Raw genomic sequence first — 72,089 nt, forward strand, 5'->3', positions numbered from 1 at the left:
AGAAGAAGCAAGTAACCTCTGACATAGCTCAAGTTAACTTGATATCAGAAGATAGACCAAAGACACTCCTACCAGGATTCACTAAAGCAAAACAGACTCAACCTTTGAAGACTACTGCAAGTGGTTTTGAAGCTAGAGTAGTTACTGGAAAGGAAGCAAGAGATAAAACTGGATTGGGAAGTGCTGATGAAAGGAGAATACAGAACACTACCAATGATTCAACTTCCTTGAGTGAACCAGGTATTGGAGCAACTCCTGAGAGATTGAATCAACTGGAATCTGTACAAATGGTTTACCATACCTACTTGAAAGAATACATCTTGTTGTATTTCATGACAGATGGTAGGGTTTATCATATAAGGCAAAATGCCATTCCATTGAAGTATTTTGAAGAACTGGAGCATGTACTATTCTTACTTCAAGTGGATGACAGATTGACAGGAACTGCTGCAAACTATTTGAAGGATCAGATTCAGAGACAAAAAAGGCTTTATTCTATTAAATCTGACAGCACATATGTTCCAAAGTACAAAGATCACAAGGGTGATATAGTTGAAATGAAGCCCAACATTGCTAAAATTATAACTACTTTTCTGGGTTACAGGGCTGTGGCATTCAATCTTGAGTCTGATAAAGCTTATTTGATCAGACTGGATCAGGATATAAGAAAAGCAAAGATTAATGATCTCAGGGCTGCAATCTTTCAAATTGGTGAAGATACTGCAGAGCTTAAAGATGCCAAAAGGAGAATGATTGATGAACTTAGATATGCTGAGAGATGTTTGTTGAAGAACTATCTCAGAACAACTCCTGACATCAGAGAGATCAGAAGATGAAGCCAAGTTAAAGATCTACAACTACTTAAATTCTGATATTTGTACAGACTGAATTTGTTATCAGAAGTTAAATATTGGTAAAGCTTCAAGGACTGTAAGTTGTAGTTATCAAGTCTAATTCTCATGCATTTGTACTTAATGTTTTTGACATCATCAAATATCTGTTAAACTTGTATATTATGCTAATTTACAAGTTGGGGGAGATTGTTAGATATATTTGATAATGTCATGGCTAATATGATTTATGTTTAGTTTTCAGATCTTACTTAACAGGACAAATCAGTACTTAACTGGGAATCAGTACTTATACTGGAAGTCGGGACTTAAGGATATCAGTACTTATATTATCAGGAGATAATCATCAGAAGATGGATATCAAAACTTAAGTGCTGAAGGACGATTAGATAAGGATAATAGCTGATTAAAGGAAAGAAGATCGAGATAAACATAAGAAGAGATATGCATGAAGAAGGAGTTCTGTGAAGAATGGAATACTTGGAAGAAAAGATATATGATTGATATATTTTAGGAAGCAGAATTATATTCCATATCAATTAGCGATTATCTTGTAACTGTGTAGTATATAAACACAGACATAGGGTTTACACTACAAGTGTTATCATATTCGAGAAGATTATTCATTGAAACCCTAGCAGCTCTCGTGATATTTGTTCATCACTGAGAGGTAACAGTTCCATACTGTAACATAGTTTATTATTTCAATAAAGTTTATTTTCTGTTACTTAAGATATTAAAGTTCGATTTGATTGTATTATATACTGTATTCACCCCCTCTACAGTGTGTGTGACCTAACAAATTATCCTCAAGGCAATTACATGATTATACGAAGAATAAATTCTAGGCACAAAATGACTTATAACACTTCAAGATCACTGGAGCTTATTACGGAATCATGCTTTTATTCAACACAACAACAAATGCTTATTTGACCGTGCAATGAGTGAGGTCCACAAAAGACTTATGCAATGGCATCCATTTAGCGAGCGTTAGGTTAGTGGATCCCAGACTATAAAAGCCTTAGGTCACTAGGCACAAAGTCCCCTAAGAACTTAATAACTCGAATACCAAAGAGCCCACTCATGATCAATTATGCATTAACTCTTTACTTTTTTCCCTTCATTTTTTTTCTCTTTTTTTTCTTTTTTCTTTATTTCTATTTTTTTTTCAAATTTCTGAGCAAGTGTGTTTCGCTCCATCTTGCTCAACCCTAGACTAATCGCATAAAAATACGAGCCGGCTACTAGCCATTTGACGCATAGCCACAATTAGCAATGAATTCCAATTTTTACTCTAATTTTTTTCTTTTCATGCCTTTTATCATTAAGAGCCTATCATAAATTTTAAGCATAATCAATAGATTAACCTTAACAACCATCAAACTATGACAACCATCTAGTCCTTAAGCATACTCTAAGACTTAGTGAAATTATAAATGTTTCTAGCATGCATGTCAACCTACAAGACTCAATCATCACTCTAACACTATCACTACACTTGCATCAACATCACAAATCAATCGGTAAAGCAACGCAAAAGAGATCATGGTATATGCATGAGCTAAATGACATGACATGATAAAGCTATAAAATAAAATAAATAAAAAACTATATATGGAAAAAAATGTAATTATATGAACTAAACTATCATGAATATGCAACTACATGACACACACACAAAAATATTTCTTAACTACCACCCCCAAACTCAAAATCTTCATTGTCCCCAGTGAAGGTAGTAGAAAGGAACACATGGTATACCTACTCGGAGAAATCATCATCATCACCCTCAGAGGGTGGAGTGTCAGAAGGCGGATAAGTAGAGTCCTCACCAAAAACGGACCACTGGATGTCAGCTCCAAGGCCTCTGAAAGCAGTCCCAAGCGCAAGGGTGAGCTCCTGAGCGAACCTACTCTGCGACTCATACATCGCATCAATCCTCTTCGACATCCTCCTATACTGGGCATCAGCCATCCCAGCACCTTCCTGAGCTCTAGAAGAGCCTTCCTCATCACGACCCTGACTGGGCCTAACCATGGTAGCACCAACTTCTGGACGTCCTCCTGGAAGACGATATCCCAAACCATGCTCATCGGGCTCTCCACCCATCCACTCCTGTATCGCATTCAGAGTCGCTGAGTCAATAGGGGCGGCCGGCATCTGTAACTGCTCATGAGAAGGCCAATAAACTCCCACTGCTCTGCATAGCTTCGTGACAGTAGATGCATAAGGGATGTTCATGTGCTTCGCCCCCCTCAAAAACTTCAAAATCCCTTGGTAGATGAACTCACCAAGGTCCACATAATACTCCTCATTCAAGATCCCCCATAACAACCTTGCTCACTCAACTGTAACCTCATGTGCATGTGAAGTAGGCAAAATATTAGCACAAATAAAGGCATTCCATGCACGGGCATACCTATTCATCGCAATCACCGGAAAAGAACGATACTCGTTAGATCCAGTCTTGAACCTCCACATCGTGTTCGGCTGACAGAGAGTAGCACAAATCAAATCCAAATCAAAGTCCTCGGGGGTCTTTTCATTCCAATTCTCCTCCTCGGGCTTCCGTTGTCGCTGTCCAATCACACGAAGAATCGTCGCGGGCTGATAATCAATAGTAAGCCCATGAACAACAGTAAACCCATTCTTGTCCGCCTTTGCGTTCGCATAAAACTCGCGAACCACACTCATTGGAACCGCCTCCGGCGACTCACAAAACGAAATCCACCCCTTCTCCGCAATCATTGGTAATAACTCACCATCCATCCCCGATGGTAAAAATCCCCTTTCCTTCAAAATCGGCTTAGCCAAAAGCCTAGTATACTCCTCCTCAGCAGCCTTATCCATCAAACGAGGTCTCGCAACAGTTCCCCTTGAAGAATCAGCAGTAGGAACGGTGCTGCTGCTATCAATAGTTCAGGATCTCTTAGGTGCCATTGAAACTGAGATAAAGTGTTTAAGAGTTGTGTTTTGAGTATAGGAGAGAGTTTAAAGGTTGAAAGTATATGGGAGTGTATATGGAGGAGTTGTGTGTATATATAGGGTAGGAATTAGGGTTAAAATTTACGTAGGAGTGGGGTTTGTGGGAGATAAAATGTGGATTTGTGGGAAAAGAAATAGTGGTTTGTGGGTTTGTATTTTGTTTTTGGGTTTTTCTGATTTTTTTGGATTTTTTATACGGCAAAAAAAAAATTCTAACAGTCGGGTCCTAAGCGGCCGCCCAACATTGCTGAGCGGGCGCCCAGCCTCCTGAGCGGCCGCCCAGCAATCATGAGCGGGCGCCCAAGGGGTCTCTGGAAAACTGTTTTTCCTGCCCAATTTTTTCTGATTATTTTTGTGGTTTTGAATAGGTTACTAACTTCTAAGGGTTCCTATAGTCACAAATCTTGGGTTGCCTCCCAAGAAGCGCTTCTTTTACGTCATTAGCTTGACGTAGAGTACTTCGATCAAGTTGACAATAAAATGACACTAACCACTTCCCGGTTTTTCGTGTCCCCATAGTAATGCTTCAATCGCTGACCATTAACCTTGAATGCTTGGCCCAGATTATTCTCAAAAATCTCTACCGCTCCATGTAGAAACACAATTTTGACAATAAAAGGTCCAGACCACCTTGATTTCAACTTTACCGGAAAAAGTCGGAGACGAGAGTTGAATAACAGAACGTGTTGCCCCGACACGAATGAATTAGGAGATAGCTTCCTGTCGTGCCACATTTTCACTTTTTCCTTGTACATTTTGTTGTTCTCGTACGCTTGAAGTCGAAATTCATTTAACTGAATCATTCGCTTCTTCCCAGCTGCATCTAGATCAAGGTTCAACTTCTTCAACACCCAATAAGCCTTATGCTCAAGCTCCGCAGGTAAATGACATCCCTTACCATAAACAAGTTGAAACGGGGACATCCCAAGTGGAGTCTTGTATGTTGTTCTATAAGCCCAAACAGCTTCATCGAGCTTTAAAGCCCAATCCTTCCTTGACGGACAAATAACTTTCTCTAGAATGCGCTTGATCTCTCTATTAGACACTTCAGCTTGACCATTAGTTTACGGATGATAGGCAGTAGCAATACGATGATTCACATTGTAGCGCTGCATCATAAAAGTGAACTTACGGTTGCAGAAATGCGACCCTTCATCACTTATGATTACTCGTGGCGTTCCAAACCTTGTGAAAATCTGCTTATGAAGAAAATTCAACACTACCTTTGCATCATTCATCGGTAGAGCCTTGACTTCTACCCATTTTGAGACATAATCGACTGCCAACAAGATGTACTGATTATTGCAGGACGAGACAAATGGTCCCATAAAATCGATTCTCCAAACATCAAATACCTCGACTTCAAGCATCACATTTAACGGCATCTTATCCTTCCTCGTAAGATTCCCCACTCTTTGGCAACGATCACACCTTAAAACGAACTGATGTGCATCCTTAAACAAAGTAGGCCAGAAAAAACCTGCTTGTAGAATACGAGCTGCTGTCTTTTCACCACCATAATGTCCACCATAAACTGTGGAATGGCAGTCTTGTAATATCCCCTCTGTCTCACAGAATGGGATACATCTCCTGATGATTTGGTCAGCTCCTTGTCTAAATAAATACGGTTCATCCCACATGTACCACTTCACCTTATGCAGAAACTTCTTCTTTTGCGCTACATTCATATTATGAGGCATTATATTGCTGACAAGATAGTTCACAACATCTGCGAACCATGGCTCTTCCTCCCGAACTGCGAACAACTACTCATCCGGAAAAGATTCGTTGATCAATGTCTTATCATGTGAAGTAGAATCGGGATTCTCCAATCTAGAGAGATGGTCAGCTACTTGATTCTCAGTACCTTTTCGATCCTTGATCTCTAACTCAAATTCCTGTAGCAAGAGCACCCAATGAATAAGTCTAGGCTTCGAATCCTTCTTTGAGACTAGATAGCGAATGGCAGCATGATCAGTGAATACTGTCACCTTTGTCCCAAGTAGATAAGATCGAATTTTTTTGAAACCAAAGACTATAGCCAAGAGCTCCTTCTCAGTAGTGGTGTAGTTCATTTGAGCTCCATTTAGAGTCTTAGTAGCATAGTAGACCACATGAAAAAGATTATTCTTGCGCTGCCCAAGAACTGCTCCCACCGCATAATCACTCGCATCATACATCATCTCAAAAGGTTCTGTCCAATCAGGTGCCGTAATAACTGGTGCAGTTATCAAACTCTTCTTGAGAGTCTCGAATGCCGCCAAACATTCATCATCAAATTTGAAAGGCACATCTTTCTCGAGCAAGTTGCACAACGGCTTAGATATCTTCGAGAAGTCCTTAATGAAACGCCGATAAAAAGCCGCATGACCAAGAAAACTACGGATTCCTTTCACAGAAATAGGTGGTGGAAGATTTTCAATGACTCCCACCTTGGCTTTGTCCACCTCAAGACCCTTACTAGAGATTTTATGTGCAAGAATAATGCCTTCACACACCATAAAGTGACATTTTTCCCAATTGAGCACCAAATTAGTTTTCACACACCTTTTGAGCACCGAACAAAGATTTTCCAAACATTCATCATATGAATGTCCAAAGACGGAGAAGTCGTCCATGAACACTTCAACATTGTTTCCAATTATATCAGAGAATATAGCCATCATACATCTCTGAAAAGTGGCAGGTGCACCATATAAGCCAAACGATACTCTGCGAAAAGTAAATGTGTCGAATGGACAAGTGAAGGTAGTCTTTTCTTGATCTTCTGGTGCAATGCAAATCTGATTATACCCTGAATAGCCATCCAGAAGACAATAATACTCATGACCAGCCAACCTGTCAAGCATCTGATCAATAAATGGAAGAGGAAAGTGATCCTTTCTTGTTGCTTTGTTCAACTTTATGTAATCCATGTATACCCTCCATCATGTGACTGTTCGAGTGGGGATGAGCTCGTTCTTCTCATTTGCTACCACAGTTATACCTCCTTTCTTAGGTACACATTGCACGGGGCTCATACAAGAACTGTCAGAAATAGGATATATGATTCCTGCATCCAGCCACTTCAGAATTTCTTTCTTCACCACTTCTTTCATGATAGGATTAAGTCTTCGCTGTTGCTCAACAGTCAGCTTACTACCTTCCTCTAGCAGAATTTTATGCATGCAATACGAAGGGCTGATCCCTTTGATATCTGCTATAGTCCATCCGATAGCCGATTTGAATTCTCTCAAGATCCTCAAGAGCTTGTCCTCCTCGCTACCTGAAAGGTCAGATGCAATAATAACAGGTAAAGTAGATGCATCACCCAAAAAAGCATACCTCAAGTGTTTAGGCAATGGTTTAAGCTCCAAAGTAGGTGCTTCCTCAATAGATGGTTTGAGCTTTCCTTCAGCATTCTTGAGATCAGTAGTACCAAGAGATTCAAATGGCATGTCTAGCTTTCGCCTCCAAGGAGAAGCATTTAGATATTGTAGTTGCTCATTGCCATCCTCATCGTCACTGTCAAAGTCCCCCACCAAGGCTTTCTCTAAGGCATCATACATTAGCATATGATCAATTTCTGAAGTTACCGCAGAATCAATCAAATCCACCTTTAAGCACTCCTCGTCTTCTGTAGGGAATTTCATCGCCTTGAATACATTGAATGTCACATCCTGATCCTGCACCCTCATAGTAAGTTCACTTTTCTACACATCTATCAAGGTACGGCCTGTAGCCAAGAAAGGTCTTCCCAAGATTATGGGAATCTTCTTATCTTTCTCAAAATCCAAAATGATAAAGTCTACAGGGAAGAAGAGTTTATCCACCTTTACTAACACGTCCTCCACGATGCCTCGTGGGTATGTAATAGAACGACCAGCCAATTGTAGAGACATGTAGGTGGGCTTTGGATCAGGAAAATTCAACTTTTTGAAGATAGACAATGACATCATATTGATGCTTGCTCCCAAATTGCACAGGCATTTATCGAAAGACAACTTGCCAATGGTGCAAGGAATGGTGAAGCTACCTGGATCTTTAAGCTTTGGAGGTAATTTTTGTTGCCGCACAATACTGCACTCTTCCGTTAGAGCAACGGTCTCAAGGTCATCCAGTTTCACCTTCCTTGAAAGAATACTCTTCATGAATTTTGCATAACTAGGCATTTGCTCTAGAGCCTCAGCGAAAGGTATGTTGATGTGAAGTTTCTTGAACACCTCTAGAAACTTACCGAACTGCTTATCCAGCTTTTGTTGTTGCAATCTCTTAGGGAAAGGCGGTGGAGGATAGAGCTGTTTCTCCCCTGTATTACCCTCAGGCAGAGTGTGTTCAACAGTAGTCTTCCTTGGTTCCGCCGCTTTCTCCTTTTGATTCTCTTCGTCATCAACAACTCCAGCTTCTCTGTCTTTCGCTTTTTCAGCATCAACAAATTTTCCAGACCTTAAGGTAATAGCTTTGACTTACTCTTTAGCTTCCTTCCTGCCTGGCACTTCAGTATCGCTGGGAAGTGTGCCAGGTTGACGATTGAGCACTGTATTGGCTATTTGATCGATTTGATTTTCCAAGATCTTGATAGAAATAACCTGACTTTTGCACAACGGCTTGAGCTCCTCAAAATCAGCACTAGAAGGTGGAGCAGCACCTCCTTGTTGAGGATATGATTGCCTTTGAGCGTAATGTTGTGGTTGCTGGAATCCAGGTGGATTAAACTGTTTACGTACGCCTTGCTGATATGGTTGTTGAATAGCATTCTGATTATTGCTCCAGCTAAAATTGGGATGATTTCTGTTGTTAGGATGATAAAGAGCTGACACGGGCTGATGCGGTCGCTGATAATTGTTCACATACTGCACAGTTTCATTAACAAGAGAACACTGATCCGTAGCATGAGAACCTGCACAAAGCTCACAGACCATAACTATCTGATTGACTCCATAGTTGGCTAAAGAATCGACCTTCAAAGACAGTGCTTGGAGCTGCGCTGCAATAGCTGTAGCTACATCAACTTCCAGAATACCTGCTACCTTCCCAGGCATCATCCTTTGAGTTGGGTTTTGATGCTCATTTGCAGCCATAGTTTCAATAAAATTATAAGCTTCAGTATAGCTTTTGGCCCACAAGGCGCCTCCAGCTGCTGCATCGAGCATGGGCCGAGATTGGGCCACCAAACCATTATAGAAACCAGTGATCACCATCCAGTCAGGCATACCATGATGTGGACACTTTCTCAACATCTCCTTGTAGCGCTCCCAAGCTTCGCACATAGATTCTGTTGGTTGCTGCGCAAACTGAGTAAGAGCACTCCTCATAGCTGCAGTCTTCGCCATTGGATAAAACTTCACTAAAAACTTTTGCGCAAGATCTTGCCAAGTAGTGATGGACCCAGCTGGTTCAGAATGTAACAAGTCCTTAGCTTTATCCCTCAGAGAGAATGGGAAAAGACTCAGCTTGATAGCCTCATCAGTCACACCATTATATTTGAAAGTACCTCGACAAAATTCCTGATATGCATGTTGGGGTCTTCAGTCGCAGCACCTCCGAAGGAAACAGAATTCTGCACCATCTGAATAGTGCCCGACTTCATTTCAAAAGTGTTAGCCTGAATAGCCGGGTGAAGGATGCTTGACTGAATGTCATCAATTTTAGGCCGAGAAAAGTCCATAAGAGCTGGATCTACCGGAACTATACGATCACCCATGATTATTGGTTCTTTCTGCTCATCCTCTTTATCTGAATCTTCAAAATCTATCTTCTCCGGAATATCAAGAACTGAGTCTGTCTCCTTAGCCGTATCTAAAGTCCTCTTGCGAGTACGAGAACGTGTTTGCATAAACGCTCGCTAAAGTACCTGAAACACAACCGGAAACAATAAGTAACACGTCTTAATCAATGAGTCCTAATGACCACTGATGGTAAGTACATAAACTAAACAAATACGCTGAGTCCCCAGCAGCGGCGCAAAAAACTTGTTAGGCACAAAACACGCGCTAATATTCACGCAAGTATACGCGTTCGCAAGTAATATAGAATAATTTCTAGTTCGTTCCCACAGAGACTCAAACTAATTATGTTCAATTAACACTTACTCACCAATGTATGATTACTTCTCAATGTCAAGACAATAACACTTAGATTTGATTAACTAATTATTAACTATAATTAACTACGAGAATTAAACACTTAATTGACACTCGAATTAACAATAATAAACACACATGAGATCATAACTTCATTACTACTTCCTTCAATAGTTATTGTTATTACCCTTAGCATGTAACGATGATGATATTAATCGAACAACACGAAACTGATAAAAGCCAACTTTCGTTATACTAATACCATTCTACCAAACATCCACAATTAAGATAGAAGTTGAATATGCATCAATTATGTTGAGACCCTATATGTCTACATAATTTGACAACATAACGATTTAAGCACAAGTTATTCCTTATGATTACACAGGGCAAGTAAAACGGTTAGAGTTACCCACTAATCATGCATACACACACATGAACCTATGCTAGCATGGCAAGTTCTAAACCTCAAGATCCACCGTCGCTTCACAAGAGATTAACAGACTATCTTATATGTTCACGACGCACATAAGATGAATAAGCGCAACCTATGCTAGATATCATACAATCATCACACACTAAGGTATTAAACAACTAACTAAAGAAATTCATAGTAAATCCGTTACGACCCCATGATCACGATTAGCCCATGATAGAACTCATCGTCACCATGGGTTCATATGAAAACATGATATAACACACAAGATAAACTTATAAAAATACTTATTAAAACCAGAGTACGTCACAAGAGTAATAAGGTTCAAAGTAAAGAAAACTAGCATCCACTTATACAACGAATAAAAGAATCACAAAACGTATGCTTCCTCTTCTTCGTTGCGATGTGCTAAAACGGTCTTCTTCCTTCTCTCCTTGCTCCTTGCTTGATACCACACCACCGTGGAACGTCTCTGAAAACTACTTATATAGAAGCCCACAAGAACCAGCACTCTCAGAAGTCCAACAGAATAAGGATTGTAAAAATCAAAATAAAATTTCCCGACCCTGAGCGGCCGCCCAACAATCCTGAGCGGGCGCCCAGCAACCTGAGCGGCCGCCCAGCTTTCCTGAACGGGCGCCCAACAGGTTACTGGAAAAATGTTTATTCTGCTCCCGATTTCTGCTGCGTTCTGCTCCTAACTTCCCAAATCCAATACCAAGCACTCCCCTAGACTGATTCCTAATGAAATCTCCCCACAAACGCAAGTTATACCCTGAAATGCACAAACACTAGAAAAACGTATCAAATACACAAAATACCTGATTTAAAGACATCAATTCAAACTATTATAAGACATTCTAAGTGGTATAAAATGTCACTTATCAAATTGTTGCAACTCTACACATCACACTATTTATGAAATTAATGTGAGGTCAATTGTGAAGCTATCCATAAAATTAATGTGAGGTCAATCGTGAAGTTGTGTTATCGGGGATGTAGGTTGGATTACTCGAGAAACAATTATTTTCATTTTTAATTTTAAGAATATTTGGATTCAGCTAGTTAAGTAATCCGAAAACAAAGCGGCTAATTATTTTACATATTTATTTATTTTTCAACCGATCAGTCAGGGATTGTCCCAATTGAATATATTTCAAATTATTAGTGAAATATGCTCTGATAATTTAACAAGAAGAAAGGTAAGTAAAAGTAAAATATATGTAAAATATTCTTCAAAACAAAAAGCAAAAGTACGTATATAGGGGAATTTCACTTTCAGCCTGCTTAGTTTCTGTAGGGATTTTTCTTTTTTCAAAAATATAATGTACGAAATCTTATTATAATACTAAAAATGATCTTTTGTATTTTTGATTAAATAATAAAAACTGTACGTGTTCTAACTGTAATATTTCAAGAACCATTTCATATTGGAAAAAATAAAATATTCAACATTTCCCGAATTTCTATCAAAAAAAATATTACCCGAACATTACAAAATATGTTTATCGGCCAAATATTTGATTTCAAATATTTATATTGTCACACAGAACCGTACAATACAAGTATACAACCTGTATATATTTTAAAATAATAAAAATTGTCCAATATTATTAGGGTTCGTTCCTCAATTTGTTTAATCACCATCAACAACACAAGATCGCCGTGCTTCATCTCTCAGGTCACTCTTCAATTTCTTGAATTTCATCTTCAATTTATTTCATCTTTTTCTTCCAGCTAAATTTATTCATCTTCATATCTCAAATTTGCACATGTAATTTTGTGTATGTATATTTATTTCAATTAGTTCATGTTTAAATCTTAATCGTAGCAATCAGATTGTGTTTTAATCTTGCGATTGCTGCTTTAAGATGTAATTGTGTGTATATATGTTTATATTTGTAAATTAGTTCATGTTTAGAGCTGAATTGCCGGAATTAAACCGTGTTATAATTTTTTTAGATGTTTTATGGTGTACATGATTATTTTCCGATATTAGACCGATTGTGAATTCCGTTGTAGACTGTAGAGATGGTCTCTAGTACTGAGAAAGGAGATGGATCGGATTCGGAAATTCAGTTTAGTGAACACGGGGAAGCTACTGTATCTAGAAAGAGACGGAAAGTGTCTGAATTGGTGCACAGGGATTTGTCGTGGAATGTACTTGAAGAACACTGTCATGTTAGTGCTTCATCTTCGGTTGAGAGGAGTCACGATTGTTTAAGTAATGTTAGTAATTCTTTATCATGTTGTAATTGTGATGATGCTAAATTAAATTCGGGAGTTGACACGCGCTTCCAGTTAAATGGCGGAAATGAAAGTATATCTCGTAGCAGTACAGGAGGCACTTCTTATCCGGTCAATGACGCGAAGTTAAATTCAGATATTGACACGAGCGGCCAGTTAAATGGCAACAACGGAAGCATATCTCATAGCAGTGCAGGCGACACTACTTATCCGGTTAATGATGATAAGTTGAATTCGGGAGTTGAAGTTGACACGAGATGCCAGTTAAATGGCGGCAGTGAAACCTTATCTCATACTAGTATCGCAGGCACTTCTTTTCCGGTCAAGGCAGAAGCTGCCTATGCATCTCCTGCATTTGTGAATTCTTGGATGTATGTCAATGCAGAAGGTCAATTGTGTGGTCCTTACATTCAGGAGCAATTGTATGAGGGGTTGTCATCTGGTTTTCTGCCAGAAGATCTTTCTGTCTACCCAATATTGAATGGGAGCTTGATTAACTCTGTTCCACTGAATTACTTTAAACAGTTTCCGGATCATGTTGCTACCGGATTTGCATATTTACCAGGGTCTATCTCTGGAGTTCAGACACCTGCATATTGTCAAACTTACCCTGGCAGTGACTTTCCATCAAACACTCAGGAACTAGCCACAACCAGTGGATCTTATGTTTCTCAGACTGCATATCCAGCTTATGTTAGTTTTAGCAATCATAACTCCAATTCTCAGGACTTGAACACCGGTGAAGCCAATTTTTCTAAGCCATATATGCCAGTGGTAATCAACCTTCATATATTATTACATTTGCATTTGTATCTATATGTAATGATGAATAATGATATTCTTTCTACATTTTACTAACTTGTCTTCCTTGTGTCGTGTTATAATAGTCAGGTGAAGAACCTTGTTGGCTTTTTGATGACGATGAAGGGAGGAAACATGGCCCACACTCTCTTGTAGAACTTTACTCTTGGCATCACTATGGGTATCTTTGTGATTCATTGATGGTAAGCTATATTAGATTTAGATGATTAGTGAATTTGTAGCGTTAATTTTTTTGTGGCATGCATTACTAAATACGTTCAATGACTAACACGCGACATTCACATGTTTTGTTTGTGTTATCGTGAAAGTAAAAAAACTTTAGTTATTTGGAAATTAGAATGTGATCAATGTCAATTGTTGTATGCTTACTTAATTGTATAAAAGCTAAAAACACTGGCATAAGAAAAAGTATTCACTTGCTCACCTTTAATCACTGTTGTATGTCAAAATTCTTGTTAAATTGATGGGTGTATCATATAACTGTTACTCTGATTAATCACAGAATACATGAAATGATTAATAGTAGGTGTAAATATCAGAAAAATTATTATTTTTGATGTAGATATATTTATATGTTCCATATAAGTATAATGAACAACAAATAAAGAATCTTGTAACAGATAACAAACATTAAATATTAGGGAAAAAGAGAATCTCTTCTGTAGGAAACTTTCTAGCTCATCAACCTAAAATTGCGTTCCGGGTTCTGAGCAGCTCTAGATTTTATCGTATTTAACTTTATCATCTTTTTTTAGCTTTATCCCCCCTTATTCTACAGTCAATTTTATACTTCCTCTTCTTTCGTTTTTTTTTTGTTAATTTATCTTTTTGAATAATCAAGTATAATATTAGGTTTGAAGTAGTTGAATTTCTCAGTACAAGTTGCAATTTGTACATCCTCATTCGTGCGTAATTATAATTTTTTATTATTAACTTTTTGATGAAGTGCCAGTTGAAGTACAAATTTAGCACTACTTAATGCTATTGAAAGAAATAATATGATAAATAAACTTACTCAGTGTTATTTAAAGTAAAATAAATATATATATATATATATGTGTGTGTATATTTGAAGTAAAATTATCCAAGCATAGCATCACAAAGTTTGCTAAATTTCCCAGAGAGGGAAAATCACTTGGAATCTTGTTACTAATATATATATATACAATGGAAATCATATTGTTCCGGAGATTTTTGTGTTCAGTCTATTGGAAACTTAAAATCAATTAATAAGCTAGTATTCATTAATGTGTGATTCATCAGAAATGTCTTTGTTGATATGCTTTGCAGGGCATGGGTGATACTAGTTCCTTGTATTATAATGTTTTGGTACCTCCTTCAGTTCATGCATACATAGCTAGTTTATAAAATTTTGTGTACTAATGTTATCAATGTGCAGATTACTCATGCCGACAATAAGTTCAAGCCCTTCAGTTTAAAATCCGTAGTGGACACTTGGAGAACCGGGGAGAAAACTTTCTCTCTATCCAATGACAAAGCCCACTCTACTGGTTCTATACAGAGCATATCTGAAGATCTTTGCTCTCAACTGCACTCTGGGATCATGAAAACGGCACGTAGAGTTGTTCTAGATGAAGTTATTAGTCATGTTATTGCGGAGTGTATTGCCTCAAAGAAAGCAAACAAGTACCAGAAGTTTGAAGTGATCAATCAGAATGTGAATGCATGGTCTGCAAGTACCAACATGGTAATACATGCGTGCTTTAGAGGATATATTAGAACTTCAATGTTGTTCCTATTTTTCTCTTGATTATCACAGTGAAGGAGCATGATGACATTTTTAGCTAGAGTTATAATTGAAACTACATGTTATTATATAGTGGCATATCTAATTCTAACGTTTACCGCGGTTCAATATTTTCTTTCCTGATTCTACACTGTGAAAGTAATTACAACAATGAGAAAATGATAAATTTGATTTTAATCAAAAATCAAATTCAAGATATTGAAAGATAGAAAGTTTGTTTTCTAATGCAGGAATTCAACTTTGACAATCATATATTTTTTTACTCTTTTATATCTTTAATATCTAAAGACAGTTTATTTATATAAATAAAGAAGTTACGGCACTAAGCGTGTTGCAAGGCTTTAAAAAGCCTTATACATAAATGTTCCATCGCCAAGAAGGAACATCATTTAGAGAGAAAGGCTGTCTAATCATTAATAGTTTTTTCAAATGAAAGACAGTATTCCCTTTTAATAATTTCTGAATAGCTGGGGTGTCGTAGCTTGAGTTGCCTCCAATTTCATTTTGGAAACATGTTCCCATCTATATGTACTATACTATAAACATGTATAAGTATAGTTGAAGAACTTATTAAAAGTTCTGATACACAGTGTAATTACTAAGAACTTGTCTATTAGAAAATCAAAGACAAGCTGACATTTTGCTATATTGCTCTTTGTGGCTTTGTATTAATAGAGTAAATCTTGTTCTGCGAGCGTCGTGGTTACTAGTTCACATGAAAAGGCATTATCTGATTGTGTTTCTGAGCACACTCTGCCAGCAAGCAGAAGTCCAATCAGCACTTCATCTAGCTTGAAGTCTGTTGGCAGTGCAGAGAATTTCTTGGATGCTTGTGCTATTATCTATCGGATGCTGTTTGATTCGTCTATGCAAGTCGTATGGAATGCTGTCTTTCATGATCCTATAGTTGAATTTTCCTCAGCCTGGAGGAGGACAAAATTGTGGCCCAGCCATAGTGCTGTCCTTGGACAGAAGAACTCGAGAAAGCAATACGAGGGAGAAGTAGCGAAAGGGCAGTTTGTAGCTGTAAGTAATTTACATTGCTGCTCTGCTTCTTTCCCTTTGCTTTTTTCTTATTTATAATTTGTTACAATGATTGGCAGTTGCAATCTGAACCAGGAATATCTGATGGGGAAGCTGATTGCCCTCCCGGGTTTGAGCTGCCGAGTATTGTATCTGATGTACACATTTTGTCACCTTCCGTGTCTTCATGTTTTTGCAATGGAGAAGAGTCTTATGGAAGGGATCTTCAGAGCAAGAATCAAATCTTCAAGGATGTGGGTTCCATTTTGGTAGGTGTAGAACATGACCTTCATTTCTCGGCAATGATGTCTTTGACTCCATATTTTGAATCTATTGTGGATGAAGAAGTGAAAACAATAATTGGTTCCCCAGAAGATGACCAATCGAATGAGGTAACATCTCATACAAGCCTATATAATATTGTTTAAATTCTACAAGATTTCTTCAGATGGTAATATTAGAACATTTACATAAACAACTTTTGACTCGGTGATTAATTTTTGTCTGCATTTAGGTGGAAGTTGATCCACCTATTGAACAGCAACATATAATAAGTCTGAGTGGTTCTTCAGAGACGTTTCTTGATTTGGAAAAAATCTCAGATAATAATTATCAAGTTCCGTCAGAATCAGAAAAGCGAGATCATCAGAATAGTGTTTCTGCCAGAAATCCTGTGTCTCATGTTTTGACAAACACACTTGTTAAACTTTGTGCAACTTTACGTGGTACAGATGTGGTTAAAGATATCGATATGCTGGATGCACCTGGATCTGAGATTAAATCTGAAAACCTTGCTCCATTACAGATTAGCACAGTCCGCTCCTCCAGGTCACAAGAGCGTTTTCCTCAGATAACACTCTATGTTGTCTTAGCTATGTTCCGTCAAAAGTTGCACGATGATCTACTCAGGGAATGTAGTTCCTCACTTATTAAAGGTGCTTTTAACAAGTTTTGGTTCTCATATCGCTCTTCAAGAAAAAGCTCTAAATCAAAGAAAGTGATGGTAGGTTTTCAGATCTCCTACATTTTGCTCTATCTTTTCTTTTACTTCATTATTTGTTGTCAAAATAATTTTATGTTCAAGATCATATATCCATATTTCTAGAAGGCTAATTTGGCTGGTTGAGGAATTTTTTCTTTTTTTTCTAACTTTTGACTCAAGTTTTGAATCTTTTGCTAGAAGAGAACGAACAGGATAAATGATGAGAGACCCAGTAATTTGTCTGCTGCAGTTGACAAGTATAATGAAAAGGTTAGGAGTAAGCATGACACAGAACCTTCAGACATTTCTTTAATGACCGGAAGATACACATATTCCCGTAAGAAAGGGTTGAGGAACAAGTCGGGTTCATTTTCCGAGTGGGCAAATTTTGCTAACATTGGATCTCATAAAATATCTGTTGGGCTTTCAAATGAACCAGATGCATCCGTAGAGGCAACTCAGAATACAGAAGTTAATGCTTCAGTTCTGTCTAAAATTATAGATTTAGATTGCTCTACTGAGATATGTGCTGATGCTAATGAGCAGACTGTGCAGAGTGAACACTTGCCATCTGATACCACAAACCATAAAGCACTGAAAATTGCACATGGTATTCAAATATCTCGTTAATATGTAGCGTAGTTTTGCAATTGTAGCAAATGTACTGATCACAACAAAAAAGAATAATTTTTTTTGCCTAATTATTGCAGTCAATGAGAAAAGTTCAAGACGTACCAAAAAGTTACTCCCGGCCCTGCCAAATGACTCAACCAAGGTCAAGAAGGATGCTAACAGTAAAAGCAAGAATTTGGGAACTCAGGAGCATGGCAGTGATGGTTCCAAAATGTTCCTAATAAACCGTATGCATCTTACCTGATTCTTGTTCTCCATCATACTTTCACTTTGTTTTGTCCTGTAGCAATTTAGTTGATTAATCTTCACTATTGTTCTTGTACTTGACTTCTATCTGTCCCTATGTTTTTTTTTTGTTTTTAATGCAGAAAACAAGGTTTTAAATACAAAACGGAAGCATACAGTGGATAATAACACCCCCCCTGAGAAACTGTTGAAAGTGGAAAAAGGCCCCACTGGGCAAGTGCCATTTAAACAAGTAGAGGTTACAAAGAGCAAAAGCAGTAAATACAGAACATCGCCAGTCTACCCTAAGTCTTATGGATGTGCCCGAACATCGATCAACGGTTGGGAATGGCATAAATGGTCAATTACTGCAACTCCTTCCGAAAGAACTCGTGTACGAGGAAGTACCCTTAGACATGCTCAAAGCAGGGGATCCGAAATAAATGTCTCTCAAATTTCAAATTCCAAGGGCCTGTCTGCACGAACAAACAGGGTGAAAATGCGCAATCTTCTTGCTGCAGCTGATGGTGCTGATCTTTTAAAAGCCACTCAGCTTAAGGTAGGTCAAATTTTACTTTGGTTTTATGTCTATTGCTGGTACTCTATACACTTAAATTTACTCTTTCATTGTAGGCACGAAAGAAACGTTTACGTTTCCAACAGAGCAAGATACATGATTGGGGTCTGGTTGCACTGGAGCCAATTGATGCGGAAGATTTTGTTATTGAATACGTTGGAGAACTAATTCGATCTAGTGTAAGTATTAATTACTTGTTATATGTATTCTCAAATTTCTAGGTGTAATCAAAAGGGGAAGGTTCTCGGGGGCAACCTTCTGGGGTAGTGGTGAGCAGAGCACTTTCGAGCCGAGTAGAGAGCCCAAATGGGGAAAATGAAAAAGTCAGTGTTACATGGTTTTACCTTGAACTTAGCTATTGTTGTCAGGTTTTTATAATAAATAAATTGTTCAGATTTATTGTACAAACAGAATCTAAGTAATTGACCCACGCGAACACCGTCATATCATATTTGTTACATATATTTACAATTTTTTAGTGGTCTCACTTGTTGCATTGCTTTTGAATCCTTTGTATCTTTTCCTTCCAGATATCTGATATACGTGAACGCCAATATGAGAAGATGGGAATTGGGAGCAGTTATCTCTTTAGACTGGATGATGGGTATGTGGTAAGTGCCATGACAGTTCTACTTTAATCTCTGATGACCTTTCAATTCTCCTATGTATACTTTTAAAATGGCAGCAAAATGTGAATAATGACCTAATATTGTAGCTATTTATACTTCTATATGTAACCAGTATTACTCGAAATAAAATAAGAAGATTTTGTAAACTAGGAATCTCTTCTTGATTCTTCAAGGTTGATTTAAGCTTTTTCATTACAGTATTTCACCGATCGACTGCTTCCCCTTTTCCTAAAGAAAATTTGAAGCTGTAGCTCTTGACTTTGTCAGTTGAGAGATATAGACATATTGTGTAACAAATGTCAATTGTTTTTTAGGTAGATGCTACAAAGCGTGGTGGAATTGCTAGATTTATAAATCATTCCTGTGAGGTATATGTATCATGACTCTTCACTTCCATGCTTGAAACTTTGGGTAGTTCCTAATCTGGACTTTTTTTTGCAGCCTAATTGCTATACGAAAGTTATTAGTGTTGAAGGCCAGAAAAAGATTTTCATTTATGCAAAAAGACATATACTTGCTGGTGAAGAACTCACATATGATTATAAATTTCCAGTGGAAGAAATAAAAATACCCTGCAACTGCGGTTCTAATAGGTACTGTGAATTTTCCAGTGGCTATTCACGTCATTGTATTGTGGGTTGCAAATGAAAAAATTTCAATCGTTGCTTTCCATTTTAATGATACCCTGGAATAGGACTGATGAAGAGAATTAGGGTTACAACTTGAGGCCTTATCATCTGTCGTCCTTCATTTTACTTCTGAACTTATCTGAGGCTTTCCCATCTACGTGGCATTGACTGAATTGTTTTCTTTACCTGACATCCATAATTTGAAGTCTCAAGTTATGAACGGCTCTGTATCAAGTCATGTAGAAACCCCTATTGCATTTATGTTTCGAATTTGAATAGCATTGCATCATCAGATGTGTGTGCTTAATGCACATGTTTTTTTCCGGAAAATTATGTCTTACATAGTATCATAGGCTGTTAGGCTGTTATTGTTATGGCCTACTTTTCTAGATTGTTTTATCCTTCCATGATTGAGAGACCCTTCTCGCTGCAGGCAATTTGACCGAGCGCTTGCAATAGTTTCATTCCATTACCATCTAAGATAGTGAATGATGGTTTAAAATATTATTACCAGTACCACAGGTTTTATCGATTTGTATTTCATACTTCTATTTTTGTATTTTTTATCAGGTGTCGTCGATCACTTAATTAGGAAACTCTTGGAGTTACGATTAAGGTATGTATTTACTATAAGGTTTCCAATATTTTTTTTCATGCAGCCCTTACTGTTCTGTAATTTTTATACAGATGCCTTACAATTGTTTTAAAATTTATATATTTCTCAGGGCACTATGAATTGATTGGAATTCCTCGTGGCATACATGGCAATTTAGGTTTGTAGCTGTTATACTTGACTTCCGATTCCTTTTTGGCTTTTATTTAACTTGTTATATGGATTTTTTAAGGTGTTTGAAATAATGTAACATACCTAACAGAATTGCAGAGCCTGTGAAAAAATGGAATCTGGTAGGACGAGGGAATTAAAAAAAACAAGATTTTTGGGAAAAATACCCAAGATTAATTCGCACAAAGATGACAGACCTATGTATTTTACTATCAATAATTTGAGTGAAGTTCAAAAACTAACCCCTATATATAATGGAGGCAAATAAACTTTGCTCATTGAAATTAAGGTCTATAGGATAAAGTTGCTATCTCATATCTAAAGCATAAGTATCTTTTACAATAATGAAACAAGTAAACATATTCTAGAACTCCTAAATATTGGACATCTTAAATTGATGATATTGTTTGGCCTATAATCTCCAAGTCCTTTTCTGTAGCTTTAAAAAAGAGTAAAAGACTTGACTCCATCGAGCTAATTAAACCACAAGGAAAATAAAGCACTAAAGCCTGCCTCATGATTACACATGTGAATGGGCACAGATAACATGTGGTGTCTTGTTTTACAACATGGTAAGCGTTAGGATGATCAAGTGTGCTCCATGATTCGTAAACTATAGACATTCTTAAACAAGGTAACCAAGTTCGAAAGCGAGGGCATTAAACATCACACTGACACATAACTTCATCTTTAATCTTTTCAGCTGCAAGGCTTTGTATAATATATCCATGCTATATCAAAAGATTTGGAATGATGCTCCACCTATAAACTCAAGTTTTGATTTTCTTCGTTAGCTGTCACCATCATTTTATCAATGATGAGAAAACACAATTCACTCCGCATGTAATTTATTATCGGAAATATAATTAACAAAAAAAAGTATAATCTGAAATATTTTGTTTACGAAGATGTGATGGAGTAAATTTAGCCATACTACTTACCACGTAACTCCAAGCCTCTACTGAGTGTTAACAACTTATTGAATAGCACTTGTTCCGTGTCATCCATCTCTTCCGAGAATTCAAATTCATCACAAGGACACTATTCTCTTTATTTATGGAGATTATGTGATATGGGCAGTGGTTGAATGTGGTTGGTGTTGGTTAGTTTTATAACGGGATCGGATCAATATTCAATAGGCTTTCAATACCCACCTTAATGGGGATGGGTACGAGGGTTTCTCACCCGAGTCTTAGACCATCTCCAACCCAACTTCAAATTTGTACTTTTAACCATTTTGGTGTAAAGTTCCTCTGCAACCCAACTCTAAAAGTTGCACCACTTTGGCGTAACACCAAAATTTGCACCAAATTCGGATTAACTTTTAGAGTTTTTGTATATTCCAACATTACCCGTGTACTCCTTGCCAAGAAAAATTCGTTCCTCTTGTATGCCACCAACTATATTACTTTTGTACTTTCTAGCAATAAAATAACCTATGGAGTACAAGAAAGATTCCTTTCGGTGTAAAATTTAGTGTTAATGGATTGGAGTTGAGTTTGAAAATGGTGTAACCAAAATTGTGTAACGGGTTGGAGTTGCTTTAGGACCAAGGCCCGATGTAATTCTGACAGAACTCAACACAAGCCGAAGTATTCCCACTAATCTGCATGAAGTGTAAAACCAACTCTTATTTATAATGAAGTTAATAAACTTTTTTAATTGAACTCAAACTCTTAACAGATGAGTTTCTCAACTTCAATCTAAAAGTTAAATATTTTTAAAATAATAAACGAAATAAACTTTTTCTAAAAAAATTTAAATACAGGGCTTCTCAAGCTGATATGTAGTTCGATTCATGTTTCCTTCACCAATTTATAATCCTCACACATGATTGCTGCTAGTGCTTGGAAGTCCTACTATTAATAATATTAGAAATAGAGCAAATTTATTTTTGTATGATGAGAAAATGGATGTTATTTCATTCTTTCTCAAGTTACTGCTTTATTCTTCCAGAATTAATCATTAATTTTTATAACAAAAAAAGGCAGGCCTGGAGTGTAGACATTGATGGTAAATGGCATTTTCTTATGTTTTCCAAGTGACAAAATAAAATGGATGCAGCAAGAATTGTCTTACTGTCCAACTTTCTGAAACTATGCACCAGTTATGCTTTAAATGCTATTTTACTCGTTCTTTCCTAATCTTATGGCGGTAAGTAGTTTATTCTCCCCATGGCATATTTGATAGGGCGGTATTGGGTTAGGTCAAGTGGTTGACTTTTGGTATTTGGTGGCAGGCTAACTGCAGTTTCTATTGAGTATTGTCAGAATGTCCAGCTTTCTAGAATTATGCTGCCCTTTTCCAGTTTTCTCTGTCATTTCAATATTTCTTTCTTAATTTTGTGCCTAAATATTTAGTATTTTTAATGGGGTGACTGAGTTAGGTAGGTGGTTACTTATGCTGTCCAGTTTACAGATGCACTTTGCCAGTTCATACTTATAAACTGTGAGTTTGTATAGATGTGATTTTGATGGAATCTACAGATAAGAGTTTTTACCCCTAAATTCAAACACGTGGGCGCAAAACCTTGTGTTAGAAAGACATGATAGTAATTACACCAAAGACAGTCTCCGAGTTTGACATCATTCTCGGTTAGGTGAAGAAGTGTTTTGATGAAACTCATGTCCAATCTGCTTTTTAAATTAGAAAAAAAGATGTGCATGCTTGATACGTGGATTGAAATTATGTTTAGATTATAAAAGTTATGTAACATAGATAGTGAATGCCTCCTAATGTTGCCTTCCTTTATTCTTCAGGTTGCATCACGTGCCTTTTCTATACATGATATGATTATGCTGTGCTGGTTATTGCATCAAGTTTTATACTACTTAAAGAGATGATCAATGACCCTCCCATGTGCATAATCTTGTAGATTTTTTGAGTTGCAGATGAGTCTCTCCCCTTGAAACTGTAAATTGGTTGATTCTTTTCTTTTGCTTGTAGCATCTTTTGTACTAATGTACAGACATGCTTTACATTAACTTCATTCTTTATAGTGCAATATAATACGCCGTGTTCCTTAATAATTTTTTTTTTACCTGGAATATTATGATTATATACTTGTCTTGGCAACTAATGAATATTACAAGTTTTGAGTGATAAGGTACTTGTTTGATGTGATAATAACCTTATTCTCACTTTAATATGTGATCACAATCAATATGCCATTACTCCATCAGTCTTCAGTCACATTTTTTCTTTCTTCGGTCTGAAAAACTTTGTGACTTTTGCTTGACCGTAATTGGCGTCTCTCTTCACATTTTGCCAACCAAAATTCCAGATATCAGGTAATAGATGTTCAAGTGGATTTTTCTAAAAAACTTTGGTCCATGTAGGTTATCAACATGGAACTTCTACAATTCTAGTGCTGTATGATACATTTATCAATGTTTGGTCATGATTGAGGTCATTCAAATCTTTCCGATGACCTTGCAAATGGGTGATTGCAAATTTATAGTCACGCTTGAATTGTTGTGGAAGCAATATATATTTGCATGATCTTTGTTTTAAGTAAAGAAAGATAAGATGACTGTTCAATCCTGACATATCGTTACTATGACCCAACAAAACACTTAAGTAACATGTGTGAATAAATACAGAGTGAAAAAAGTTCAAGATCCAAACTTTGTAATAAATTTCCCTAGAAAATTTTATATGTGATCTATTACACAAAAATGAAATTATGAGAAGCAGGTTTATGAAGTTATCCTTTTGATAAGAAGTCATTTGTTGTTGCCCTTATTTTTTTTCTTTTTTCCAACTTTTATTGCAGGAGTAGGACAAAGTAATGCCAGGTGGATTTGTTTTTGAAACCTATGGTATGTATTTCCTCACCTATTCATCACTATTTATACCATGTTGGGTTTATTTTTTACATCTTCAAGTACCCAATTCATGAGGTTAGGTGAAAGTTTCCAGCACATGAGATAAGAAATTCAACTAAACATTTTGCAAAGCACCACATATCACAAGACAAAAACGCCATGCCAAAATGGAAGGCCTTACACTTATAAGATATTATTTACATAACAATCGCAACCCTGGTGCTTGGGTAGCTAGAGTGGGGAAGTACAGACTACAGAAAGGAGCATTGGTGCATCCCAGCATTTGCATTTCATTTTTTGGCAATTTTTATCAGTTTAATATGCAAATCAAAATTTTGAGAATAATAATTTGATTACACTTCAACAAATTTCACATTTCAAATTAAAATAGCAACAATTTCTAGTAACTAAAGACTCAGAGCCCCAATTTGAGAGTCAGTATTTTTTCTATAAAAGGAGTATGGTTTTGCAAATGTAGTTTTGGTATCTATCTCCCCTCTTATTCATTTATATTCTAATCAAGTAAATTTTATATTTAAAAAATGAGAAAACATTAAGTGGGGAAAAAATATAGGAAACTCTAAAAATGACAGAAAGTATAATTGTTCTTGCTATGCAAAGTTATGCCCAATCAATATATTAATTAACTATTGAATGATCTCCTATAGTGGCGTTTTCTAGGTAAATGTATTTTGTTTGTGCAACTGGAAAATAATGTCTTGTTGAATTCCTTTTCATCTATGTTGGATTGATTAAATATTATGTTGTTTTAAGGTTCAGATTTTAAATACCCTCTCCGTCCAAAATAGATCAACTTCATGCATTTCAATGTTTTTGAGAAAGTTGTATACAATTGAATTTTTTTTGTATAAAAGTGTAAACATATATATTTTTATACCAAAAAAAATATGAAGGATAATAATAATATCATTTACAAATGTTTTTTTTAAACGTGCAAAGAAAAATAGTTTAAAACAAAGAATAGTTTGAAACAGAAAGCAACCTAATCTAGGAACTTTTAGTTGAGATATTAGAGGAGTAATCCACAATCACATGGTGAGGCTCAAATGAAAGGAGATTTACCCAAGGTCGGATTTGGTAAGTTGTAACTTGTATATGTTTAAATCATCAAAGTTTCTACTAGAATTTAATAAACCTTATTATCGGTAAAAGAATAAATTTGTTTAAATTTATTATTAGTAGAGTATATGTTTCTATTAGTAAACCTTATCAATATTAAACTATAATAACCAGAATTGGGTATAATTTAGTTCTACCTTTATTTTGGTTATCCCATTTCATGATCGTCGGATCTTTTTAATTAAATGATCTGAGCAATTATATCTAAATATTAAAATAATGCAATACTGGAACTCATATGTTTGAATCTCTCCAATAACAAACATTTATATTAATATTTATAGAGACACAAATAAGTTTTTAAAGTTCGAATACCACCAATAACAAATATTATTCAATATTAAAATATTGCACTCTCCAAACTTTCAAGTTTGAATCCCTTCAATTACAAAAAAATTATATTTCTCATGTTCGAATCACACAAATAAGAAGTATTTATATTATTTATAATATTAAAAATTAAGGTAATAGTTCAAATTTCAATCACATACTATTGCATGCTATTTGATATATTCGTGAAATTATACACATTCAAATTAAAATAATATTCATATAATTATTTTTTTAATCTTCATTAAATTTTTAATAAAACTATATATATAATATAAATAAAAATATATAAATTATAAAGGAAACTTGTGTATCGCACCGGATTTAAGTTAGTAATATTAAAAGATGAAATAATACCTATAGAAATTATATGTTAGAATTGGGTATACTTGTTTGTCATGGAACAGGCTTGGTTATGAAATATAAATTGACCTGCACTTGCTAATATTTTTTTTTGCTCATATAGGCACAGAAAGCTGATACATTGCAAATTTTTAGTTATAAGCAAAATTTATACAAAATATACATGCAACCAGAATTTCAGTATTTATGTTCTTGCTACCATAATGTATTTATATCACATATAATGGTTCGGTTTTCTTCTCATGCAGAGACAAAATATGGACATACTATTATCGTGTTAATTCTTTCAAATTCCTACCAGTAAACAAACTACATAGCAAACTATTGTCGTGCTACTAGACAAAGTAATTATTAACTCTTATTACTATTTTTGTTGGCCAATATTCTCATAACAGTATAAAACAAGCAACGGATAAACATGTATTTCAAAGTTTTCGTTAATATTTTGAATTTAAAACGGCAACTAACTGATGACATTCATTAACTGAGGCTTGATAGGTGAATTGGAATGTAGGCTTGCTTTTCAATTAATGTCCTTGCCACCCTAATGCATTTCTGTGTATACAATGATCGAGTTATCTTCTCATTAGTATCGTGGTAATGTTAGAGATTAATCCTAATCTATTGCTTTTATTGGTATTCGTTTTGAACGAAATATACCAACTATAAATCGAGAGACACGGAAGATAAACATATTGAATGGAGAATAGGACAAGCTCTATTGTCAAATTCAGAAAAGAAAATTATATTAATTAAATGTGATTGCACCAACTATCATTCAAATTTTTGACGTAAAAAACACCTGCAGGCAATTTACGGGAGTTGCTAACGTCGGTCCTGCGTGAGAACACCTCTGACCCATTTTTCTGTTTAGCTAAACTTGAACAAACTATTACACGAGTACCTAAAGAATATGGGAATGGAACCATTCAGCAGGGAAAAAAAGTCGAACCACTAAGCATCAGTAGCAGATATTAAGACGACATACATATGCTAATGGGTCTACAGTTTTGGACCGACCCTGAATCCAGCACAGAACTTGGCAATTTGCAGTTTGAACCATTTTAAAAAATGATGCACCTGCCACAGCCAAAATACAAACCGACACTTCGAAAAATAGCAAAATTGTTGTAAAATAATAGCTATAAAAGTATTATATCGAACCTTTGTAAAACTAAATAGAGCAGAAATGGAGATAAAAAAAGTTGTGTAGAGAGAAAGAAGCTGAAGCTATATATTTTTTTTGTGCTTCTTCATGTGTAACAAGTGAGGCTATTTATAACCAATACAAGCAACATGTTTATTAAATGTAATGTGAAAATTCTACTCCTATAAATCTAGTCTTACTATTTAACTTTTGACTACATGGCAATCAACTTATAACACTCCCCTTTGATTGTCATGATAGTGTGGATCATAAATTGCCTCGTTAAAACCTTGTCAAAGAAAAACCCAGTGGGTAAAAACCTTGGCGAAGGAAAAAGAGTACAATCTCCCCTTGGAAAAATTAATCATTTTCCGAAGTTTTCTTGTAACAAATTCTTGAGTCGACGCATTCCAATGTTATTTCGTAACTTCCCAAATGTTGAATTCGGTAATGATTTCGTGAATAAATCCGCAAGGTTGTCACATGATCGAATTTGTTGTATATCAATTTCTCCATTCTTTTGAAGCTCGCGGGTGTAAAAGAATTTTGGTGAAATGTGCTTCGTCCTGTCCCCTTTGATATATCCTTCCTTAAGTTGATCAATGCATGCAGTGTTGTCCTCAAACATGACAGTAGGACTTCTTGTGATGACTGGCAATCCACATAATTCTTGAATATTCTTGATGATAGACCGCAACCAAATACATTCTCTATTGGCTTCATGAATTGCAATTAGTTCTGAGTGATTTGTTGAGGTTGCCACTGTAGTTTGCTTCGTGAATTTCCAGGAAATGGCTGCACCGCAATATGTAAATACATATCCAGTTTGTGATTTTCCAGAATGAGGATCTGACAAGTATCCAGCGTCTGCATATCCGATCAACTGAGATGTTGAGTTTTTCGGGAAAAATAATCCAAAGTGTGTTGTTCCCCGAAGATAACGGAATATATGTTTAATCCCATTCCAATGTCTGTCCATCGGAGCAGAGCTAAATCTAGCCAATAAATTCACAGCAAATGCAATATCTGGCCTTGTATTATTTGCAAGATACATAAGTGCACCAATTGCACCTAGATATGGGATTTCAGGACCAAGAACCTCTTCATCATCTTCTCGTGGTCGAAATGGATCTTTATCAGGCTCTAAAGATCTAACCACCATTGGAGTAGTCAATGGATGAGATTTATCCATGTAAAATCTGTTCAAAACCTTTTCTGTATATGTAGATTGGTGGAGGAAAATTCCTGATGACAAGTGCTCGACCTGTATACCAAGACAATATTTTGTTCTTCCAAGATCTTTCATTTCAAATTATGTCTTTAGGTATATGACAGCTTCATCAACCTCTGTAGCTGTTCCTACAAGGTTTAAATCATCCACATATACAGCAATAATCACAAAACCAGATTGTGATTTTTTTGATAAAAACACATGGAGAAATTTGGTTACTAATATACCCATTCTTTTGTAAATAACAACTAAGTCTGTTATACCACATACGACCAGATTGTTTAAGTCCATACAATGATCGTTGAAGTTTAATGGAGTATTTATGACGAGGTTTCTTGTACTCATCCATTTTTATAAAAATTTCATAAAAATTTTTATGAAAATTTTCATAAAAATTTCACTATCAAGTGAACCATACAGGTATGCAGTAACGACGTCCATAAGACGTGTTTCCAATTTTTCTTTAGATGCCATACCTAATATAAAACGAAAAGTAATTCCATCCATCACTGGCGAGTATGTCTCTTGATAATCAATGCCAGGTCTTTGAGAAAACCCATGTGCTACAAGTCGGGCTTTATATCTGATAATTTCATTCTTTTCATTTCGTTTTCTTATGAATACCCATTTATTACCAACAGGGCTCACATTGATTGGTGTTTGGACAACATGTCCAAATACTTCTCTTTTATGCAATGAATTTAATTCTGTTTGGATTGCGTCTTTCCATTTTGGCCAGTCTTTTCTTCGACGGCATTCATCCACACTTTGTGGTTCAGGATCAGAATTTATGTCCACATCCAATGCTGCGGAATACACAAATACATCATCGATTATGGCTTTACTTCGATCCCATAATTGCATATCATGCACATAATTTATTGAAATTTCATGATTGTGTAATCCCGTATCTTCGGGGACTGGAATCTCTTCAGGAGATAATACCACTTTAGGGGTATTTGCTTCTTCTGGAGCATGTGCCACTTCAGGGGCAATTTTTTTTATTTTTCTTTTTCGTGGTGCAACATCTTTTGCACCGACCGGTCTACCACGCTTCAGGCGTGGCTTTGATTCTGTAATCAATTCTTTTGTATCTGATTTTTGAATTGGTATATCTATTCTAGCTGGAGTATTTACTGCAGGTATTTGAGATTTAGTTATATTTCTAGAATCGTTAAATGCGTCAGGCATTTGGTTTGCGATATTTTGCATATGAATAATTCTTTTAACTTCAAGTTCGCATTGACCAATACGTGGATCTAGAAAATATAATCCTGATGTATTCCATGTTATGTCAGGATTAACCTTGTTTGAATGTTTATCTCCCCCTAAAGGAGGAAACATAGACTCGTCAAAATGACAATCTGCATATCTTGCGGTAAATAAGTCTCCGGTTAGAGACTCCAGATATCTAATTATAGATGTGGAATCAAAACCAACGTAGATACCTATTCTTCTTTGAGCTCCCATCTTCGATCTTTGTGGTGGAGCAATCGGCACATATACGACACTTCCGAAAATTTTGAAGTGAGAAATATTAGGAACTTGACCAAGTACCAGTTGTAGCGGAGAATGTTGGTTGTAGGAAGTTGGTCTAATCCTAATAATATTAGCAGCATGAAGTATTGCGTGACCCCAAATAGATGTAGGTAATTTTGCCTTCAACAACAGCGGTCTTGCAATAACTTGGAGTCTTTTGATAAAAGACTCGGCTAACCCATTTTGTGTATGTACATGAGGAACTGGGTGTTCAACTGAGATTCCTACAGACATGCAATAGTCGACAAAAGTTGCAGATGTGAATTCGCCGGTATTATCTAAACGAATTGACTTAATGCAATGATCTGGGAATTGAGCTCGTAATTTGATTATTTGGGCAAGTAGTTTTGCAAAAGTATCATTACGAGTTGAGAGAAGACAAACATGAGACCATCTAGTTGAGGCATCGATTAATACCATGAAGTACCTAAATGGGCCAGATGGGTGTATAGGTCCACATATGTCCCCTTGGATCCTTTCTAAAAAAATTGGGCTTTCAAGCTGTACTTTAATAGGGGATGGTCGAGTAATCAATTTTCCTAAAGAACATGCTGAACATGGAAGGTCATTGTTGGAAAGAACTTTAAAATCTTTAAGAGGATTACCAGTAGAATTCTCTATAATATGACGCATCATAGAGACGCCAGGATGACCTAATCTTTCATGCCAAAGTGTAAAAGATTTTGGATCTATGAGTTTGGAAGCAACGACATTGTGTGACTCAATAGTTCTAATTTTCATTATATATAATCCTGAGGAAAGTGAGTGAAACTTTTCAAAGATTTTCTTGTTGCTAGGATTAGCGGAAGTAATAAGAAGATATTCTCTATCAGCCTCAGAGGTAGTTTCGATGTGGAAATTGTTGAGTCGGATATCTTTAAAACTAAGAAGATTTCTAGTAGACTTACTAGACTATAATGTATTTGAAATGTGTATGTGGGTACCGTTAGGTAGGACGAAACTAGCTCTTCCAAAACCTTCGATTATTTTAGATACACCGGAAATCGTTCCGACTTGAGCTTGGGTTTTGGTTATTTGGGTAAAATACTTTTGGTTCTGTAGAATCGTATGAGTTGTACCACAATCAGCAATGCATATATCTTCAGAATCCATTCTGTATATAATTAAGAAACATAATTTATTTGATAAGAACATAACATACTACATAGTTCAAACAAAATAAAGCACACAATACACACTACTATAATAATTATATGAAACTAATCTTCAGCCTCCCATATGGGAGTTTCGTTAGGTTCATTCGGACCATTAATGCTTATTCCTCCAGTTGTGATTCTCGGAAAATCATCAATGTTATTGTTGGCGAAATTTGTTTCTACCATTTTCTCTTTTGATTTTTGAGAAGATTGGTATAACTTAACAAGATGATCTGGGGTATGACAATTACGTGTCCAGTGCCCATTCATGCCGCACCTATAGCAAACATTTTCAGTTTTTCCTCCTCGTGATGCCTTTCTTTTACTCTGTGATTCTGATTGCCACTTCCGGTGACCAGAGTTGTTATATGGACGAAAATGCCCGTGGCTCCGACCTCGTCCACGGTACCGCCCTTGGCCCCGTCCACCTCTATACCATTTTCCACGTACATTCGGCTGGAATGACATGTTATTTACTTCAGGTAATGGGGCAGATCCTGTTGGACGGGATTGATGATTCTTAATCACCAATTGATGATTCTGTTCAGCAACGAGGAGAGTTGATAGAAGATCCCCGAACTTAGTAAATTTGCGCTCCTTGTACATCTCTACTAAGTTGATATTGTTGGGGTGAAAAGTTGATAGTGTTTTATCGATTTTTCTTTTTTCCGTAACTTTCTCACCACACATAATAAGCCTAGAACTTATTTTGAACAAAGCAGAGCTATATGCTTGGACACTCTTAAAATCCTGAAGTCTTAAATTGGCCCAATCATTTTCAGCTGCAGGTAGATAAACTAGTTTCTGGTGATCGAATCTATCCTTTAAATTTTCCCATAAAATAAAAGGATCCTCGACTTCTAAGTACTCAGATTTTAAATCTTCATGCATGTGGTGTCGGGGAAAAATTATGGAGGTAAAGTTTTCTTCAGACGTGGATTTATTTTCTGCCTTTATTGTATCGCTTAATTTCTTTGAACCCAAGTGCAACTTTACATCTTGTACCCATGATAAATAATTATCGCCAGAAATGTCCAAGGAAACGAACGACAAGCTTGTAATATTTGTCATACTAAATCTGAATTAACACAAAAATTATTAAATTTTAATTCATCAATGTAAATATTACATAAAATCCTACTTAATCGGGTGCGTTAACAAGTATGCAATAATCAATATATATCATTATTATCATTGATATTATAAACAGATCTATATATAAAATGACAAATGGACTTTCACCCGCCATACGGACGTCTGCGTATGCATATTATCTCCGACCAATAATAAATTAAAGTGGACAATCCTGCATAAGTTGGTTAGGGGCAAAAGTTATTATCCGATAGTTATGCAATTTATAAATTAAGGTTCCCACTATACTTCGGTATTACCCAAAATTAAATGGTACCGTAAAATAATTTTAATAGGCGGTGCTCCGGCCATATATATTTAAATTATTAGTAGAGAGTATAACCACGTCTACTTCGGTCATAGATATATAAAAATTATATGTAGAGGGTGTAACCACGTCTACTCATATATATGCATTTTTAAATTAAAATTATACCTTCTCAGTTTCGGCAGAGCTTCGTGCTGATAACGTGTTGTAAAATAATAGCTATAAAAGTATTATATCGAACCTTTGTAAAACTAAATAGAGCAGAAATGGAGATAAAAAAAGTTGTGTAGAGAGAAAGAAGCTGAAGCTATATATTTTTTTTGTGCTTCTTCATGTGTAACAAGTGGGGCTATTTATAGCCAATACAAGCAACATTTTTATTAAATGCAATGTGAAAATTCTACTCCTATAAATCTAGCCTTACTATTTAACTTTTGACTACATAGCAATCAACTTATAACAAAAATGACTGGGTGTTTGGTATTGAGACATCGACAACAACTTCTTGCTGAAAAATAGTTACAAAACTGTTTGATAAAAATGGAAAGTGTTTTTGGCTTAGAAACTGTTAGAGAAAGTAAATCATCCTGTTATTTTAAAAAAAACTGCTTTTACAAAAAATAGATACAAATTTCACTATCAAATCTCATCAAAAACGTCAATCTTATTTTTACGATAACACTTTCTTACCAGCACTCGGCAACAACAGACCGCACCACAAACAACGCCCAAAAAGATCTCTACATCACAAAAATCCAAATATGCGTCTCCCTTCAACTCATTTCTTATCACCTCTATTTTTAGCAAAAACAAATCAACCAACATTCACGTCGGCTGGACACACCTCTTTATTCTACATTAACAAACTTTATTACTTCAAACAAATGAGGTAGCATTGGAATTTGCATTTCATCGGAGAACCAAGGTCAATTTACGCCTTCTGAATTCGAGCCGGAGTGATGATAGTTGTGATTTGGAGCTCAATCTGCTATTCTGGCTTTGATCTGTGATTATCCGGGCTTGTTGTACAGGCTGAGTCTTGATTTGTGATTTTTGGAGTCTATATGTAATTTTTAGTTGCTGATGGTTTTTATGTTATAGGAAAAGGTAAGAGTTGCTTCTAACGCCCTCGTTGAGTGTATTTTATTGAAAAATGTTATTTTCAGAGTTTTTTTTATTTCTAAAATAATGGAGCGCAAATTTATCAAATTATTCTTGCATTAATATTTTCGGGAGATAGAAGATGTTAAATTATTCTTGCATTAATATTTTCGGGAGATAGAAGATGTTTATTGTAAATGAGAGAGGGTAGTTTGATATTTTCACTCAATCTTTGTTCCGCAAACAAAAAATTTATTCTAAAAATAACATTTTTCTATATTATTTACAGCCCTTTACCATCTGTTTATAAGTGTACTAGATTAGCCCACGGGTCTACGCCCGGTTAATATTTAATTTATTTGAGATGAACGCGTTAGTTTAGTTAAAATTATTTTAAGTACATATTAAAGAAAAAGTTACTTATTAACATTTTTATAATATTTTAAAGATAATTTCTTATGTATGTTATATAAAGGTCATAAAAAAGTTTTATTTATAAATTCTACCTAAAATTTTATAATATTGTGAATCAGTCAAAAAAATAAAAAAAAAGAGTGAATAATTAGAATGAGAGGAAGAAAAATGGGGAGGATAGAGAATTAGTGGAGATTAATGAGTGAGAAATGCAGGATGAGAACAAATGAAGAATAAGAAGTAAAGAATATGAAATAGAAGATTTTAAAATAATATAAAAAATGAGATTAAATAAAAACTTGACACATAAGCAACATAACATCATTATAGTAAAATAATAATTTAACATATTAGTTAAGATGACATTATATGTATTCTGCTTTAGTATATAGTAGATTTTTAGTTCCTTTAAGGGGGCTTTTGGGTTTACGGGGGCATAAGGCCGACCACATCTATTAACTTTTTTTTCTAAAAATATCTAACTAATATGACAATTCATGCAAAAGAATTTGGGAAGGGGAAAATTTAAAAAAATGAAAAACATTAGCAGATCACCCACGGCCGACACTTTGAAATTAGTGAAAATGACTAAAACACCACTCGACATACCTATGTCACCACAATCCATCTACGCATCTCTATTCAACTCATTTCTTACCCATCCATTTTTACCAAAAACAATTCAACAAACGTACACGTCGGCTGGACTTGATACGCCCCTTTATTCTACATTTACATATTTTATAATGAAAAATGTTATATATACTAAATTAGCTCCCAAAAACTATTTGCAAATATTTCGTGTAATTTATATAATCGAAAATTTACTAATAATAAATTATAATCTCGCTATATATGCACGCTAATTAAAATATGTTAAAGATCGTAACACATCACACGATTGTTTTTTGAAAATCACTATTTTTCTATTATACTTAAACAAATGAGTCGACACCCACCCTTATCCTCACTGTCTTTTATATTATTCCTCATCCAACCAACCGCCCCCATACGTATCCAAATTAGTTTATGCGGGAAAAAATGTATTTATTTAAATAATTAGTTATTCACTTATTCTCCAGCAAGCGTGATCCTTTGCGTACTTTTTTTGTTCGTCCTCTCCGCTCCAAGCTCTATATATAGATCTATAGCTTATTATCTTATTATATCACTTCCAATGAATCCTTCAAATGATACAACTTCCAAAACCAGACCACCAATGGAACCACTAAACACAGAAGATCCTCAAGTAATGGAGCAAGTGTTCAACTACTTCGACGAGAACAAGGACGGGAAGATCTCCCCATCCGAGCTCCAAACATGTGCAAAGACAGTAGGCGGAGAGCTGTCCAAAGAAGAGGCTGAGAGAGCTGTGCATATATCGGATTCCGACGACGACGGCATGCTCAACAAGAAGGAATTCACAGAGCTGGTTCAAGGAAGGAATGGAGTGAAAGACCAAGAGTTGAAGGAAGCCTTTAAAATGTATGCGGCAGAGGAGAAAGGATGTATTACGCCTAAGAGCTTGAAGAGGATGTTGAGTAGACTTGGACAGAACAACACTGTGGAGAATTGTGAGGCCATGATTACTAAGTTTGATGTTAATGGTGATGGTGTTCTTAGTTTTGATGAGTTTAGGAACATGATGACTCGTTAGTTTATCAAGCTTTTTTGTACATAACTACTACTGCTTCCTTAGTTTTCAATGTTTCTGTTTGATTGTCTAAATTGTGGTTCATTTCTCTGTACAATAAGACATTACTGTTTCTACAAAAAAAAAAAAAGAGGATCATATCAGGCAGCATATGATATATTTTTAAATATAGAATTCTAAACTAATTGCGTCTGCGGGTGAATTTTTTTTAGAAGATCAATTGCCCAAGTGATATTTAGCAGCAGGGGGTGAGTGAGAGCCATAACCTCTAGAAGAGGTTCTGTTCTGCCCCTTCACAAACATAATTCATATCCGACTTTTCGCGTATAATAAGCACGGCAAGGTTGGTCATGCTCTTGGTGGATTAGGTTCTTGCTAATCAGCATCTTGAATTCCATTAAGTGTGACACCCCCCCACCCCACCCCCAACAACTTTGCACCGAGTAGGGTAGTCGACGTGCTGGCGGCCGCCCACAGCCATATAAACTGTGACCCCAGTTTGGCACTCAAGAAGGTATGATATAATGCAGCAGGTAGGACAATGCTTAATGGGCCAGAACGAAATAGGGCAGGGTTATGCAATTGAAATGACCTTATTCTCGATGATTTGACATGCACTGATGATGACTAATCCGCAGAGGCGTTATGCATTGATGTGGCTTGAGAAAGTTCTAGTCGTGATTTAGAGTATGCCAATAAGCCACTCTTCCCTCTTGCTCCATTAGTTTCAAAACACATGATTACTTTTTGACTCGGCTACACATTTGGACTTGAAAGTGAAGTTGGATCACTCTGTGCATAAGTAGATTATAGACATACACACAATTTGGTCTAGCTTTTCTATTACTACACAGTTCACATCACTGTACTTGATTATATCTCATAAACCTTTCCAAAACTTGATATCAGAAACAATAAAGTTTCATGTGTATCGCATGAAAAATCCATCTTAGTGAACTTCGATGCAACTCCAAAGTGAGTGTTAGGCCAGAATCCTTGCTTACTGTCTGTAAAGTATGTGTAATTTAGCAAAAAAAAGAGTATAGGCGCATGTAGAAAGAGCTAAGCAGACCTCAACTCTGCAAGAATATATTGTACTTGTAGTTCTAAACTCGTCCGGGAATGAACATCTGGATGCAGCAAGTTGCATTATGTTTACAATCAGAAGATCGTCCCCAAAATAAATAATAATTCTCTATCATGAGGGCATATGAACCCGCACAAAGCGGGAATATTTCAGAGATTTACCTGGTCATATTTCTATGGAGTCCTATATCTTCATTTATTTAGGAAGGTCATTTGTAATGAAGATGGTGGTTCCCTGTTGTTTATATATATAATTCCCTAGAACTGATGCTTTCTGTAAATATCTATGAAGCCATGGATTTGAAAAGCATGAAGTTGAACATTAAAACCATATTTTCAGTACAAGCAAGGTAAACGATCTAGCTGCCATAGGATGTGTAAGGATATTTAAGAACTGTCATCAGATGCTGCCACTCAAATAACAAAAGAACTGATTGAAAATTCATTTAAGATACATTTAGTAAAAACAGCCTGCATATATTACAAGGACCGTGCCTAAAATGCAAAATAGAGAGAAATTAACTCCATAAACATACTTTGATACTTGACTTATTTAGTCGCCTGAGAGATCATGTAGCTGACCGAGTTAGCCTGTTCTTTGGCAGCTTCAACTAAAGCATCCTGCAAAGTATTCCAAACGATATTTAAATTTATGACTTGTAGTTGTATCACTTTAGTTCTTAATGGACAAAAGAATTACCTGGGCATCAATTAGACGTTCAACTGTCTTTTTGCTGGATTCTTGGAGCTCACCAGCCATCAAAATCTCATCCAATATATAATAAGCCTGCCAACTCTCGCGTTAACTTATATTTCAGAATCATTAAAACGTTTAATAAGCCCATAATACGATCTGAGCTGTGGCTCAAAAAAGAGCTTGATTAAGACTTGATCTTATTTTCGAGCTCAAGCTCGAACAAGTACTTTGACACTATAAGAAACTCAAAATGATCCGAGTTTTCTGTAAATTTAACTAGAACTCAATAATGTTTTTCTTGTAGTGCAATATATTAGATATAATTATACTTCTGTGGACTTTATCTGGCAATTGGATTAACTGTAAAGTTTCAAGTTTGATTTTTGGGTATCTCGAACGCGGTTCGAGCTTGATTAGCTCATTAACAAACTTGAACTCAGCTCATTTAGAATGCGAGTCAAACTTAGACTTGAATAAAACAAAGCTCGAACTCGATAAGTTATAACTCGACTGAATGTGGTTCAAATTACTGCCCTAAATACCAAGTAATAAAGTATATAGAACAACATTGCTGATACTACATACTGCGAGATATATAAAATAAGCATTGCAAAAATAAAATATCCAAAGAGTAAGATATTTAATGTAAAACCCCGATTTAGTTAATTCTTGGCCTGGTTTTTTAAGGCAAGCCTTAAGCCCCACTGTTTCTTAGGGATTTTTTTTAAACAGAAAAATAATTTACTACAAATTTTATAATGGGGGATTACAGGTTTTTATGAGAAGGAGACAAGAAAATACCTTGTGAAAATTAAATATCAAGTCCAGCTCACACACCTAAGGAAGCAGATAACATATTAAATTGATTAAGAGGGTAAAGCAAAAATTTCAACAAGGCGTCGTAGGCTCACACTTCCGAAATAAAGATCTAGTATCTCTACAAAATGATGAATAATTTCAAGGATCTCTAGTTCATTGTCATCCTGGTTGACACACATGCAGAAGTAAAGACTGGCATATCTGCGAAATCCCAGGCAAATAAAGAATGATGCTGACAGCTCACTTCTGATATTTAACAAAATTTCATTCTTACAAGAAAGGAATCTTCCATAATGCTTTGTGATACCTTTTGTAAACAACTTTATATCCTCTCCACTCTACAAAGTTGCAAAGCTTGGGACCGCGACTTAGAATCATACCACTGAGCTCTCGAACAACCTTACAAGTTGTGCACCAATATAAGTGTTAGCTTTAAAAAAATGCGATCAGTATTAAAAACACCGTTGAAACTATGAAATTACAGGGGGATAGACTTTGAATAAGTGTTGTAATGTACATATGTCATGCATACTTTCTAATATCCTTATAAGTGTAAGCACTTTGTATATCTGCACCTTGAAGCATATAGTACACACAAAGTAGTTTCGTCTAAATAGTATTCAAGGGCTAACTAGATTAAGCCTTTATGCTTGTTGTATGCTTATTACCCCTATAAATCCTCCATTATATTGATACTATTCTGGCTATGAAATGTGATTATTCATTTATATAAACATATCTCTGTCAATTCATCAACACAAATACAAAATTTTCGTTTCGTTTCATGTCGTGTACCCAAAACTAAACACCCCCACACTGGATCAGACTCTGTACTTCTGTATTCGTGTACCTAAAATGTCAAAACAAATACTAAAGTTTCATGTCGTGTTACTCATGTACCAAATTTCTGTTTGTACTTACAGTTTCACCAGACTTACATATGGAAAGAGAGCAGAGGCAACTGAATTTGACAGAAGTACACTTGACTGAAAAATAATCCATTGCATGGTCTAGATTGCCCAAATTGCAAATTACACTTTTTATAATGAGATATCCTGAAAGACTATCTTTACTAGATAATGTTGAAACACAATAAATTAGCAATATTATTTATTTTTATTTTTTTTGCATTAAAAATTCATCAGAAAAAAGAGTACTTCCTTCATTTCAATCTAACAATCAATGTCTTAGTTCCTAACATTTGAAGTCGAAAGAAGTAATTAACTGTAAGAGCATCTCAATTTTATTAGTATTTTTTTCAACCTTGCCAAATGATCATATATATTACTAGTATTATATTTTGCACTCAAGTTTATATCAATTTGGCAACATTCCATTCCAATAGTTAGTTTGCCTATTTGGTCCCTAAATTAAATTGTAAATGCCACATAAACTAAAAAAAATTATAATATAATTTTTGCACTTTTATATGTATATTAACCATTTTGGGAAGTTGCCAAGTTTTGGCAACCTTGATGGGCAACCATACAACTCCAATAGGCTGACAACCAAAGTTGCCTTGCCACGTAAGATTTAGCCACCCCTTGGCAACCTCTATTGGAGATGCTCTAACCATTGCCTTGTAATTACGTTACGATTTAGCTTTAAAATGAAGTTAAAGAATATGAGCAAGAATTTGAATAGGAAAAAACAGAGGTAGGGTGGGACTACCTTAGTTCTTTCCTTCTGAGCATATGGTGAGTACCACTTCGTCAACCTCACTTTCCCTTGTCTGCTAATGAGAAGCAAAAAATGAATCTAAAACAACAATTTCTGTGTCAGTAGAATATAGTAATATATCATTTTGCAAAATCAGGATACATTCCTCAACAAAGCAGTTTACAAACCATGCAACTTAAAGACACGCTGTAAAAGGTCAACATATGGACACTTCAATATCCTAGGCCAGATCAAGGTGAAAAAGTTGATTTAAAAAAAACAAATTTATTAATTTGATAACAAAGTTCCCAAAACACACAAAATTCCTTTGCATCTAATTTCACTGGCCTGGTATATATTTTAGCTTCACACAGTGTTGGATAAATCCTACCGCTTCTTTCTAGCAAGAGACAGTATTCAGTAAGCTACATCTAACACAATAAAGCTTTTACAAGTCAAACATGTCAGAATGAGAAGCACTTCTTGTCAGAGTATGGATATAAAATGCACCAACATACAAGTCATAACTAGTTTCTGAAGTTTGTTCACATAACATCCTTTTTCATCAAAAAAAATAATATGATCACTAATGAGAAGTGTAGTGTAGTTGGCAATTTATCTAATTGCAGCAGATGCCAACTATCATGATCAATGCTAGTGTCAACTCGAGTATCCCCGTTGCTAGCTAGCACCATGATCCCAACTAATCCCGCTTATCTACCCATAATCCTTTACTGATTCGGTATTACCATTAACAAATTACTAGAAGACCAACAATAATTCGCATACCACGAGTACACAACTAGTAGCTGTAGATCACAGTAAGCCTTAATTGAGAAACTGCAACATTGCCATCCAGCAAACAAACAACTCATTTATTGGGAATGCCAAAATACACATATTATAAACGTCGCAAATAATAAAAACAAGCACAAATCTTAGCAGTCAATAAAATGACAAACTTGGTTAAATTAATTTTATTAGAAACATAATTTAAATGAGGGTGATGGACAAATTTAGCCTATTTTTATATAAAATTAAAAAAAATGACGAATTCCTAAAAAGTTGCCGAAATTTAGCCGATGGATACCCAAGTGTAAGTGGATATATGAGATACCCAAATAGTCATTGGAGTATCCCATATACCAATGGAGTATTTTATACAAATTGGGATACAATGAAATATTCAATCGGCTAAAACAACTTTTTTCGAAATGGCTATTTTGATTAAGTTTTTAAAAAAACGGCTATTTTTGTCATTTGTTCTTGGGGAATAATGGACGAGTTAATTTAGCTAAACAAATCACAAGATTAACTAAAACAAATGTTCAACACAAAAATGGAGAAGAGCTGGGTGCAGGGCAGAACATATAAATTAAAAGAAATGCATAAAGTTAGATATAAGACATACCATTTCGATGTGGGTAAATAAATGAGATTTATTTATATATCGCTGTAGAGAATTTGGGTTGCTAGCCTGGGTTTTCTGTCTCTGTGTATGTATGTATTTGTGTGCTCCGATCTACGGGCGAGTTGATGTGAATCTTGGTGGCTTGTTCTTCTCTCTATTCTAATTATCTTAATAAAGAAAATTTATAAATAATTTCAACTCATTGCTATATTCAAATTTCATTTCAATGTATATCCATGTTTGTAAAAATCGGTAATCGGTACTAATTAGTTTAGGTACCGATTAGGGATTAATCAGCAAATCGGGGTTTCATCGGAGGGAATAATCGGAACCAAAATTGGATATATTTAAATATTTTTTTAATATTTAAGATATTTACCTTATTTATTATGAAATATATAATTCAAAATAATTTATAAATATTAATCGGATTACAAAAAATAGATCGGCCAAATATTTTTTAAGAATTAATCGGGGATTTTTTTAAAAATCGGGGATTTTTAGAACAATGTGTATATCATTTTAATATTTATAATATTACTATTTAAACTTCGTTATGCTATAAAAATTATAAAATTATTAAAAAAATGGATTTTAGATCATAAGTTTTATTATGTTCTTGATAATAATTCCAAAATCTAATGATTGGAAGGTATTCCTTAATATGTGAACTTAAACTTTTATGTATGGTTTTAAGAATTTTTCTTAATAAAATTCATAGAGAATTAGAGTTGAACTTAATGGCTCGAAAGAGCTTGAAAAAATGAGAATGTGTTTTGTCCCACATTGAAGATAAATAAATGGGGTGTTGGCTTTATATAGTATCACTAGACCTGTCAAAATAGGTTTAGATCCGAAAAATCGAACCAAACATGAAACCGAGATCCGATCCGAGATCGGAATCATACAATCCGATAATTATCCGAAAACTGATTTAAACCGATCCAAAAATTACCAGAACCGAAAATTTAACCGAAAATGATCTGAAATACAAGATCCAATAACCGAAAATGATCTGAAAACTTGGAACCGATTAAAATCGAATAATATATTACCCGAACTGAATATGACCCGAAATAAGTAAAATTTATACTTTAAACAATTTTATGTTCATGATAACATGCGTATTTAATCATATTCTTTTTTAAAAGTACATTATATTACATTAAAATTAATAAGTTAAATAAAAAAGATATTTTTTAAATATCAAAAAATTGAAAAAATAAATATGTTATGATCCGAAAATATTCGAACCGAATTTAATCCGAACAGAATTTTGTCCGATCTTAATCCGAATTTTATCCGATTTTAATCCGAATTAGACCCGAACCGAATCACATCTGATCCGATCCGAATGATCTTCAAGTATATCATAATCCGAAAATAGATCTGAAACCGAACCGGTTATCCGAATTGACACGACTAAGTATCACAAACATCGGTAGTGTACAACTACTAAGGTGTGTGATGCTGCATGGTGTTCTTGTGTGATTCACGCACATACACACGCGCGCGCCGCCGCCCCGCACCGGGCCGGGTTCGGCGAATGTCTCGACGTCTCGCGTATGCGAGCCGACCTGGGCAATAATTTTATTTATTTGTGATTTAATTTTTTAATTAGAATTTATTTATCAGTTTGGGCTGGGTTATTATTGTTGGGCTGGGTTCGGTTTCTGAATTGGGCTTAGTTACTTTGTAAGTGGGCCGAGTAAGATTCATTGAACCTTGACATTAGATATTTAACTTGTAACTGATAATATATTCAAATTAAAACATTAAAACTGATATAATGTGTAAGATAAATGTATAAGCTGTTACATTTTATTTAAATTCAAAACCCATCAGTTTTGATTTATTTATTAAATGGGCAGTTTAATTCTGAAATTAATTCAGGGGGGTTAGTTTCACTTAGCCTCTAGTATAAATAGAGGACTAAGTTGTTGAATTTCATACACCACACCTACATTCTCTTCTTCTCTTTGCTTTCTCTTCTCTCCCAAACACTATTTTGAGCTGCTGATTTTTCCGGCGACTGAGGTGCTAGTCAAAGTGGAGTTTATTGTTGCTGTGAACACCAAGCTCGGAGCTGTTTTATCCTGGAGGAGGTATTGCAAGCATCCCAACACAGCAGGCGGGGGCAATTATCTTTTCAAGAGCAGTCAGGGCTTCGAGTAAGGCCTGGCGACTCAGCTGATCAGTTTCTTGTTTTGTTGTACATGTTGACGATCTAAGCTTTCTGTTTCTTTTCACTGTTAAAGCTATGGTTACGCTTTCCGTTCTTTCTTTGTTCTTACAGTTACTGATATGCATGTTATTTACCTACATGATTTGTTTCGTTAATTATTGTCTTGGCCTTGCCTTGTTAAATGTTATATATAACTGCCTCTATGTTGCTGTAATAGTTACTGTTTCCAACATTCTTGAAGAGATAATTAGTTATATATTATTTAGCATAATGGTTAGCGAAACTGAGGTTCCTGTTGGTGGTGGTAGTTTTGGTGCATCTGCTGGGGTCATTGATTGGACCACTTATAGTTTTCCACAAGCCGTTGAATTGACTGGCTTGCCAGAGAAATTCAATGGTGGTATCGGCTTTTCTCGCTGGCAGAAAAGGATGAAATTGTGGTTGACTGTAAAGGGTTTGTGGCTGGTTGTGGAGTATGAGAAATCGATTGTGGATCAAGAAAAGGCTGACACTGTTAAGGCTTTTGTGAAGTAGGCTGAGAAGGATGGGGTTGCTAGGGTATCCATTTTGGCTGCTCTAACAAACACCTTGTTTGATATTTATTCTTCTGATGCTTACTTCGCTAAACTCTTATGGGAGAAGCTGGACTAGACACACAATACTGACTCACAAGGTCTGGAAAAGTATTATATGGCTAGGTTCCTTGAATTCAAGTTGCTGGACAATAAGTCCATGATCGAGCAAGTGCATGAATTGGAGATGATAGTGCATGCTTTGAAGGAGTCCGTAATGGACCTCCCAAAGAAGTTCAAGATTTTGAGCGTGATTGAAAAGCTCCCGAAGTCTTGGGAAGAGTTCTCTCTCTCCCTCAAAAGACAGAAAGGAGAGATCACATGGACCAACCTTATGTTGGACATCTCGGTTCAAGAACAACACAAGTCCAAACAGAACATGTGATGCCAACTGAGCACAGTACCTCGAAGGTAAATGTAGCACATGTAGGACAAAAAAGGAAGGTTGTTGCTAAGAAAGTTAATAGTAATAAACCTAAGAGTGACAAAGACAAGGCCAAGAAACCAAAGGCAAAAAACCCGTCTTGGTCTTGTGGGCAGGTTGGGCACTGGAGTAAGGACTGCCCTATAAAGAAAGCGAAGAAAACTGAGGTGGTAGCGCAAGCGAATGTTGTACTTGGAACCGCAAGTGTAGTGAACATGGTTGTTGGTGAGGCTACGACTTCTGAAACCAACATTGACCGTATGTATCCTACAACCCTGTACTATTTTCCCCTTATCTGTCAAATGAATGGTTGATAGATACTGGAGTTAATGTACATATTTGTGTTGATATTAGTTTATATGTATCTTATCAACAGAGTCATAGCTTGACTATGAAGATGGGGAATGCTAGTGTTGCTCAAGTACATGGAGTAGGAAACGTGGATCTAAAGTTCCCTTCAGGACGTATTCTATCTTTGACTAAAGTGCATCATGTTCCCGACAGGCGTAGAAATATAATAAGTGGAACCTGTTTAGTTTCTAATGGTTTTGAAATTTCTTTCAAGTGTAATAAAGTAGTTCTTATTCGTACTGGTACATTTTTTGGCAAGGGTTACTTGTCAAATGGTTTATTTGTTATTAATGTCGATTCTATTTTGGGGACTTTGAATAATGATATTATTCCTTCTATTAACTGTGTTGAATCCTCAAATTTATGACATGCTAGACTAGGTCACTTAAATTTTGGTGCTCTTAAGAATATGATGAACTTAGAGTTGATTCCAAAACATACCATAGAAAAGAATTTTAAATGTCAAGTATGTGTGTCTGCTAAACAAATAAGGAAATATTTTCATAATATTGTTAGGGATTCAGACTTGTTAGATTTAGTATACACTGATATTTGTGAATTTGGTGGTGCCAAGGACCAGTTTAGATACTTCATTACTTTTATAGATGATAGTAGTAGATATTGTTATGTTTATTTACTTAGACATAAGGATGAAGCACTTAGTAAATTCATTATATATAAAACTGAAGTAGAAAAACAAACTAGTAAGGTACTTAAACGGTTGAGATCTGACAGAGGTGGTGACGAGTAACGCGTTTAATAAATTTTGTGCAAACCATGGTATAGTTCATGAAGTTACTCCGCCATACACACCTGAGTCTAATGGGGTTGTTGAACGAAAGAACATAATACTTAAAGATATGATTAATAGTATGCTAATTAACTCTGGGTTGCCTAAATGCATGTGGGGAGAGGCTCTAAATACAGTGTGCCATATTTTGAATAGAGTCCCTCTGAAACACATGGATAAGACACCTTTGGAGTTATGGAAATACAGGATGACTAGTCTTAAGTATCTTCGTGTGCGGGGGTGCCTTGTTAAAGTGCTTGTTCCTGAATACAAGAGAAAGAAACTAGGTCAAAAAACTGTTGATTGTATCTTTCCGGGCTATCTTGAAACCACTACAGGTATGAGATTTTTAGAATTAAAATATGACATAGATGGTATAGTGGAAAACACGATAGTTGAATTTTGAGATGCTACATTATTTGAGGATGTCTACCCTATGAAGACTGAAATTCCTAAAAAGACTTCTGAGGAAGATCCTACTCACACATCGAGTTCTATTCTTGATCATGTGGAAAATATGACAAATGTGGGGGCGGACCCTAGTAGTAGCTCTACTCCTAATAAAGTAGAGGAACCAAGGAGAAGTAAGCGTGCAAATGTAGTTAAGGATTTTGGAGGTGATTTTATCACTTACAATATTGAGGATGAACCTTTAACTTTTCGACAGGCTATGGATTCTTCGAAGTCTATGCATTGGAAGGGCGTTGTGAAGAGTGAAATTGACACCATTATTTCTAATGGAACATGAGAGTTGGTTGATCTCCCTCCTGGGCGTTCTAGTATTGGGTGCAAATGGATCTTTAAAAGGAAGTTGAACCCTGACGGCTCTATAGATAAGTACAAAGCTAAACTGGTAGCTAAGAGTTTTAAGCAAAATGAAGGAATTGATTACTTTGATACATACTCTCCGGTTGCAAGAATGGTAACAATCCGAATGCTTATAGCATGGGCTTCTGTCCATGGTCTTATCATCCATCAGATGGATGTAAAGACAACTTTTTTTCATGGTGAACTTGAGGAAAAGATTTATATGGACCAGCCTGAGGGATTTGTTGCATCTAGAAATGAAAGAAAAGTATGTAAGTTGATCAAGTCCATCTATGGCTTGAAACAAGCTCCCAGGGATTGACATAAAAAGTTTGATGAAACTGTATTGCCTTTCAGTTATATGATTAATGAAAGTGACAAGTGTGTCTACACCAAAGTTAAAGGTAGTGAGTGTGTTATCTTGTGCCTATATATGGATGACATCTTATTGTTTGAAACCAATATTGAGATCATTAATGAGATAAAAGCTTTCTTAAAAAGACACTTTGAAAAGAAGGATATGGGTGAGGCTAATGTGATTCTTGGAATCAAACTGATTCAATCGGCTGAAGGAATAACCTTGACTCAATCTCATTATATAGAGAAATCTATACTTGAGAAGTATGGTTATTCATCGTGTTGAATCGCTAGTACACCCTATGATCCTAAAGTTGCCCTTGCCAAGAATACTTCAGGAGTACATGTGTCTCAGTTAAGGTATTCTCAGATTATTGGGAGCTTGTAGTATATTGCTAACTGTACTAGACCAGATATTTCATATTCTGTGTCTAAGTTGGCTAGATATACAAGCTGTCCAAACAGAAGTCATTGAGATGCTCTTGATAGAGTACTTAGATATCTAAAAGGCACAATGTACCTTAGTTTACACTATAAGAGATTTCCTGGTGTACTTGAAGGGTTTAGTGATGCAAGTTGGATAGCTAAGAAGTCTGGTTTCAATGGAGTGATTGGATATGTGTTTATCTTGGCAGGTGGAGCAATATCCTGGAAGTCAAGCAGACAGACCATAGTGACTCGGTCTACATTTGATGCTGAGTGTTGTGCACTTGATGTCATGGGGACGGTGGCTGAATGGTTACACGGACTTATGTCTGCGATACCCATAGTAAGCAGACCGCTTCCTGCTATTATTCATTGTGATAGTCGAACAACTATCGACAAGATTAGCAGTAAAAAGTATAATGCTAAAATAAAGAGACATATCCAAGTTAGACTCAAGTCTATAATGGGTTTAGTGTCTGATAGGATTATAGCTATAGAGTTCGTAGGAACTCAGAATAATATAGTTGATCCTTAGACTAAAGGACTGGAACCTGTAGTGGTCCTCAACTCAGGTTGGGGATGGGACTGTCGACCCATCATAATTCATCAACAGTGGGAACCTAACACATATGAAAGGAGATCCTTCGAAGTGTATTCAATGTGGTAATGACAAGCTGTAAGGATGAATTGGTAGTACCTTTGCTACATAGATGATTCTATTATATCCGGGTCTATCCCCTGTAAACCTAGAAGGTACTGACACTGCTAGAAAAGCAAGAGCGTTAAAACTATGAATGTGATCAAATCATTCGGCGAGATAGAAGCAGTATATCTCTGGAGATGCCCATCTAAGCGAATGTAATTGTGTGGTTGCAATTAGAGGAAAGGGTTATTTCTTGAAGCATTCGACGAACATGATCGAAACAAGACCATTAATGTCTCAAAGCCGTAGATTGGCACCATAGCCGTTGACTTGTCGTCGTCTATGGAACATGGTTACACTAATCGGATTAAGATTTAAGGTGAAACATTCCATCTGAATCCGGTAGCTATTGAAGTAGAGAACTTAGGAGGGTTCAAACCCGGAAGGGTACCGACTATGAAAAACAAGTCATGATGAAAAACCTGATCACATTTCTGTATGGATTGTGGGGGATTGTTAGAAAAATGGATTTTAGATAATAAGTTTTATTATGTTCTGATGATATGTGAACTTAAACTTTCATGTATGGTTTTAAGATTTTTTCTTAATGAAATCCATAGAGAATTAGAGTTGAACTTAGTGGCTTGAAAGATCTTGAAAAAATGAGAATGTGTTTTGTCCCACATTGAAAATAAATAAACGAGGTGTTGGCTTTATATAGTATCACACACATGGGTAGTGTACAACTACTAAGGTGTGTGATGGTGCATGGTGTTCTTGTGTGCTTCACGCGCACACACGCGCTGTCGCCGCTGCCATGCACCGGACCGGGTCGGGTCGAAGGGCGATTTGGGCGAATGTCTCGGCGTCTCGCGTACGCGAGGCGACCTGGGCGAGGATTTTATTTATTTGTGATTTAATCTTTTAATTAGAATTTATTTATCAGTTTGAGTTGGGTTATTACTGTTGGGGTGGGTTCGGTTTCTGAATTGGGCTTAGTCAATTTGTTAGTGGGTTGAGTCAGATTCATTGAACCTGGACATTAGATATGTAACTTGTAACTGATAATATATTCAAATTAAAACATTAAAGCTGAAATAATGTGTGAGATAAATGTATAAGCTGTTACATTTTATATAAATTCAAAACCCATCAGTTTTGATTTATTTATTAAATGGGCAGTTTTATTCTAAAATTAATTCAGAATGGTCAGTTTCACTTAGCCTCTAGTATAAATAGAGGACTAAGTTGCTGAGTTTCATACACTACACCTACATTCTTTTCTCCCATCTGCTTTCTCTTCTCTCCCAAACACTATCCTGAGCTGCTGATTTTTCCGGCGAATGAGGTGCTAGTCGAAGTGGAGTTTGTTGTTGTTGTGAACACCAATCTCGGAGCTGTTTTATCCTAGAGGAGGCATTGCAAGCATCCCAACACAGCAGGTGGGGGTAATTATCTCTTCAAGAGTAGTCAGGGCTTCGAGCAAGGCCTGACGACTTAGCTGATCAGTTTCTTATTTTGTTGTACCTGTTGACGATCTAAGCTTTGTGTTTCTTTTCACTGTTAAAGCTATCGTTACTGGTACGGTTTCTGTTCTTTTTTTGTTCTTACAGTTACTGAAATGCAAGCTATTTACCTACATGATTTGTTTCGTTAATTGTTGTCTTGGTTTGCCTTGTTAAATGTTATATATAATTGCCTCTATGTTGCTGTAATAGTTACTATTTCCAATAATAGTTATATATTATGATTGATTTGCTTATTAAATATATTAGCTTTACAACCCGTGCGATGCACGGATTTTTCATTATATTTTTATATTATTTAAATTATAATAAATTTCTTTTTGGATCATTAGGTTATGAGTAAATTTATAAACAATAATATAAATATTTGTTGTTGGCAGGATTCGAACCTGAATCTTGGGTAGTGTATAAATAATATTATAAATATTTGATGTTAGTGAGATTCGAACCTGAGAGTTTCAGCAGTGTATAAATAATAATATAAATATTTACTCTTGGCGGGGTTCGAACCTGTGAGTTTGAGTAGTGTATACTATTTTAGTATTTGAATCTAACGGTCTTGAATACTTAATATAGAAGATCTGACGGTCATAAATGAGGATAACCAAACTAACAAAAAAAGGCATACCAACCAAAAAAAACATACCAAATTATACCCCATTCCGGTTATTATAGTATAGTATAGATTTTTCTTAATGTTTATTATCAAGTTGATCACAATATTCCAAGTTTACACCGACAAGTACCATTTTCAAGTTTCAGCTATGCGAGTCTCAAATTGATTACTTTTTAAGCCGGTCGTGAACTAGCGACATCTCAAATTTATTCTCAAATTGATTACTTTCTAAGTCGGTCGTGAACTAGCGACATCTTAAATTTAGTACCGATAATTAAAAATTTATTAATTGGTGGTAAATTTAATATTTCACTAAGCTAATTATCCGGTGGAAATTTTGATACTTTAACCTTTTCTTTTACAGGTTCTCACCAATTCTCAGAGGAGATAAATTCTCACTGCATAGCCCAGTAGTTTATGCATTTTTTAGGGCTGGTTTCTTGGTTTTTTCTTTTTCTGTTTGCTCTTTGTTCCTTGTTGCTTGCTAACTTGCTATGTTGGAACAATGGTTAAGTGTGTATACATTTTAGATCTCAAAACGTATCTGAACTTCTAAAATTCAATCCAAATGCGAGGCTTCCTTAACAAGAATCTTGGCAAAGTGTCTATTTTCTTATGCATTAGGTTTCAGAACTTGTTTGAACTTTTGAACCTAATATAAACCCAGGGAGTCATTGTCAGCTTTTCCACCAGGAGATGTTCTTAGCATGGATTTTTAAGTCCCTCCGGGAAGCCGCTAAGAAGTGTCCTCTACATTTATCTTCGGCATTGCCTTCAAGGCTTTTGAACTAGTTGGGAAATTAAAGATCCGCAAGGACTAAGAAGGAGTAATGTTTATGCGTCTTTGGTTTTTAAAACCGAAACCACACTACTATAAACCGAATCCAAAATTTGATAAACCAAAATCCCATTGATCATGTTTGGTTTGGTTTGGTTTGGTTATGGCTCCTGATTTATGAAACCACCCACTTTGGTTACGGTACGGTTTAAAGCGCAGCATGTTCATCCCTAGTTCTAGACTTCTAGTTGTGTTCTGTATGTAATCCATAAGCCAAACAAATACAGATAAGACGCTAAATGTACTCATTGTGATTTTTGCTTATGAATTTGCGGTTGTTGATGCTCAAAGCAATGGATTCAATGCTCCCCTCGTGATCAAAAAAACATGGTCATTGTTTCTTAAACTGGAATGCTGACCGATTACTACAGAGCTTTAGTTTCTGGTTACTATTTGTCAAAGTGTGTTGCTCACTACCTTGCAAGAGCCACTTATATAATTGCCAAATGTATTGTCATTGAATTTTAGTTATCCAGTATTCAAAATTTATACAAAACTGTAGGAGCTAAAATTTTATTGCAAGTTCAAACTATGTTCATATAATCCTCAAATGTGTCCGTCCTCGAGAAACACAAGTCTCAAGCTTAGCAAAATCACTAACTTGTTCCATTCACATCACTCCATAACAAACCTATACAATCTTTACAACCCCCAACCAAAACAAGACACAAACTTTATTTTTTCAGGTTTCTATAGAAAATAAACCTCAAGCCAAGATAATCATGGAAACATCCTTTCTACTCCTTTAAGTACGGGCAAGGCTCGCTTATATTTACCCTCCCCAGACTCTGCTTCCTGGTATGTTTGGTTTATATGATACAAAAAACTCGTATAACTAGACAGACAATCTTCTTTCGGCTACTGCTTCCCTATTAATCACATATCCAAATTTTAAGTTCTGCCCTAACCAGCTGATGTATTTCTCAGGTTTTCCTTTCACGCATCTAGAGATGGCTTTCTGCTCAGCTTCTGATAGACATGCGCTAACAATGTCCAAAAGGCCAGTCATATTTATTGACATGTCCTTCGCAAAGTCTTCCAGCATTTTTGGGAGGCATACCTTTGTTTCCTTGTGAACATACACGGTAGCTTGTATGAACTCTACTTTAGCAAGTCTGAGATCCTTAAAGATGCTGTCTGCTGTGTAAACTCGTACCTATTTCCATTACATATTCCATCAATACCAGTGATCAATCGATTGGAAGAGAACTTAGAGATTTCAACAAAAAAGTATTCCATTGATTATGTAACAAGCCAGAAGTTTGGGGAGGGATCAACTTACTGAAGGGTCAGAAAATGCCCCTGTACAAAGTGCAAAATGAACAAGTGGTTCTGGGTAGTCGATGGAATATACATGTTTGGAGCTCAAAGCTTTAGACTTCTTTCCTGGAGACAGCAGGGTGTCCAGCCACTGTATCGATCATGTCAGCAAAGGTGTTATCTCCAAAAAAATTATTTTTTAAGAAAAAGAGGCATCAGCTTGCAGTTGAAGCTATTTGCTTCTGCCAACTTGTATTTTAGAACATGATGAAATGAAAACATGCATCAGCCTTCTATTCTAAATCTACAAATACAAGATCCTCAGTGAGAACTCTACTACAAAATGTGTACAATATGACAATTGACATGTAACTCGGTCAGGAATACTATGCTTGCTGGCAGCAGATCATATTGCAACCCCAAGTTAGGTAGCAGACCGCCTAGTGATTAGGAAACTTATGAGGCTAAGTACATAGAAAACCAAACCCACGGAGTAGATTCTATCCAGATTCCTATATTTTGAGGAATGTATTTAAAGTTTTGATTGAAACAAATGAAGTTACTAAGCCACATTGTTTGTATGTGATGTGCTAGGTATGCTTGTGGTCGATTTTCCACTTCAAGTATTTAGAATATCTTTTTGTCATCAACAACCCGCAGATAACAGCTTTTAACATATTGTGCTGGTATTTTATCTTAATTTTTAAATCATGGTAAACATGTAAAAATGAAAAAAATGTGCATACATACCGGTGCTGTATAGTGTGATCTGATTCCTAAAATGGAGCTTTGTATAATGTCAGCATTTATGTATTGCCCACCAACAGTATAAGCTGCCTGTAAATAAAGATTGAAAATTGATTTAACATAAGCTCAAGCTAATAGTCAGATAACAATGAAAAAACAAAATATTAGCAGCAACTTTTTACCTTCAGAATTGCATTACTTTTCACATAATTTGAAGTTCCATTGGCTAAATGCGCCTGTAACAGAAACCACGGTAGCAATGAAAAAGAAGCTAATACATTTTTAAAAGACAAACATTTGTACTGTTTGCTAATGGCCCAAAGGCCCCTAACACGTTTCTGTGTTTGCTAATATGAGCTGATGGAAAACATTTCAATACAGATTAGACATTTACAGTACTTTGCACAAAGCAACAACTCACTAGTTCCAGACATCGTACATTTTAGAGCCTAATTAATTTTACTCCCAAATTATTAACAAAAAAACAAAGCAAGATGATAACTATAACTATTGGACTTGCTCTTAAAACAATAAACTAGTAAAAAGTAAATTTGAATTATAAGTAAAAAATGTGTAAAGAGTAGTAAAAATATAATTATAACAAATTGAACAATGTGTGTTTGTGAACCGGCTGAACCGGTTCATGGGCTAGGCTTGTACCGGGCCGGGCCGGGCCGGGCCGGGCCGGGCCAGGGCGGTTCGGGCCAGGGCGGTTCACGGGTTCTGAAAAATGAAACCTTAACCGGCAATTGGTTTGATACGGGTCGGGTCAGGTAAATACACAGTTAACACGGCCGAATAATTACTGAATAAAATCCGGGCAGGGTAGGGAGGGTTTTCATTTGGCTACCTCTAGATACAAGGAAGGTTGGGGTGCCACTTGGTCCGTATGCAGACAAATTTATCTTCTCTAGTGTTTTCAGCAAATTCTGGTCCATATTAATGGCCTAAAGGTTAGAGATATTTAAAACAAAGAGCTCAAATCATACATGCATCACCAAAGCATTGTGGATATTTATCCAAAATGCAAGCTTCTCCTCACGCGTCATCTTCAGTGGTTCGACCTTCTCAAGATTTTTCACCAGCAACCTATACAGTTCACCAATAAGCATATGTAAAAAATCACCTAAAAATTCCATCAGAGAGCATTTTGGAAGCAAAACTAATAATGATTAACAGGCGAGTAGTGGGATTACTTGAAATTTTGTAGCATTTTAGCAGCAAAATCGCTGCCAGCTTCTTTGAAGCCCTGTATTTGATTCCCTCCAGCATCTTCGTTGAAATGAGGGCTCCAATTTTCGGAAAGATTCCTAGGAGATAATGTGCTTGAGGAGGAAAGGGACGAAGTAGAAGAAGCTGAAAGGCCTGTGTTCCTCAGAGTGGAATCTGCAGGATCTGCAAGTTTACAGTATATAGAAGACATGCATCTGACAATCTCTTCTGAAAGGCGATCAGGTCTGTTAAGGTTAACATCCATGCGAGAAGTAACAAGGTGATCAGCCAGACTTCGGTGACCTTGATTAGCAGTCGCCCAGCCCTGCATTTGCTCACAACAGAAGTTAAAACTAATAATAATTTGTTTATAAATTGCAATCCTTTTAGCTGAACATAACATTAAGATCATTCACTTCTAGTTTACTAACCGTTCTATATGATGACTTTGGAGTAGAAGTATGTTTCTGATCATCTGTACTGGCCACATTACGAGCTAAAGGGAGACTATGATTGTAATAATCAGGACTATCTTTGCAAAACTTAGGCTGCAGTCTGAGACTACATTTATCAGAGCTATTTTGAGATTCCGTGTCACTCTTATTCTGCGAAGAGGTTCCGCTTTCTCCGGACGAGGAAGAAATATGATGCTCAAAAGCTCCTCGATAGAGTGAAAGTAGATACCGTTCCAAGTATATTATTTCACCCTCAAGACTAGTTATTTCCTTCACAAGTTCTGCAGATGACTGAATAAGAACAAAATATTCATCAGTCATTGATATGGCTGGTATTTAGTGGCTCAAAATGTTTACTAGTGCGTGAGGCTTGCACAATGATAGAATAATTAGCATAATAAGGAGACCAGATCAAAGTTCACAAAACCCATACTGTGATGCTAGTTTATTGTCAATCTGTAAATTACCATTAGAAGTAACAAGCAAAAAAATATACAGTAAAATCCAAAATTATATTTTTGGACATAGTAAAATGCTTACAAGCTACACATGATTAGTTTCATGTTTGACTGCAAACATACTCTCAAATTCACAAACATACAACTACTAGTAAAAGATCGATTCCTTAAAAATACAAGTAGCTAAAGAGATCATTTCGATACATTGGCAACAAAATGAGGACTTCCACTTATTGTTCAACAAAATTTTAAAAGAAAAATAAATGCCACGGCTGATTTTCCGATGTGAAAGAGTCTCAGTTCATCAAAACCAAAGTTATTCATATCCCACAGCTGATAAAGGCTATTTGGATTAAGTAAAAATATCAACCACTTAGGATATAGGTGCCAAATGCGCATCACCGCCCCTTCATTATCATGAGTTCATATCATCACTTCCCCTCGGCTTATACGATAAAAAACAATTCAAACTACAAACAAAAAGAATGTACATTACTAATCGGGTATTGACCACATTGAGTAAAAAACTTACAGGCTTATATTGAGAAGAGGGCCTAGGTGATGAATTAAGAAAATGCTGATTCCTTGGTGACTGCCCATCTCGAGGGGCACTGCAAATACAATCAACATTCAGATTATATATGCTTCATTTAACATTCGAAAAAGAAACAAATATGTTGTTTATCAAAAACCCTTTAAATATTGAAACAAGAATACATATATAAGCATCTGTAATTACCAGTTGAAAATAGAGTATGGAGATGAATGAGGGCTGTCTTTAAACCTCAACATTGCTAACAAACTTCACTCACCGACACTAAACAAAATAATTAAAAAACAGGAACAATACAGCTATATCGAATACACTGTCAATGCAAAATATATGCACATACATATATATATAAAGGGCTATATCAAGAATTAGAAACAGAGGAGCATAAACCCTTATAAACCCAAATGAGGCAAAGATGGGGAAGATAAATACAAAGAACAAAATCAAGAAATTAGATGAACCAAACCCACCATAGAAATGTGAAGGGTGGGTATAGTATTATTTTAGGGAAAGATCTATCTTGATATGATGAAATATGCCAACTTTTATGGGTAAATGAGGTCCAAACACCAATGGCATTAACAACATCAACTCCTCCTGTACATCATTTAATTAAAAAATACTACTAGTAACACTTAGGAGTAGGTACTACAGTGGTACTATAAAAATTAAAGGAAAAAAGAATAGGGTATTTAATAATGACTGTAATTATGAGCCATGGTGTTGAGAAGCAGCACTGTTGTCTGCTAACCTAAAATATTGTGGCATGTAAGTTGTAATTGAGTAGTACAACTTATTTTATAAATTACGGGTTTTACCGATTAATCTTCAGATTAATCGTTTCAATATACTCTGTTGATACGATTTTATATATTTCGATTAATTATTACATTTTTTTTTCTTAAATGATTATATTTAGTTTAATAAATTCATTATATTTTGTATTTTAATAAATACATCCGATTAATATTTCAATTAATTAATCTGAATAATCTCTAATTATCCGATTAATCACTGAAAAATTACTCTACCGAATAATGCCAATTTCTCCTTTTTAGAATAATGTGTACATCTCACAATATTATATATATATATATAATTAGTTTCGATTCTTTCGTGTTAATTATCAGGAATATTAATTAATAACTCATTCACCATAAGAAAAATTAAAATTTTCCTAATATCGCGCTTATTATTGACGAGAATAATGTTGTCGCAAATATTTGGTTGAGCCCCGTATATAATATACAAAACTAGTGTGCATGTATTAAGAAGATGCAAAGTGGAGTTTATGATTGAAGATGGAATTAAAAAAAAATTAAGGAGGAAGAATTAGGTGAGAAAGGTGGCCCTGCAAAGGAGGGAAGAGGGAAGGCAAAGCAATTACTATCTCCATCTCCATCCCCCCACCTGCATGTAATATGAAATGGACTTGTTTCTGTGGGTTTAAATCATGGACCATCGAGTAGGTAGCATATAAACCATAAATTATAAATGTGTATATACATTTGTTATGCCAACTCTATTAATAATTCACAGTCAACTGAGCCAACTGAATTTAGTTGCTTAACTAATTAATTTTAAAAGTATTTCTCCTAAACACATTCAGAACAACTTCCCATATTTTTTAAATGTTCGAAAGGAAGGACTCACTTAAAAATATGTTACTACAAAACTCATAAATTCTCGTTAAATCAACTGAGTCGAGTTGAGTAAACGGTATATACATATGCGCAATCTTACCTTAATGTCTCGCAAATATGCTGAATATACATTTTTTTGGTAACTATGTTGATATTGTATTTGAAATGGACTTGGTGCTGTTGCAAATTAACAGTCAACAATTTATACATCTCAGTATCTCACTAACCTTATACAGCTAGAAAATGCAGTAGAATAAGTAGCCACACATCATGCAAGCAGGCTAGAGTAGAAAATTAGTGAGATACTACAACTATTATCCTTTTTTAAAATAAATATTATAACTAAAAACAGGGTTGACCCCGTATTGTTTTACTGCTGAAGTCAAGTGTGAAAATAAATAAAGACAAAATAGGTGTAAATAAAAAAAAAGGAAGAAATAAACAAGAAGGCAGTCCATGATCCAAGATGGAAGCAAAGCCATCAATGCATCTTCCTCCCCCCAGATCGATGTTCTGCCATTTTACCATTTTTCCTTTGTCATCGACCTCAATCCCAATTTATAGTTTCTGTATGATCGATAATACAATTATACTACTTAATTACAGTGTTCATGGGCCTTATAAAATCAAAACATTAGATAAGTGTTACTCCTATAGTAATTACAGGATGGTGCGATTTGCTTCCATGGGTTGTGCCATAGATCGCTCTCTCCCTACCCTTGCCCCCATCTTAGATACTACATGTCAATTATGTCAACGTCAACTAAAATATCTTACCACAAATATCAGTATCACTAAACTTCATAACCAAAATCTTCTGTGAATAGCGTTATATATCCAGTGTTACATATTTCGGAAATCGGAACTATTCGGTTGAGCTACTGATTTACGATTTATCGGAAATCGGTCAAATCAGACAAATATTTTTAACCGATTTTTGAGCGATTTATTGGCGATTTTTGAAAAATCGACCGATTTTTATAGCATGTATGATCTATATATGAAAATGTTCCCAAATATGTTTATAAAAATAGGTACGGTTATTTTATTTGTTAAACTTATATTAATGCATGAAGCGTACATTTCATTAATCCGTAAATAATCAATAGTTCTACGACAACTAATACATGAGAATAATTTACATTTTTGAAAACTCTAACATTTCTCTATCATCTATATATTACGAAGGTTGTCTGTCCGATTTTCGAATAAATGATGATAAATATAGTATTTTCTATAAAATATGTGACATGAATGTACATATTTAGTTTTTCTCACAATTTTTGTACATTTTTTAAATTCCCATTATTTTTGAATATTTTAATTTGAGAATGCATAAGCGTGCTTCCTCTCTCCTTTAGTAAATGCATATCATTGATATTCTGATATCTTTTTATGTTGGTTGATATATTGGACAATTTTAAATTACTTATTCTTGTTAATTATTTTAGAAAAATAATATTTTTATTGTAACCCTTTGCAGCATTAATATATAATTGTCATTTGTCAATTGACAGGTGACAAAAAAAGAGTCGGCCTTTTTAATACGTGTCACTGTTAAAATACGTTATAATTATCATAAATAAATATAAATACGAAATAAGTTGGCGTTTTACTAGCTACGACTACGAGTGTGCCTGCACAAGTTAAAGTTAAATTAAGGGTCTGCATGAAATCAGTCTAGTGCTTAACTTTTACTGTCTCCCTGTCACATAAGTCCAAGCCCAAACCCAAGACCAAGTCTATTGTGATCGGTAGCTTGTGGTCCTCTGGATACAGTGCAATCTATTCGACAGTAATCACCACTAGGATTGTAATTTTAAACTTTAAATTTGAATATAAAATCGCATGAAATCTTGTGATAACAGAAAGTGTATTGTTTTACTTTTTTTTAGCTATCATATTTTTAAACATATATTTATAAAATAATTTTTAGTTCAAAAAAATTGAAATAACCAAACCGAAAAAACTGTTCGGACGGTTCGGTTACGCTTCGTAGGTAGCAATTGAATCGAACTGACACATAGAGTTCGGTAACAATTTCGATAAAAATTATTTAAACCGAACCGTATACACCCCTACCCCAAACCTTGCTAAGTCAGGGATCAGTTACTAAAAGAAGTTCCCAACATACAAACAGGTAAAATGTAGTTTTTTTATTTTTCAAAAGGGGGCGAAATGAATTGAATTATTTTAATACGTGATATTGAGTTGAATACATGAAACTTAACTTATTTAATTATGTCACGTTTAATTAATTTTTATTAATTAATTAAACATGCACATAAGGAATACATCATCTTGAGCGTTGGGACATTCCAAAAATCCCAAAAAGCCAATTTTATGATACAAAATGGTATATTTCAAGTTTTTCCATCAAAACCGAAAAAAGGGACATACACCTATCAAAATCATTCGAAACAATTCACCTTATTACCAAAAATTTCCTAGAAAAGTAGCAAAATCATGCAATTACATCCATACAGGTCTAGTCCAAGTAGGAATTAAGCTCTTAACCAAAGAAGGATTAGACACCTCAATATTAGCCATTTTAAGAGATGCTAGATTCCTTGAGTTCAATGACTCTCTGTTAAGTTTCATAGAATCAAGTCTATGTAACGAACCCATCTCTTTTAGTTGCTATCCAATTTTATCCATTTCTCTTAAAGACAGAAATGTTATCCATAACATGACACTCCAAGTTAAAACTCACAAATATAAAATGTCAGAAGGATCAATTCCGGTTGCTTTAATCTTTCGAATTCATTACAAAGCAATAATGTCCATTGGTGATGATGGGCATAAAAATGATTTCGTCAAAGGAGAAACCATCCTTATTCACACTGACCTTTCAAGGTCTAACACAGTTATTCCTCGATCCATAAAATGGCATGACATTTCCATTCCCACTGAATGGGTTTTAGAAGGGGTAGCTCGCGCTAGATTACTGGAAAGATTAGAACCAAACACATAAATATACCAAGTTCACCAAGATGACAATGGAAGAGTCACTCTTGCATTTGATCGATCATCCCGAGCCCCTTTTATTAGTTCTCGATATTCTGATGCTTCCTCAAGAACTTTAAATTTAGGAAGAATTTCTCAAATCCCTTCTATCATTAACACTTCCTCAAGACCAAGATATTCTACATCAGATATACCCAGTACATCTATGGGTGGTGTGGATTATTCTTCCAATATACCTCACCCATTCTATAAACAAAGTCAATTACCACCAAACCAAAACACGGTTTCCCCTTCATCACCAACATCCCCAACCTTCTCTGCTATAACTGAGAATATGGGAATGCCAAGTGAGCTAAATGTGATTGAAATAGAATTTCAAATCAATAAAACTTTTCTCCGTGAAGAGTTCTACTCTCCCCAAAATACTGAAAAAGGAAATTGGTTTTTTACCAACTTCAAAGAACAAAAGACACAACTTCAAGAAATTTATTATGAATTTCTCAACCAAAATAAAATCCAAATGTTATTCTTTGATTGGTTGGAAATTTACTCCTCTGACCAAATCTTATTCTTCCCATTCACAAATTACCTAAACCCCATCACTCGAAGCATGAACCAAAAACAGAAATAATGGGAAACAAACAGCGGAACTATAAAATCGCACCACCCACCTTTTAGAAATGTCACACTAACAGTTCATAGTGAAAAAATCTAGGCACACCTCATCAAGAGACCAGATGATGACATACTAAAAAATACTAGGAATATAATCCTTGCTGTTAATTACACAAACACCCACCTACATAGCATAGGAAGTCAACTAAACCGAATAGAAGCCCGGATTCAAAAAATAATAGATTTCCCCAAAAGTATTAATAACCAAGAACCCATATTTAAAGCAGACCAAGTTTCTAGACAAAGCCAACAACAAATTCAAACAAATAGACCAGAATTCGTTAAAGCCATCAAAGACTATCTTAGCAGACTTGAAGCTTCCTCTTTCATAACCCAAATAGCTGCTGACAGTGTTTCATCTAAACAACTGAATGTCACACATCATGACTCAGATGAAGATGCTTTCATAAATGAAATACTCCAAGTTCATGACCTCCGACAAATGATTCCAAAATTCACAGCCCCAAACATTGGAGTTGAAAATAGACCTGAAATTTTAACCCAGTCTAAATTCAATGCATACTCTGTTTATGAATGAAATATAGACGGAATGTCTGAATATAATATTCTAAATCATTTACAATAAATGACCATGGCAGTCAATGCTTATACAACCCAAATAGGAACCCCGAACAAAGCTATGGCTGAATTACTCATAGCAAGGTTCTCTGTTCAATTGAAAGGTTGGTGGGACTATCACCTTACCCCTGAAAATCATCTTGAAATCCTAAATTCCATTAGGGAAGATGAAGAGGTAAAACTAATTTTAGATAAACAAGGAAACCCTATCCAAGGAGCAGTAGCACAACTCATTCTAGTTATAACACACCACTTCATTGGTGACCCTTCTCACCTGAGAGATAAGAAAGCTGAGCTTTTACATAATCTCAAATGTAAAAAACTTAGTGATTTCCAAATATATAAAACTAGTTTCCTTACCAGAGTCATGCTTAGAGAAGACTCGAACCATGCAAATTGGAAGGAAAAATTCTTAGCTGGACTTCCAACCTTACTCGGTGAAAGAGTTAGAACCTCTTTAATAACTGAACATGGAAGCCCGATACCTTACAAAAACCTGACATATGACCAAATCATAAGCCAGACACAACGAGAAGGCCTAAAGATTTGTCAAGATTTAAAACTCCAAAGACATCTTAAATGGGAAATGAAAAGAACAAAGCAGGAATTAGGTACTTTCTGTCAACCAGTTTGACTATAATCCCAACAAAAGCTATTCAAAAACAAAATGTGATGGCGAATGCAAGCCATATCAAAGACCTTATCAAAAAAGGTCTTTCACAAAGTCTAAACATTTCTATAAAAAATCAACAGAACCGTTCTATAATAAACCTTCCTTTAATAATAACAATAAACCTTCCTACAACAAAAAATCTTTCAACAAAAATAGATTTACTAAACCAACCAATAAAGATATAACTTGTTACAAATGCGGAAAAAAGGGACATATATCTAGATTCTGCAGACTTAATAGGAAAATACAAGAGTTAAACATCGAAGAAAGCCTATCCAACAAAATCTCGGCTTTACTCCTTGAATCTTCCGACTCTGAGACATCTGAAATGTCTGAAAATGATGAACCTCTTCAAATAGATGAGATTGCAACAAGCTCTTATTCCTCTCACAATTCCTCCTCTGAAGACAGACGAATCAACGTCCTAATCAGAAATGAAGAACATTCTCTCAAAATTATAGAAAAGATAAGTGATCCCCAAATAAGAAAAGAGCTCTTAGAAAAATTACTCCAACGACCAATTGAACCCAAATCAGAACAAAAACCTTCTATTCTCCCATCAACAAAAACTACATATGACTTGACCACAATATTAAAAAAACAAAAACTCAACCAGAAATCTGTTACAACAATACAAGACCTGCACAAAAAAATCAAAGAAATCAAAGAAGAATTAAAAATTCTTAAAGAACAACAGAAGATAGATTTTGAAGCATTAAATGTCCTTCTAGTTCGTGAAGTAGAAGAGCAAAATACTGAACAAAAATAACTAAGCAGTTTAAACAATACTCCTGAACAAGATGAAGATTTCTTATTTGAATTAAGACAAGTTACCTACGGAAAATATCTGATAAAAGACAAAGTTATCTTTTCAGATGACTTTATCTTAGATACCATTGCCTTATTCGATACAGGAGCAGATTTGAATTGCATTAAAGAAGAAATAATACCAAAAAGATTTAATCAGCATACCAACGAAAAATTAACCGCCGCTAATACCTCAAACCTCAATGTAGTTAGTAAGAGTTGATGCCTCTATAAATAATAAAACTTTCCAAATTAAGATATCTTTTCTCCTAGTTAAAGGAATACATCATCTTGTCATATTAGGTACACCTTTCTTCAATTTAATAACCCCCTATACTGTCACCTACAAAGGTATTACTTTTAAAACCCATGACACCAAACTTACCTTCCCATTTCTTGAAAAACCCAAAACAAGGAACCTCAATACAATAAAGACATATTCTATATATAATAACGAGATAAATGCCTTAATTAAAGGCAAACAAATACAATTATCATATCTAAAACAAGACAGTTCATCTCACAAGATTGAGAAGCAGTTACAAGACCGCTTTATCAAAGAAAAAATCTTAAAATTACTTAAACAAATATAAGTAGAACTCTGTTCTGACTTACCAAATGCATTTTGGCATAAAAAATAACATATGATTGATTTACCTTATGAAAAAAAAATTGATGAGAAGGAAATACCAACAAAAGCGAGACCTATCCAAATGAACTCCGACCTAGAACAACATTGCAGAAAAGAGATCACCGATCTCGAATCCAAAGGAATCATATCAAAATCCAGATCCTCGTGGTCCTGTGCAGCTTTATATAAACAAAAATGCTGAAATTGAGAGAGGGACACCAAAATTAGTTATCAATTATAAGCCTCTAAATAAATCCCTAAGATGGGTACGATACCCTATACCTAATAAAAAAGACCTTTTACAAAAATTAAGATCTTTGGTAATATTCTCCAAATTTGATTTAAAATCAGGATTTTGGCAGATTCAAATTGTTAGGTCAAACACATTGTAGAGGGGGGTTGAATACAGTGTATAGTACAATCAAATCGAATTAAGAACACAAGTATGTAACAAAGAATAATCTTATTAATAAAACAATATTGCAATGGAACCTTCCTCTCTCAGTGATGAACAAATATCACGAGAGCTGCTAGGGTTACAATGAATAATATTCTCGATTATGATAACACTTATAGTGTAAGCCCTATGTTGTGTTTATATACCACACAATTACAAGATAATCTTCTAATTGATATCAATATGATTCTGTATCCTAAAATATGTCAATTAGTTATCTTTTCCTTCAAGTCTTCTATTCTTCATAAAATTCTTCTTCATGCATATCTCTTCTTGTTTTAGTCTTGATCTTCTTTCCTTTCAATCAGCCGCCTTTTTTATCTGAAAGTCTTCTTAAGTCCTGATATTATCTCCTGATGAATATCTTCTGATATCTTAAGTTCTGACTTCAGTATAAGTACTGATTTCCAGTTAAGTCCTGATTTGTCCTGTTAGTCAAGATCTGAAAACTAAACACAAATCACTATTAGATATGACATCACAAATATATCTAACAATCTCCCCCAACTTGTAAATTAGCATAATATACAAGTTCAATAGATATTTGATGATGTCAAAAACATTAAGTACAAATGCATATAAGAATTTGACTAGATAACTACAACTCACACTCCTTGTAGCTTTTACCATCCTTAAAGTCTGATAACAGTCGTTGTCCTTGACTTGGATTCAGTGTGTGATCTCTCGAATATCAGGAGTTATTCTGAGATAGTTCTTTAACAAACTCCTCTCAGCATATTCAAGTTCATTCTGCATCCTCCTTTTTGCATCTTTAAGTTCAGCTGTATCTTCTCCTATCTGAAAGATAGCATCCCTGAGATCATTAATCTTTGTTTTCCTTATTTCCTAATCCAGTCTGATCAGATAAGCTTTGTCAGACTCTAGATTAAATTCCAGTCCCTTAATACCCAAAAATGTAGTGATTTTGGCAGTATTAGGCTTCATCTCAACTAGTTCACCATTGTGAGCTCTGTACTCAGGATAGTATGGTCTGTCAGACTTTACAGAGTCAAGTTTCTTCTGTCTTTCAATATCAAACCTTATGTATCTGGCAGCACCATCTGTTGATCTGTTCTTCACTTGAAGTAGAAATAACACATGTTGCAATTCTTCAAAATACTTCAAACGAATAACATCCTTTCTTATCTGGAATACCTCCCATCTGTCATAAAATATAGCATGATATCTTCTTTTAGCACAGAGTGGTAGACCATTTGTACAGACTCCAACTGATTTAGTCTTTCTGGAGTTGTCCCTACTCCTGGTTCAAGAAGAGATGTAGGATCTATGGTAGAATTGTTTACTCTTCTCTCATCAGCATTACCCAGTCCTGTTTTATCTCTAGCTTCCTTCCCTTGAAGCAATCTACCCTTAAAAACATTTGTTGAAGTCTTCATTGGTTGAGCAGATTGTTGAGCTTTAGTAAACCCAGGTAGTAGAATTTTTGAAGGTTTAACATGAGCAATGTCAGAGGTTTCCTTTCCTTTATCTTCTGATATCAAGACAACTTGAGCTCTATCAGAGGTTGCTTGCTTCATTGTAATATCAGAATTTACTAAGTCCTGATCTTGAACAACATGAGCTCTGTCAGAGGTTGTTTGAATATTCTTCTTCTTCTTCAAAATCAGACTAGTATCTTCATCAGAATTTACTTGTTCATCCATGGTTGGCAGATAGATTTTTACAGAATCATCAACTTTAGCTTTGCTCTTGAACCTTAGATCTACCTCCACTTGTGATTTGGCTTTGAATGTGGATTTGGTTGCCTCATAGTTTGTCTTCTCTTTAATCACAATGCCCTTAGGTTTTGAAGGTTTCTTTGCAGTAATATAAGCTTTAGACTTGGATTTGACATTTTTTTCTTTAAGTCTGGCTTCTTCTTCCTTCAGACTTTCAAAGTCCATTCCTGGATTGTCTTTGAGAAATAGTCTTTTTGAAATTTCTTCATCCAACTTCTGTATCTTGGGATCTTGATAGTAGACTGTTGTTTCCTTTCCCCTTGAGCTTCAGTGTCTGTATAAACTTTTGTGATTCCTGACTCTCACCTTGTATCAAAACATCAGGCTTAGTCAGAACTTGTTCATCAGAACTTATTCTTTTATCAGCATCAAAGCTTGATCTCTGTGTAGAAGTTTTTGCTTTCCTAGATGAAGAGTCTTTGCCTTGACCATGACCTTTACCCTTTTCAGAGTTTCCCTGGTCATCATTTCCATCATTCTTTTTCTTCAGTGCTAAATCAGTAGAGCATTTGGACTTAACCACCTTTTCCCCCTTTTTGGCATCATCAGGTAGTAGGGGAGAGAGAAGTAGTTTCACTGAAGATTGGATTTCATTTAGTTGAACTTGTTGAGAAGCTTGATTCTTTAGTACTTCAGCAATCTGAGCTTGCTGTTTCTCCTGAGCTTTCTCAATAGCCTCAACTCTGTTAAATACAGGCTTGAAAAATCTGTTATTATCCAGTTTAAAGTTCATGTCTTGCTGAATCAGTGTTTCTTGAATTTTGTTCACCTTGGCTTGAGTTATTGAGTGTTGACCTTGAAGGTTCCTGGTACTCAATGCAGTAACTCTGAGCTGTGCTTTGAAGTCATCATTTACCAGCATCTCATCAGCTTTAGCCAGATGCTCAACAAGAATATTTGCAGTAGGAACAAAATCACCCTTGTTCCACTCCTTAATCCATTCCCTTCCTCTATTAGTTTCACTCCAAGGTACTGGTGCATCCTCTCGCACAAACTTCTTAATCAAATTAGCTTTATCAACTGTTTGTAGAGGCGCATGTCCTGAAGAACCAGCTGCATCAGCATTTTCATTTGTAGCAGCTTCACCAGTATTGTCAGCATTTACTTCAACAGAACTTGCAGAATCTTCAGTATCAACATCTTGTGATAGAATAATTGTATATGAAGCAATAGAAGATTCATCTGTATGGACATCAGCATCTAGCAGTGGAGTTGCTGGTGGAGTTTGCTGAGGAATGGTTGGAGCTTCCAAGTACAGAACCTCAGGCACATTCAAGTTGTGAATATCTATTTCAGCACTTATAACTGGATTATCAGCATGTACTAAAGAGTGAATGGGAGACACATGAGGTGTAGGCATGTGTTCTTGAGTATTCTCTGGCTCTTGAATAGGAGATTTGTGAGCTTCAGTAAAGTCTGGTTCAGTAGTGGGAAGAGATTCAATCACAATTGGGTCTTTTGAGATCAGAGATTCCTGACCTCCTTCCTCAGCTGCTGCTTCCATTCCTTCATCAGAGATTGAGGATTTTACAGCCCTCCTTGCTCTTTGCTTTTTAAGTCTCTTAGCTGATGGAGAGACTTTGGGAGCTTCATCATCAGAGTTTAGCTTTCTAAGCCTTTTTAGGGGCCTAGAACTCCCAATTTCTTGAGCTTTCTGAGAAGAGACCCTCTCAGCTACTTCAGCAACAGGTTCTGATGGTTGAACCTGTACCTTATCATCAGACTCATCTCTTAAGATCATCTTCCTTCTTTTCTGCTGTGACTGAGGAACTATCTTAGTCCTCTTTGCTCTAGAAGAAGAAGGCTTCACTATAGGTGCTGATGGTTGATTGGTATGTGCTGATGTTTGTGGTTGCTGTGTTTGGGTGGTGGTTGGTTCTGATGGCTGTTGTGTATTGGTGGGTTGGAGATCAGGATATAACAATGAATAGGTAGCAGCATCAGTATTTACAAGGGCTTGCTTTACTGATAAAGGAATTCTAAGGGGTCTCAAAACTCCCTTCTTGTTGTCAACAGTTAAAAGATCAGTAAAAGCCCTCTTAGCTAATCTAAATGGTTCTATCTGTTCACTTGCTAATTGTGGTTCTTATGAAGTACAATGACTGTAGATTAACTGACAGAACCTAGCAAAGTAAACTACATTCATGTCCTCTTTCATTCTATCTACTATAAAACATAACATAGTCTTTGCATAATCAAAATGAGACTGGTTTAAGAGTGCATACCCAATTTGTTGTGTCAGAATATGAATGGCATCAAAATTTGAGCACTTGTTGGCAAACGTCTTCGTGATGCAATCGAAGAAGAAACTCCATTCCTTTCGAATATATGGGCGTTTGAGTTGACCCAACTTAGCCAAACTCTGTTCATACCCAAGATTAGCCATCATTTGCTGTAGCAATGGCTCCTCCACAGCAGAACAAAACTGACAGTTCTCAGGTAGGTGTAGAGCTTTTCAAACTGTCGATGGAGTAACAACGTACTCAACCTCCCCTGCTGTAAATACATTGCTTGGTGACCCAGCTTTACCACCATCATCATACAAACCAGTTCGCCAGAATGTCGGAACTTGAGTTCCAGAAAAATTTTCTGGCTGCGTTAAAGCGAACCCAATTTCACTATGAGATAAGAAATCCTGAATAAAATGAAGTTCCGAAGGAGCTTCACTCTTAGTGAGAATGGCAGCATAGTTGTTGGGGATGAACTTTGCTCCATTAAAGATTATATCCTTGGGTGCCATTGAAAAAGAAGTGAGAAATAAGAGTGCCTGAAAGATGTTTGATAAAATGTCTGTATAGATGTAACACCCCAAAATCCGGGGTCGGGGATCCGGGTTGTCACGAGTTCCATTTCCCTTAATAATACTTAATCTTAATAATCAACCAACTACTGCGTACTGTGACCCCACAATATACACACACACCACAAGTTATAGTCTCAGAGATTAATACCAAACAATAACACAAGTCATTTTATTCCACATTTATAAGTCATTACACCTCAAAAGGGTTTCTGAATAAATTTACATATTCTTTGCCATTATTACAATTCATAAATATACATAAGTCTGGTACATCAAAAGTTGAAAGCCTAGCCTATTGGTAGACCCTACCTCAGCTACAACGGCATCAACGCCTACAGGAAACTGCGGAACATTTCCTATCCGCTCGCAAATTGGGAGCTTGATCCTGTTTATCTTGTATATCTGTTGTTGTGTGATGAAAGAAGAAAGCAAGGGTGAGCAACAAGCCCACCGAAATAATATGTATTATAATTAACAATATATGAGCATTCTCATAGTACTCATGAAAGTCTTGGTCAAGAAGAAATGAACCAAGTTTGTTATTTTATTGCGACGAAGTCGCAAAATATTCAGTATACATATATACTTCTCAAATCTTTGAAATCCTCTGACATGTATAATATACACAGAGTTCTAGTTTATAATTGTATAAAAATATCGTTGCAAGGTGATCTCATATATCTAACCTTGTCTCAATGTTTTTCCGAAAATCTTTGACATGCACAAGATAATCATTTACTAGATATAAGTTTAAAAGATGAAGTTACAAGATACTCCAATATACTTATATCTTTCCGAATACTACTTGAACTACCACCGTTCAAGTTATAATTAGTTTCAAAAGTTCATCACCCAGATGAGACTACAAGATAAGACTTGAATAGATTCAATCTTTGAAAAATTATTGAATGAAATGAAGTTACGAGATACTTCATTAAGTCCCGATATATATCCATATATATATCTCTCATACATTTCCTGAAAACCTCTGTCATGTAAAGTATGAACAGAGTTGTAATATCCAATAAATTTTGGAAAGAAAAGAATTTTGGCATAAACCCGATATCTTGCTGATCAGGCAAAGATACCAATAGGTAACCTATTCTACTGTAGATGGATGAATTCCTCGCCGGTCATCACCCAGGCCGCATTAGGACCTCGTGCTAGACCGTTACCCGGCCACTCACGCGTGGATGGACTGTCACCCAGCCTCTTACACCTTCATAGACTGTACCCCGACCTGTCGCTTATGCCGACTCAATTAGATGGACTTACTTCCCGAACATTGGGCAAGTAATCAAGTTGTTTTCTCAAAACAGCAACCTCGTTGCGAATATAAAATACACCACAGAGCCGGATCCCTAAGATTTTTGAGCGAATATTCAAGTCTCCTTCGAAAGGAAGATCTTAAATCTGGAAACGAGTTTTTGGGATCCGCTCTAACTCTTAAAATCATTTTGAAGACTCGAAAACATTTTTAAGAATATTTGGAGTAATGCTGATTTAATAAAATAAATCAGTCCCAATTTATTAGAAAATATCCGAATATTATTATTTAAATAATATTCCCATAAGGATAATCCTTATAAAAATAATTGAAGTAAAAGTTTTAAAACTCATACTTGAAATGAATAATAAATAACCAAAGATATACTTATACGAAAGTACGATCTTTATTTGAATAATCGAAAATAGGTTTGATTATCGAAACATTATTCTTTAATAAAATAAAGAATATTATTTAGTAACTAAACGGAGTCATAAGTCCTCGAATAAATATTCAACTAATATTCATTAATTAAAATAAACGGAGTCATAAGTCCTCGAATAAATATTCAACTAATATTCATTAATTGAAATAAACGGAGTCATAAGTCCTCGAATGAATATTCAACTAATATTCATTAAATAAAATAAAGTTATCGAATAAAACTTATTCGATTAATAGTTTTGAAAACTATATCAATATATATATATAAGTATATATATATATATAATATACTCGGGAACATCGACTCCCGGTTTTAGAAAATGTTCACCTTTGGGTCCCCTATACTAAGGGTATACGCAACTACTGCTTATCTCTAGCATAAGTATTATGTAACTTATAAGCAATTGAATCAACAATATATATCAAGATTACGAAACAGACATGCATATATACCATATCACATGCTCCAATATATCACAAGATTTGCTAATTAACCACCATGCATCTATCACAAGATAATGCATATACATATGTATACATCACAACAACAGTATAATGGGTAGAAAACTTGCCTAAGTGTTCCGGGGTAGACTTAGGCTTAGAGTGGTTCCGGTAACCTATGAACAACAACATAATCCGGAATTAAACCACGGTCGCTTAAGAAACTAGAATTTAACCATTTAGAGCCCTAACGTTCGCTTTCGCGCTTAACGATTCACTTAAGTCACTCGAGTACCCTCGACTCCACCATTTTTAATAAATTAACAATTAAGAGTTTTAAGGCGATTCTTTCGCGAGTACCTTACCAACTGCCTAATCCACTTAACATAATTGTTTCATACCCCAATTAGTCATTTAAAGTCCTTAACCAAGATTTCAAAGTAAGGCGAGGGGTAATGGTTCGGTCGCGAAGCGCCGTTACTTAAAACGGTCGTTTCTCCTAAACCGTACATCAGATTCAAACGAACCACATATCAAAACGAAGCTCGTAAAATGAAATATCTAATCATGGTAATGGTCAGAACCTAACAGTGAGTTCATGGTTCCTGATGTTAAGAACAAAAATAGTCTAAAGTAAATCGGGCATTACGAAGGCTATGTTTACGCGATTACCAAATTTTATCCTACTCCAAATCAATCCACAATCAACCACAATTCAACCATACAACCAAACTCCATCCATACATCACTAAAACAGCCCCAACACCTCAAGTTCTCCAATTTATATTATTCTCAAACATGAGCTAAAACTATTCTTAAGTTCATTAACTAATAACCAGGATTTACAACTCCAAAAATATCACAAAACCAACTAATCTCTACATATTCAATCACCATGCTTCGCATGAACTATCTTACTCATAATAAGCTCTTAATATTCAATAACAATTCTAGGTTAAGAGATTATACCTTCCTTGGTGAGTAAGAGTAACTAAGGAGCTTGGAATCACCCTTGAAAGTCCTTACCAAAGCTTAATCTAACCAAAAACACAAGATCAAACAATTTAAATTTATTGAAAACACTATTCACTCTCTTATTAAATGATTTATTGA

The 72,089-nt window shown here is 35.5% G+C and overlaps 5 protein-coding genes and 1 non-coding gene across 17 annotated transcripts; 3 read left to right on the forward strand and 3 right to left on the reverse strand.

The window, feature by feature from the left end:
• Nucleotides 1–9,029: 9,029 nt before the first annotated feature.
• On the forward strand, nucleotides 9,030–9,136 carry LOC141722685 (small nucleolar RNA R71). The gene has a single exon (XR_012575691.1). It is a non-coding gene; the product is annotated as a small nucleolar RNA R71 (small nucleolar RNA).
• Nucleotides 9,137–11,884: 2,748 nt separating this feature from the next.
• On the forward strand, nucleotides 11,885–27,641 carry LOC141721102 (histone-lysine N-methyltransferase ATXR7). 12 transcript variants are annotated; one of them, XM_074523856.1, is made up of 20 exons: nucleotides 11,916–12,018; nucleotides 12,360–13,358; nucleotides 13,472–13,588; nucleotides 14,806–15,114; nucleotides 15,850–16,200; nucleotides 16,278–16,589; nucleotides 16,712–17,200; nucleotides 17,378–17,789; nucleotides 17,890–18,039; nucleotides 18,181–18,596; nucleotides 18,671–18,793; nucleotides 19,145–19,225; nucleotides 19,558–19,611; nucleotides 19,685–19,836; nucleotides 20,443–20,488; nucleotides 20,598–20,645; nucleotides 23,416–23,569; nucleotides 24,432–24,477; nucleotides 27,125–27,157; nucleotides 27,250–27,641. In XM_074523856.1, exons 2-15 carry the CDS (start codon nucleotides 12,369–12,371, stop codon nucleotides 20,462–20,464), a joined length of 3,978 nt encoding a protein of 1,325 aa, XP_074379957.1. In that variant the 5' UTR covers nucleotides 11,916–12,018; nucleotides 12,360–12,368; the 3' UTR covers nucleotides 20,465–20,488; nucleotides 20,598–20,645; nucleotides 23,416–23,569; nucleotides 24,432–24,477; nucleotides 27,125–27,157; nucleotides 27,250–27,641. The 12 variants fall into 12 exon arrangements, with proteins under 12 accessions (XP_074379949.1, XP_074379957.1, XP_074379956.1 ...); XM_074523855.1 differs by having other exon boundaries at nucleotides 27,253–27,641; XM_074523849.1 differs by having other exon boundaries at nucleotides 27,125–27,641.
• Nucleotides 27,642–31,453: 3,812 nt separating this feature from the next.
• Nucleotides 31,454–32,461, reverse strand: LOC141719746 (uncharacterized). The gene has a single exon (XM_074522121.1). It carries the CDS (start codon nucleotides 32,459–32,461, stop codon nucleotides 31,454–31,456), a length of 1,008 nt encoding a protein of 335 aa, XP_074378222.1.
• A 2,875-nt stretch (nucleotides 32,462–35,336) lies between these two features.
• On the forward strand, nucleotides 35,337–36,143 carry LOC141721104 (putative calcium-binding protein CML19). Its single transcript, XM_074523861.1, has one exon. The coding sequence runs from the start codon at nucleotides 35,482–35,484 to the stop codon at nucleotides 35,959–35,961; it is 480 nt and encodes a 159-aa protein (XP_074379962.1). The 5' UTR covers nucleotides 35,337–35,481; the 3' UTR covers nucleotides 35,962–36,143.
• A 1,277-nt stretch (nucleotides 36,144–37,420) lies between these two features.
• LOC141721103 (AP-1 complex subunit sigma-2-like) lies at nucleotides 37,421–41,811 on the reverse strand. Its single transcript, XM_074523860.1, has 7 exons — nucleotides 41,631–41,811; nucleotides 40,232–40,318; nucleotides 38,868–38,959; nucleotides 38,653–38,761; nucleotides 38,543–38,578; nucleotides 37,745–37,831; nucleotides 37,421–37,665 (listed from the first exon to the last, which is right to left on the reverse strand). Exons 1-7 carry the CDS (start codon nucleotides 41,631–41,633, stop codon nucleotides 37,594–37,596), a joined length of 486 nt encoding a protein of 161 aa, XP_074379961.1. The 5' UTR covers nucleotides 41,634–41,811; the 3' UTR covers nucleotides 37,421–37,593.
• A 9,865-nt stretch (nucleotides 41,812–51,676) lies between these two features.
• On the reverse strand, nucleotides 51,677–56,551 carry LOC141721106 (uncharacterized). Its single transcript, XM_074523862.1, has 9 exons — nucleotides 56,037–56,551; nucleotides 55,830–55,908; nucleotides 54,816–55,130; nucleotides 54,369–54,709; nucleotides 54,162–54,261; nucleotides 53,355–53,408; nucleotides 53,176–53,262; nucleotides 52,448–52,576; nucleotides 51,677–52,321 (listed from the first exon to the last, which is right to left on the reverse strand). The coding sequence occupies exons 1-9, from the start codon at nucleotides 56,087–56,089 to the stop codon at nucleotides 52,001–52,003; spliced, it is 1,479 nt and encodes a 492-aa protein (XP_074379963.1). The 5' UTR covers nucleotides 56,090–56,551; the 3' UTR covers nucleotides 51,677–52,000.
• Nucleotides 56,552–72,089: the final 15,538 nt, after the last annotated feature.

The sequence above is a fragment of the Apium graveolens genome, chromosome 4, assembly GCF_009905375.1.
Source record: "Apium graveolens cultivar Ventura chromosome 4, ASM990537v1, whole genome shotgun sequence".
NCBI lineage: Eukaryota > Viridiplantae > Streptophyta > Magnoliopsida > Apiales > Apiaceae > Apium > Apium graveolens.

Bases quoted from the DNA above. Each gene is read 5' to 3' on its own strand.
- LOC141721104 (XM_074523861.1), top strand. From the start codon at position 35,482: ATGAATCCTTCAAATGATACAACTTCCAAAACCAGACCACCAATGGAA.
- LOC141719746 (XM_074522121.1), bottom strand. From the start codon at position 32,461: ATGACAAATATTACAAGCTTGTCGTTCGTTTCCTTGGACATTTCTGGC.
- LOC141721102 (XM_074523848.1), top strand. From the start codon at position 12,369: ATGGTCTCTAGTACTGAGAAAGGAGATGGATCGGATTCGGAAATTCAG. The intron at 13,359-13,471 runs GTAATCAACCTT...GTGTTATAATAG, and splicing joins CTAAGCCATATATGCCAGTG to TCAGGTGAAGAACCTTGTTG. The intron at 19,226-19,557 runs GTAAGTGCCATG...ATTGTTTTTTAG, and splicing joins GACTGGATGATGGGTATGTG to GTAGATGCTACAAAGCGTGG.
- LOC141721106 (XM_074523862.1), bottom strand. From the start codon at position 56,089: ATGTTGAGGTTTAAAGACAGCCCTCATTCATCTCCATACTCTATTTTC. The intron at 53,409-54,161 runs GTATGATTTGAG...TTTCTGTTACAG, and splicing joins ACAATGCTTTGGTGATGCAT to GCGCATTTAGCCAATGGAAC. The intron at 52,322-52,447 runs GTAAGTTGATCC...TAATGGAAATAG, and splicing joins GGGCATTTTCTGACCCTTCA to GTACGAGTTTACACAGCAGA.
- LOC141721103 (XM_074523860.1), bottom strand. The intron at 38,579-38,652 runs GTGAGCCTACGA...CTGCTTCCTTAG, and splicing joins TAGATCTTTATTTCGGAAGT to GTGTGTGAGCTGGACTTGAT. The intron at 37,666-37,744 runs GTAATTCTTTTG...AATACTTTGCAG, and splicing joins AACGTCTAATTGATGCCCAG to GATGCTTTAGTTGAAGCTGC.